The sequence below is a fragment of the Somniosus microcephalus genome, chromosome 21 (assembly GCF_052327205.1).
Source record: "Somniosus microcephalus isolate GS21.2 chromosome 21, FLI_Smic_1.0, whole genome shotgun sequence".
NCBI lineage: Eukaryota > Metazoa > Chordata > Chondrichthyes > Squaliformes > Somniosidae > Somniosus > Somniosus microcephalus.
This window is the reverse complement of record NC_141007.1, coordinates 43,993,051-44,065,139: the sequence shown is the minus strand read 5'-3', so window position 1 is coordinate 44,065,139 and position 72,089 is coordinate 43,993,051. Positions and strand designations below refer to the sequence as shown.

Genomic DNA, 72,089 nt, shown 5'->3' with positions numbered 1-72,089 from the left:
CTCTTTGTTCCTCTGCACTACTCAGTGTCCTACAATTTAATGTGTATTCCCTTTCCTTGTTAGCCCTCCCCAAATGCTAATTATTTCACACTTCTCCAGATTGAATTCCATTTGCCACTGTTCTGCGCACCTGACCAATTTATTGATATCTTCCTGCAGTCTACAGCTTCCTTCTTCAGTATCAACCACACAGCCAATTTTAGTATCATCTGCAAACTTCTTAATCATACCCCCTATATTCAAGTCTAGATCATTGATACATACCACAAAAAGCAAGGGACCCAATACTGATCCCTGCGGAACCCCACTGGAAACAGCCTTCCAGTCACAAAAACACCCATCAACCATTACCCTCTGTTTCCTGCCTCCGAGCCAGTTTTGAATCTAACTTGACACTTTGCCCTGGATCCCATGGGCTTTTAACTTCGTGACCAGTGTAGAAATTAAGGGGGGTATATATATTGGGGTTATTGTCTCTGGCCAGTCAGAAGTATCTGAGCTGCTCCAGAGCCCCGTGCGGTTTCGAATCGCTCCCCTTTTCTGGTTCTGACCGCCGGACTTATTCAGTAGCGATGTAGACAAAACGAGACTCATGGTTGGGTGCAAAGAAGACCAGTATTTATTGAAATAAAAGAAATAAATCGAAAATAATGAATATAACACACCTTTACTTAATACAGCACTTTTACTTAATGCAGCACACCTTTGCTTACTACAGCACACCTTTGCTTTGTACAGCACTCTTTTGCTTAATGCAGCAGACTTTTACTTAATACAGCACACTTTTACTCAATACAGTACTTTTACTTAATGCAGCACACCTTTGCTTACTACAGCACACCTTTGCTTAGTACAGTACTCTTTTACTTAATAGGGGAGGAAAAAATGGACACATCGAGGGAAAATTGACTAAAATTACGATTTAACAAAATTCCCCTTAATTCCCACCCCTAATACCTATCTAGGTTGCTTTGTAATGGGCCAGAAAATCTATGTTCACCAGTGAACGCCTGCTCCATGCCCCTGCGGTCTTAGATTCTTCACCGCCCCGAAGTGGAGATACCCCAGTAATTCAAAAGTAACTGCTGGTATTCCACTCCTTTGGGCGGGCTCCTGAGTTGTTCTTCTTGCAGGCAGAGCACGGAGGCGAGATGGTAGAGAGAGAGAGAATGGTTTCCCGAGAGGCTATCTTTATATCCCATTGGGAGCCATAATCTTCGCGCCCAAATCTGGGTGTATCTGGGCTATACAAAAGGGAATCGATCTGTCCCCATTGACTGTGATGGGTTTGAATGCATTCCCCATTCGTTTAAACTGGTATGTGCCCGGTTTAAAATGTCCTATTGATATCTCAAGTGCTGGACAAACGAATCCTAAGTGTTGAGTCAATAGCACTAAGTGGTTTGTAAACAAATCCATTGTCCTGCGGTCAGTCCAACCGCAATTGATTGACAGCTTTAAGTATGTAAGCCTTTGAGTCAACATTGTAGAGAGTTCTGTAAACAAACAACCCCTTTGTCCTGCGGTGAAACTTCCTAAACTGCAGTTGATTGACAGTTTCAAGTACTTCATGCATTCACACAGGCTGGTGTTTTTTTTTCAAATCCTTTGTAGATATACAAGCAGGCTGTCTTTTGTCTTCTGCCACGAGGTCTGACAGCCACTTTGATACCCTGGGTTTTTAAGGTATATTCCACCCAGGCTTTCTTTAATCAAAAATAATCTTCGGGGCTGTAGAAATTTCCGAAATTCTTGCGAAACCTTACACCAGTCTGCCATGTGGAACCTTATCAAAAGCCTTGCTAAAGTCCATATACACTACATCAAATGCGCTACCCTCATCTACCCTCCTTGTTACCTCCTCAAAAAATTCAATCAAGTTTGTCAGACATGACCTTCCCTTAACAAATCCGTGCTGACTATCCTTGATTAATCCGTGTCTTTCCAAATGAAGATTTATCCTGTCCTTCAGAATTCTTTGCAATAATTTTCCCACCACCAAGGTTAGGCTGACTGGCCTGTAATTACTCAGTCTATCCTTTTCTCCCTTTTTAAACAAGGGTATCACATTAGCAGTCCTCCAGTTCTCCGGCACCACACCTGAAGCCAGAGAGGATTGGAAAATGATGGTCAGGGCCTCTGCAATTTCCTCTTTTGCTTCGCTTAACAGCCTGGGATACATTTCATCCGGGCCTGGGGATTTATCCACTTTTAAAGCTGCTAAACCCCTTAATGCTTCTTCTCACGCTATGTCTATTTCATCTAATATTTCACACTCCTCCTCCCTGATAGTAGTGTCTGCTTCGCCCCTCTCCTTTGTGAAAACAGACTCAAAGTATTCATTAAGAACCCTACCGATGTCTCCTGCCTCCACACACAGATTACCCTCATGATCTCTAATAGGCCCTACCCTTTCTTTAGTTATCTTCTTACTCTTAATATATTTATAAAACATCTTTGGGTTTTCCTTGATTTTACTTGCCAAGAAATTTTCATGCTGTCTCTTTGCTTTCCTAATATCCTTTTTAATTGCACCCCTGCACTTTCTGTACTCCTCTAAAGATTCTGGAGTATTTAGCCCTCGGTATCTGTCAAACGCCTCCCTTTTTTTCTTTATCCTACCTTGTATGTCCCTAGACATCCAGGGGGCTCTAGATTTGTTAGTCCCACCTTTTTTCTTTAAGGGCACATATTTGGTCTGAACCCTCCGGATCTCCTCCTTGAATGCCTCCTACTGCTCTGACACTGATTTACCTTCAAGTAGCTGTTTCCAATCCACTACGGCTAAATCCCCTCTGAGCTTAGAAAAATTTGCTTTTCCTCAATTTAGAATTTTTATTCCTGGTCTATCCTTGTCCTTTTCCATAACTACCTTAAATCTAACTGAACTGTGGTCACTAGCACCAAAATGCTCCCCCACTGATATGCCTTCTACCTGCCCAGCTTCATTCCCTAAAACTAAGTCCAGAACTGCCCCCTCCCTTGTTGGGCTTGCTACATACTGGCTAAAAAAGTTCTCCTGGGTGCATTTTAGGAATTCTGCACCCTCTATACCCTTCACACTAATTTTATCCAAGTTAATGGGGCAGAAATTCCTCCCCAAACGCGTGAGTACGGAAGGGGTACTCACGCGTCTGGCCGGAGGAAATGCCGGTTTTCAGCATGCACAGCGCATGCGCTGAAAACCGGCATTTCCTCTCCTCTCACCCAAGAGTTGAAGAGGCTAGCGCGTGCGCTGTAGGGGGCAGCGCGTGCGTCTTGGATTTCCTCTGTTTTGGGGGATTTGCGCATGTGTAAAGGCCTCCGGTCTTTACGCTTGTAAAAAGGACACGTAAGTATTTATTTTTACAGGTAAGTGGTGTTTTAGTGCAATTTAGAATTTTTTTTTCCACAGGTTTATTATTTTAAAGAATCTACAATAAGGTAAGTTTAGTTTTAGACCCTTTTTATTAAAAATTTATTTTTTTCAAAAAAAAAAATTATTGTTTAAATTATTTTTTAAAACTTATTTATACTTAATTTAATGATTGGGATGTTTTTTAAAATTTTATTTAAAGTTTAAGTAGTGTTTTGGGGTGCAGTACTTCTCATGAGTTTGACAGTTCTTACTCTCAAACTTATGAATGAAGTTTCCCCTCCCCTGATTGGCTGAACAGTGCTCACCTGATCCCAGCCGGCACATCGCACTAACTACGCCGCTGGGTCAGGTTAGCACAGCGCGCCGACATCAGAACCGGGCCACTGACAGGAAATCCACTGTGGGCCAGGTTTCAGATGTCGGCGCGCAGGGTGAGCGCACATCGGGGGCTTGCACGCGCGGCAAGCCCCCGACACCAAGTTCTGGGCCAATATTGGGGTAGTTGAAATCCCCGACTATTACTGCCCTATAGTTTTTGCACTTCCCAGAATTTTCTCTACATATTTGCTCTTCTATCTCCCTCTCACTGTTTGGGGGTCTGTAGTACACTCCCAGCAAAGTGATCGCCCCTTTTTTGTTTTTCAATTTGACCCATATGGCCTCGTTTGATGATCCCTCCAACATATCATCCCTCCTCACAGTTGTAATAGTTTCTTTAATCAATACCGCGACCCCCCCTCCCTTTTTACCTCCATCTCTATCCTGTCTGAAAATCCTGTAACCAGGAATGTTGAGCTGCCATACCTGCCCCTCTTTCAGCCATGTCTCTGTAATAGCTATAGTATCATAGTCCCAAGTATCTACCTGTGCCCTCAGCTCACCTGCCTTGTTCACTATACTCCTTGCATTGAAGTATATACCATTTAGTACAGGCAAACCTCCTTGTTGACTAATTTCTAGCCCTTGATTCCTCACCGTGGATGTCTATATTACCATCTTCATTCCAATCACCTCCCGCACACCAGCACAGTCCTTCAGCAGAAACAAGAGTAGGCCATTCTGTCCATTGGGCTAACTGCCATTTTTGGTTAACTTATAACAACTCTATCTGTTTAATTCCAATTCCCTGTCTTTTTGCTGATACAGCTTAATACCCAAGTAAGCACCTTTCTCCATTTTAAATACCTTAATTGACGTTGCTTCTGTACCAGGGCAGTGTGCTCCAATTTCACTCAAAGCAGATCTTTCATATTCCGGTACTCAAAGCTGACTGTAAAGGTTTTGGCAGCAAGATCTAAATCTGAGATTATTTAATGTGCTGAATTATTGTTTTGTTAATTTTGCATCTATTTTGTTTTGGGGGATGTTCATGTCAGTCTGTGCTTCATAGGATTACATAGGATTACATAGGATTACATAGGATTACATAGGATATACGGCACAGAAACAGGCCATTTGGCGCAACCAGTCCATGCCGGCCTTTATGTTCCACTCAAGCCTCCTCCCGTCTTTCCTCATCTAACTCTATCAGCATAACCCTCTATTTCCTTCACCCTCATATGCTTGTCTAGCCTCCCCTTAAATGCATCCATACTATTCGCTTCAACCACTCCCTGTGGCAGCGAGTTCCACACTCTCACCACTCTTTGGGAAAAGAAGTTTCTTCTGAATTCTTAATTGGTTTTCTTGGTGTCTATTTTATATTGATGGCCTCTAGTTATGCTCTTCCCCATAAGTGGAAACATTCTCTCTGTATCTACCCTATCAAAACCTTTCATATTTTTAAAGACCTCTATTAGGTCACCCCTCAGCCTTCTTAATTCAACTGAAAAGGCACCCAGCCTGTTCATCCTTTGCTGATATGTATACCCTCGCATTTCTGGTATCACCCTTGTAAATCTTCTCTGCACCCTCTCCAGTGCCTCTATATCCTTTTTATAATATGGCAACCAGAACTGCATGCAGTGCTCTAAGGCCTAAAAATGTAGTTGCTTTGTGCCTCCCATTAGCACCCTAAGAGGACGCTAACAAGGTGCAAAGCAACTAGCGCCCGGGCGCGGTGCTGCCAATGCCTCCCGCAAAATTCGGCAAGAGGTTAACGGCGGTAACCGTTTGCGCCCCGCGGCACTGTGCCGCCGGCGTTGAAATCATCACCGTGCGCAGCGCCCCAGCCGCGATCTTCAGTAGGGCACCCTGACTTACTGCCGGACGCTATGGCCGATGGGGTCAAGGGGGCCTAACTGCGGCCGGGCGGCGCTAATTAAAGGGAGGTGTCAGGCAGCCATTTTTGTTGCTGGCCACCTTCCAGTACCTGCCGCCGTAGCCGTCCCCGGCCTCCTGACCAGCCCTACCGTGGGGTGCCGGCTGCGCTCCGTGAGCCCGGCACTTCTCTTGAGTGCTGGGCTCTTTTGCCAGCATTCCAATCCCTGGTGGCCCAGCTGGGCCCTGGGTCGTGCTGTGCAATGCCCCTCCCCTTTAAGAAGTGGAGGATGGCCTGCAGTACCACTGCAATATTCACTCGCAGCCCCCCAAGAGGGAGGCAGGGCACTTCCAGTAGCACCCCGCTTCCCTCTTGAGGCGCTACCAATGAATTTTGGCCACGGGGCGCTAATTTTTTGGAGGTGCTAAAGGGGGTGCGACTCAATTTTTCCCCTAAGTATGGTCTAACCAAGGTTTGATAGAGGTTTAGCATAACTTCCCTACTTTTCAATTCTATCCCTCTAGAAAAAACACCCTAGTGCTTGGTTTGCTTTTTTTATGGCCTTGCTAACCTGTGGTGCAACTTTTAGTGATTTGTGTATTTGTACTCCGAGATCCCTTTGTTCCTCTACCCCACCTAGACTCGCACCCTCCAAGTGATAAGTGACCTCCATATTCTTCCTACCAAAATGTAATACCTCACATTTATCTGTGTTGAATTTCATTTGCCAATTATTTGCCCATTCTGCAAGTTTATTAATGTCCTCCTGTAATCTGTTGCAGTCCTCCTCAGTATTGACTAACACCCCCAATTTGGTATCATGCACAAATTTAGAAATTGTATTTTTGATTCCAAAGTCTAAATTGTTAATGTAAATTGTGAACAGCAGTGGTCCCAGCACTGATCCTTGTGGAACACCACTACCCAACTTCTGCCACTGTGAATAGCTACCCTTTGCTCCCACTCTCTGCTTTCTGTCTTGAAGCCAGCTAACAATCCATTCTGCTACTTGTCCCCTGACTCCGCATTCTCTGATCTTATTCATGAGTTTATTATGGAGTACCTTATCAAAGGCCTTTTGAAAATCTAGATACATTACATCTACTGTATTACCATTGTCTACTCTCTCTGTTACCTCTTCAAGAAATTCAATAAGGTTGGTCAAGCAAAATTTTCACTTTTGAAATCCATGCTGACTATTCATTATTATACTTATCATTTCTAGATGTTATTCTATTCTCTCCTTTAGTAGGGATTCCATTATTTTTCCTACCACTGATGTTAAGCTGACTGGTCTATAATTCCCTGGACATGTTCTATCCCCCTTCTTAAATATAGGTATTACGTTAGCTGTCCGCCAGTCCTCTGGCACCATACCCTTTTCTAACGAATCATTAAATATGTGTAGTAATGCCTCTGCTATCTCTTCGCTAGATTCTTTTAAAATGCATGGATGCAATCCATCTGGACCAGAGGTTTTATCCACTTTGAGTTTGCTTAGTTTATTTAATATATTCCTTTTTTAAATTTTAAATGCACTTATCTCATTACTCATCTCATCATCCAATGTCATGTCCACCTGTTCTATCTCCCTGGTAAATACTGAAGCGAAATAATGATTTAATATTTCTGCCATCTCCCTATCGTTACTTGTGGTATTGTCCTGTTTATCCCTTAATGGTCCTATTCCCATTCCAACCTTCCTTTTTTATTGATGTATCTGTAAAATATTCTACTATTTTGTTTTATGTTCCTTGATAATTTAATTTCATAGTTCCTCTTTGCCTTCCTAATTGTTTTTTTTTACTTCTCCCCTAATCCCTTCGTATTCTCTCTTATCATGCACTACTCTACTGTCTGTGTACTTAATGTATGCCTCTTTCCTTACCCTCAGTTGTTCCCTTATGTTCTTATTCATCCATGGAGTCTCATTATTGTTTAGTTTGTTCTTTCCTTTTAGCGGAATATATTTTTCCTGCATTCTGTTGAACACCATTTTAAATGTTTCCCATTGTTGTTCTACATCGTTGTTTGCCAATATTGTCACCCATTTTATCTTCCCAAGTTCTATTCTCAGCCCCTCAAAATCAGCTTTTCTCCAATCTATTAACCTGGTTTATATCATACTTATGTCCTTCTCTGTTATCATCTTAAAGCATGTTATATTGTGGTCACTATTGCCTATATGTTCCCCTACTTTTACTTCTCTTATCTGTTCTGGCTCATTCCCCATGACTAGATCCAATAGCAAATCCTCCCTTGTTGGGCTTTTTACATATTGGGTTAGAAAGGAGTCCTGTAGACATTGTAGGGACTCCATTCCCTTATCCCCTTTACCTACCTCTTCTGTCCAATTAATATTGGGGTAGTTGAAATCCCCCATGATTGTTATTTTATGTTTTTTACTCATTTCTCTAATTTGTCTGTATATTTCTTCCTCCACCCCCTTCCACTATTAGGTGGTCTGCAGGCTGCAGCTTCAAGGAATCCTATTATAACCATCAATCCACAGGCTCACCTTGGAACTGTGAGTCACAGTCTGCACCCAGAAAACAGCAACTCCAATTGTGATCCTAGACTAACTTCCTCATGACCAAGACTCTTACCTGTTCAATCATTCAGGGAAACCTAAATGTGGAGAGGTGGGGGAGGGGGAGAGGAAGATATTTTTCGTACAAGAAGAAAAATGGCTAGATGTGATTGATGTGCATAAGGGTATATTACGCTCATTTGAAGGCAATGACATTGATATTGGTTTGGACAGAGGAATGGAATAATTTATTTGGTATTTGAGTAAGATAGGTTTAGGGATTGTCAAAATCTCAACATTATCACAGGCCTTTTTTTCTTACCTAGCTTTCTCTCATAGATCATGCTCTAAAATGATATATTTTCCTTTCTCTCTCTTTATTTTATCCTTACTCTCATTTAGGTAGGCAGATTTATGATCACCTCCTCTGCTACTACCAATCTTACGTTGCTCTGAACCCCAGTACAAATCACAGCAACAAAAGATTATGGGCTAGATTTTCAGTATAGGCAGTTTTGGGGCGCTAACTTTAGCGCCCGCCCGAAGTTAGCGCCCGCCCCAAAGTAGCGCCCCGTTGCCGGGAATTCAGTGGCTTCGCCCTAAGAGGTTGGTGGAGCGCTAAAAGAGGCGTTCCACTACTCTCTTTAGGCGCTAAGCCGGCGGTCCAGAGGGATAGCGCCCAGGCGGGGCGCAGCACGGGTGCGGTCATTTTTGCACTGACAGCAGACCCCGTGGTGCCGACCAGCTTTTAAAGGGGGAAGGGACGAATTGGTCTGCTGCCACGCCCTGCACACTGCAGCCTTGCAAAGAGGCCTCAACACTACTGCTCAGCCCCAGGGAGTCATGGCAACGCCAGAGAAGGCCCGTCAGCGTGCCCTGCGCTTCTCAGAGGGTGATCTGGACATAATGGTCACAGCTCTGGAGGTGAGGCGCAAGATCTTGTTTCCAGAGAGTGGGAGGAATCCAACCCACCACGACTACACCAAAGCCTGGAAGCAGATCGCCCAGAGGGTGACGTTCACCGGCGAGGCCCCCAGGACCCACAAACAATGCCGTAAGAAATACAACGATCTGACCAGGATTGTGAGGGTGAGTAGCCTTTCCAGTCTCCTCCTCATTCTTGCATGTACACCTGACATGATGGGCAAAGGGACCTGAAAGTCCTATTGGCCAGCCCTCAGCCAGCAGCATTGGGACAGTCATGAGCATCAAATGGCCATTCGGCACTCTACACTTTGGCCAAGCTATTCCACCATGGGAGGCAGTGGACAGTACATCAGGGCTTCACTCTGTCCAAGCTATTCCACCATGGGAGGCAGTGCACACTACATCAGGGCTTCACTCTGTCCAAGCTATTCCACCATGGGAGGCAGTGGACAGTACATCAGGGCTTCACTCTGTCCAAGCTATTCCACCATGGGAGGCAGTGCACACTACATCAGGGCTTCACTCTGTCCAAGCTATTCCACCATGGGAGGCAGTGCACACTACATCAGGGCTTCACTCTGTCCAAGCTATTCCACCATGGGAGGCAGTGCACACTACATCAGGGCTTCACTCTGTCCAAGCTATTCCACCATGGGAGGCAGTGCACACTACATCAGGGCTTCACTCTGTCCAAGCTATTCCACCATGGGAGGCAGTGCACACTACATCAGGGCTTCACTGCGCACTTACAGCCCGTCCTTTCTCTTGCAGGCTAAAGTAGCGTTTAATCGCCAGGCCCGTGCCAGGGGTGGCCGCGCCAAGCTGCAGAAGCTCACTCGGCTGGAGGAGCGCGTGTGTGTGCTCATGGGAGCCCGTGTGATTGTCCCCACAGCGTGCGGTGTATCCGACCCTCCACTGCCCGGCAATGGTAAGGACCTCGCCTTTTGGCCCTCTCGCGTCGCACTGGCCCATCCGAGCTACCTCCTTTGCCACTGTCCCACCAATGCGCTGAATCCCACCAGTCCTAACTCCCTCGCTGACGCCGTCTCCTCACTCTGAAGCTACTCTTGTGCATTCCTGCTTTCAGCTGGTGATGACCAGGACCCTGAGGCTGCCAGTGACAGCACCTCCGACCAGGAGGAGGAGGAGGAGCAAGCCGGACCTTCGGGGGAACAGTTACGTCCCGCAGGAGAGGAGGAAATGCTTGACACCTCCTCACTGGACGAGTGCCTGGAGGAACTGTCGCAGGGCAATGCAGCTTCTGGGACCAGTGGCGTCCAGCCACCTAGCAGCCGTGCGCATGGCCCGCGGCCTTCCCCCCAAAGGGGGGAAGGATCAGAGGGGAGTGCTGCTGCTCGGCATACTCGCCGTCACCAACGCGGCAAGGGTCCCCTAGTTCGGCCCCCTCCTCCCCAGCGGGAGAGTCGCGACTCCAGTCCGGACACCTTCACTTCGGAGGAGGTGCGGAAGCTCGATCAGATGGCCGACGACTCGGACCGGCGCCACACGGAGCTCATGAGCGTGGTGGGGCGCATGCCTGAGGCCATCGAGTCGCTGGCGACCAGTGTGCGCGAGTTCGGGGCAGCAACTGCCGCGACTGGCCGCATGCTAACTGATGCCGTCAAGACCCTGGCGGATGTGATGCGCGCGCACACCAGGACCACAGGGCCACTCACTGCTGCCACACGCGCTGTCTCAGGCAGGCATCGCCAGGGCAGGCGCCGCGCTGGACCATCCCAGCAAGCCGGCCGACGGCTGATTGCTGCGGATCCTGCAGTGCGGGCCCGGCCGAGTGCCACCGCGCCACAGCACCAGCCAGCGCATCCCAGACGCCAGCTGGCCCACATTGCGCCATCCGTCGCCGCCATTCCCCCTCTGGGGCGTCGACGGCAAGCGGCTGCAGCTGATGGTGGCCAGGCTCAGGTGCGCCACGCAGCAGACGGCCCCTCGAGGCCCAAACGCCGTGTAGGCCGCCCCCCAGCAGCATCTGGCGGAAGGGCATCTGAGCCTCAGGTGCCTTCCCCCAGCCTCGCAGCAGCCACTGGGCAGAGCTTGCGAAGGAGCAGCAGGCAGGGCAGGGGAGGCAAAATGCTGGCCAAGGTCTCGCCCTCGCGGGCCACTCAGTAGAGGGTGTGGCCAGCTTTCCTTTAATATGGCGGTGGCCATCTTTATTTTGCCCATGGTTGTGCTTTTGGAGGGCTTTTTTTTTGCGTTAGGCCGACGTTGAGGCCCGGTTTCAATAAAGGTGGAGTGGCTCCTCCCCAGTTTGTGCGAGTGAGTCGTTTGTTGGGCTTTTTGTGGGGCCCGTTTATTGTTTTTGGGGATTCATGTGGGAAGGGCTTTTCATTTTTGTGCAATAAAAAATTATCTTTATTCATGCAGTCTCCATGGTTGTTCTTCTTAGTGTTTGTTGGCTTCACCGGCTGAGGGCTTGCGGAGCGGCTGCATTCATCTTCCCTCATGGCCCCTGGCCATTCCCTGACAGGGGGCTTAGAAGTACCGTGTAATAAGGTGGCGTCGTGCGGCCCTTGGCCCTGGTCGCTCCCTCCTGGGAACGTACTCCTGCTCCTCCTCCTCCTCCTCATGCTCCTCCTGCTCCTCCTCCTGAGGTGCTGGTCCAACGTCAGGTGGCAGTGCCTGAGTCCTGCGGATAGCCAGGTTGTGTAGCATGCAGCAAACCACCACAAATTGGGAGACCCGGTCCGGCGAATACTGGAGAGCTCCTCCGGAGCGATCAAGGCAGCGGAACCGCTGCTTGAGGACCCCAATAGTTAGCTCGATGATGTTGCGGGTGGTTTGATGGCTCTCGTTGTAGGCCTCTTCAGCAGCGGTCCTGGGCGCGCGGAGCGGGGTCATGAGCCAGGTGCACAAAGGATAGCCTTTGTCCCCGATGAGCCATCCTCTTGGGGAAGGCTGTGCCTGGAACATGTCATGCACAGTACTCTGCCGCAGGATAAAGGCATCGTGGCTGCTGCCTGGGAAGCTGGCATTGACTGCCATGATGCGCTGCTTGTGGTCACATACCAGCTGCACATTCAGAGAATGGTAGCCCTTCCTGTTGCGATACTGCTCGCCATGCTCCAGAGGGGCCCGCAAAGCCACATGCGTACAGTCAATGGCGCCCTGCACCAAGGGGAATTCCCCGAGTCTGGCAAATCCCAATGCGCGCTGATGCTGGCTCTCGAGGGCCATGGGGAAGGAAATGAATTGGCTTCTCCTTCTGAACAGTGCTTCGGTCACGTGGCGGATGCAGCGATGCGCGCCGTACTGGGAGATGTTTGCTATGTCCCCAGCAGCGTATTGGAAGGAGCCGGTGGCATAGAAGTTCAATGCCACCGTCACCTTCACTTCCACCGACAGAGACGTCCTGCACCTGAGCTTTGGCCGCAGATCTCGGCGAAGCAGGTGGCAGATCTCTGCAATCACCTCCTTTCGGAATCGGAGCCTTCTAACACATCGCGCGGCACTCATGTTTAGGTAGGAGCGCTGCTGGCGGTATAGCCTGACTGGGTAAGGCCTACGTGGCCGACGCCTGTAGCCCCCCTCTGCCTCTAGCCAGGGCTGCCCCTCTGACAATGCGTCTGCGAGCCCTACGGATATGGCGCTGCAGCTGCGCGTTGGCACCCCATGCAGCCCCCATCAAATCCTGGCAAACAGTCTAATTTCCAAATCGCCACTTGCAGCGCTATTGCCTGAGTCCAAAAATACCTGGCTCTTGCTGCTTGAAACCAGTTAGCTATCCTCCTTGTTGTGTCTCCAGAAATGCGTTGCACAAGACTGTTTTCTGAAAAAAGGATGGCCTTTATACTGGAGAGGACGTTCCCTTTAATTAGCGCCCCCCGGGGCCCGCGCTGGTTGTGTTGCGTTCCTTTTTCCAAACGCTCCGGCCGCCCGCCGCACAATGGGGCGGTCCGACTGAAGTTTGCAATCGGGGCGGCCAAAGGGCGTTGCACGAGGATGTGACGTCATTTTCTGCGCGCGCATCCGGGCGGGCGCTAAACTTTGCGCCGGCGCTAACGGGCAACTTAATTTGGGGCGGAGCGCAAACTGCGCTGCGCCCGGGCGCTACACACATAGCGCCCGGAAATCACTTCTCTTAAGGCGCTAACTGCTGGCGCAAGCTACTGAAAATCTAGGCCTATATATCTTATACTTTGCTGATTGAAATATAATTACTCATTGGTGCCCTGCTCCTTTAATCATGACAACAACTTAATATAGAAGTGAAAGGTCAATCACTTCTTAATGTGAAGCTTATAAAGAGGTTCCCTTGTCACAGATTCAATGGCCCAGAAATTCGGGTCGGGGGCTTCCTGCGGGTGCAAGCCCCCGACCTACACTTACATAGCGCGCCGACAGTTGAGGCCTGGGCCTGCGTGGATTTCCGGTCTGTGGCCCGCTCCAGCTCCCGGCGCGCTGTGCCTGCGTGATCCAGCAGCGTAGTTAGTTCGATGTGTCGGCTGGGATCACGTGAGCACTGGGCAACCAATCGGAGGATGCAAAAGTCTATTCATGGGTTAGATATAAGACCTGTCAAACTCATGAAAACTCTGGGCGCCCAAAACAGTACATAACCTTAAAAGACATTTTTTTTTAAATCACACTATTTAAATCAACTATAAATAACATTAAATAACCATTTTAAACAATAATTTAAATTTTTGAAAAAAATAATTTTATAAAAAAATCGGAGCTAAAAATACACTTACCTTACTGTAAAGTATTTAAAAATAATAAACCTGTGGAAAAAATGTTCTAATTTTAATTAATTGACCACTTACCTTTTAAAATGAAGTCCTTACATCTGCTTTTTTAATGTGTAAAAAGTGGAGGCCTTCACGCACGGGCAAACCTGTCAAAAAAAACGGAAGTTCAACGCGCACGCGCAGCCTCATACGTCACACGCGTTCGACCTCTGAACCCCTTCATTCAGAGGATCGGAAATGCCGGTTTCCCGCGCATGCGTAGTGCATGCAAGAAACCGACACTTCCATCGGGTCCACGCGTGGGTACTCCGTCCGTACTCACGCGTTGGGACCCGAATTTCTGGGCCAATATAAATTATTGTTTATGCAACTTTTCCCTAAACAAGAGATGTAAAACTGAGACCTTGTCCATCCTGGTGGATGTAAAGGATTTTATGATGCTATGCAAAGAAGGGTTGGGAGATCTCCTGATGTCCTGGACAACATTCCTCTTTCACTATTCCCACTGAGAACAAGTCATTTATCTAATTTGCCATTATTGCCCGGAATTTGCAGCTGTAATGACAGCGAAACTGTTAGCGTTCGTCGTCATTACAACCGTGAAACTTCTGGTGTCTGCACATGTGCAGTTAAACACAGAAATGCAGAAGCTGCTGTCAGTCATTCCCTGCTCCTGGCAATCAATTGAAATCACTGAACTGATGAGAACTTCAGCTTTTACGCTCTAATATTGCTGATAAAAACCCCTGAAAAAGTTAAGCCTTGTTCAATGAGATGTAACTGGGTTTTTAATGGCGTACTGAGTCATAACTACTGCTGAACAACCTTTCAGCGCCTGAAAAATTAATTTTAGATTCATGGAATGTCAATTTTTTCTATTATGATAAGAATTACGTGGTTTTCAATGTAAGAACTTTTTTTTAAGTTTATGATATTTCAGCTTTTACCTTAATCCCATGTGTATATCCCAATCTTTATTTCGCTCTCTGTAAAATTTATAAAAAGTGATTTACAATCAGGTGTATTAAAAGATAAAGGGGGAGAAATTCAGTATCGCCCCGTTTAGGGTGTAATTATCGGCTGGGCGCAAAGTTTAATGCCTTTGAAGCATCCCTTTAATGTACAAGCCGTTCCATGCACACACATTACTATAGCAGGGCAGGGTGGGGGGGGGGGTGCGGAGGCGGGGGAGTTATGACTGAACAATCACTGGAACTCAATAAGACACTTCTCAATGTGCGCTCAGATCTGTCCAATAAGGGGCACTTTATGAAAATGGGATTTCACTGTATGACAGCACAGTACCAAAAACTTCACATGGACATTGGCTAATCCTCTCAAGTGCCTACCCTTGTGTGTTGTTAGTTGGTATGCTTGCAGTAGAATGAGGGTAAGTGTGAGGGGTGGCTAGTGTGATGGAGAAGTGATAAAGTAGATAGAGAGGGTTGGGTGGAGGTGCAAGGTAAGTTGGTGTCCTGGGGAGGCCTCTTCTGCCCTTGGAAGGGAAGAGAACCTCCCTACGTACTGTGACTCCCTCCTTAAGCAATTTGTGCAGTGATTGTCAGTGTTTTCAGCACCTCAATGCTGTCAAACACTGAAAAATCAACTGTCAAAATAAAATTGTGCATGGTCCCTTTAAGGACACCGGCAGATGACACATCATCAAATGATGTCATCAGACCCGCTTCCTGTTAATTGGCCGGTAAGCCCACAGGGCAGGCTTAACAAGACCAATCAAGGGTGTAAGCAGTTTTTGATCCTAGCCCAATTGCTAGATGGACGGTTTGAATCGCCCCCGCCTTACGAAAGTTCTATACCCGGGAATTATTATTCAGAGTGTAAATGAAATAAGTCACGGACAGGAATGCTTCGGTGAAAAATCAAACTTGTATTTATTTGGTCTAACATACACTGGCTAAAACATGCACTACTAAACAAAATCACTATCCCTGTGGCGAATAAAATCCAGATTAAAATCAACATACATACAGTACAAAACTGGGGACTATAACAAGCAGTAATTCCCTTGTTGCTATGATGGACTATAATTCCACCCCTATCAACGAATTACCCAGTCGCATAAACCCCTTCGCCTGGCTGAATCAAACGAAGCTCCCACCCTTGGAATTAGCCCAAAAGCTCCACTTCTGAGAGACTATGCTTACCCCCACATGTGGTTGGTTTCGATTGCTCTGCTCGTTAGCTTCTTTGGTACTTCTTGTTAGTTCGATCTTGTAGGAGCAGGGAGCGAGAGAGAGAGAGAGAATGGTGGAAAAGAGTCTATCTTTATAGTAGTCTGCCTTCCCCTTTTCCCACCAATCTTTAAAATCCATTTGCTTCTGAGCACTCCGGTGCTTAATCAGTGATGAGTCATCATCGGACCCATGCGTATTCCGTGATTGGATTAATGGCCCTAAGTCTGGGGCATATCTTTGGTCTTTGTGTTGGGAAAAACTGGCTCCCCTTTGGCTGGGTGAAGGTGGTGGGTCCATTGTTCTGCTTCTCTTCTGAGATGGAAGTGAGAAGTGCTTTGCATATTAGAGTGGCTTTTCTAATCAAGTTCAATGGCCCCCTTCCTTTTTCCAGGACTGTCGGGTGAACCCATACATACTGGATGATGGGCAGTCCTTTTGTCACAGCCAACTGCCATGCGCTCTCTGGAGTTTTAACAAACCAGTCTTTCACGTATCTGCACACGGTGATCACATAACAGGGAAAATACCCTCAGAAAAATCCTATAAAGTCCACAAAATATTCCCGACTGAGTCCATTCTTCAGAGACTTTGCAATCTCTTCAAGGGAAAGTCATGTTTGCAGAGCTGGGAGCGGGACTGGAACCCGGAAGCCAGCTAACCCGCCCCCATCCTGACACCGATGAGAAAATCGCGGCTCTAGTGTTGAAAATAAATGTGATCATTTTATTTATGCAGAGCAGAGCTGCTGATACAGTGTTGCACACATACAGCAACTTGCGGGGATATATTGCGATTCTTATACTTTCACCTGAGCCAGTAAACACAAAAATTGCACACAATGAGGGAGATCTTGACTTTGTGCGATAGTGTAAAACGGGTGATAGTGAGTCGACAGACCGTCTTACATCTTTCCCGACTTTTATTTCCTTTAACTTAATTTCCAACTTGCTATCACCCGCTATCACCTGCAATGCAGTCAAAGGAATTAAAATTGGGAAAGACGTAAGACCAACTGTTGACTCATTTTACACTATCGCACAAAGTCAAGATCTACCCCAATCACTTCAGTTTTTGATATTTATAGCCATTAAGTGCCTCATTAGCTAACAAGTAGTTTAACATCATTATGGCCAATGCCTGCGAAGAAGCAAAACTGCTGTTTGCACGAAATGTATTATTTTAAATACAGTAGTGTGTTTGTGTAAGTATTGGGCAATGGGGAAAAAAACAGCTTTCTCACACACTCTGTATGAAAGGTGGAATTTCAGCCTCCACTGCAGTGGATCTGGTGCAGGTCTCAGTTGATACTGTGGTTTGTGTGAGATGGACTTGACGTGTTTGTGTTTGTGAACAGGATCTGCAGGGCGTGAGATATCTCACGCCACTTAAGACATAAAACCAGCACCACACTAGATGAGCACTTTGTGGGTGCAATGATTAGATCTTTAAAACATAATTTTGAGTACTTCTAAAATATGCACTTGGCAAAGGAATGCCAAAAACATGCAAATCAAATTACAAACTGAAGCCACGGAATGTCATTGCCTTTGTTTGTTTCCTTGATAGTGTCAACAAAACATTTTGGAATTATGGTGCCAGAACTTGTATATTTTTCAGCCTGACTCAAAACTCTTTTAATGAGACTCATATTCAGTGTTGTGGCCATGTGTGTGGCTGCATATCATGGTGTCCTCTGTGATCCTTTACTGGGGCACAGCTTGCAAAATTAACATCGTCATGCTGGACAGGCAGAGGCAGTGAGAAGCATCTAAGCTTTTAAGATAAACTCAGGGTTACAACCAAATTGCATGTTATTTCCTTACTACTTAAAATCTTGCATTTCAACCATCTTGGCCCTAAAATCGCAGTGTGTATGACAGCTTACTCTCAGAGTACACCGATGTATTCCCTTTGAAATCCACCAGAATTTCAAATTCAGGGTTCCTGCATGTGCTTGCACATGCGCGAAGTCTGGAACTTGTGGCCTGTCAATGTACGCGTTGGCAGGCCATCCGCGGGGGGCCACGAAAAAGCAATTGCTGGCTCAGAGCTGGGCTATTTGCCCACCAACTGACCAGCAATTGCTCACGGAAGTCTTACGGTTGATGCAAGCAGGCACAGGGCCTGTTTGCATCAGTGTAAGGTGGTATCTAAGCCAGTAAGTAAACATTTTTAGGAGGCAAAAGCCATCTTTTGTTTCCTACTAGTCCTATTACCATCTCGTCTGGTTTTGAATACCTCTTAATGTCTCTTTACTTCTTTTGTTCTATCGCAGCCCTGCCTTCGATCTATTTCATTTCCTTTCCAGTTTTGAAAAAGGGTTAGACCCGAAACATCGGCTCTAATTTCTCTCCACGGATGTTGCCTGGCCTGCTGAGTTTTTCCAGCATTTTCTGTTGTTATTTCAGATTTCCAGCATCTGCAGTATTTTGCTAAAGTAGAAACAAAAATGGATTAGCTTGATTGTGTCAAATTTAGAAAAGTTATGTTGCTTTTAATCACTAGTTGGTGGCGATAAAGTAAAAAGATAATTTTATGTAATCCAATTAACTTGTTTTGTTTTAATCAAGGATAATATTGGAAATGGTGAAGTTATGTCACATTCTGCAGAGAATAACATTACCCCATTAGAACAGCCTCTTCAAAACCCTCTCTTTATTCTTGCCCTCAGTCACCAACCCTACCCTTTCTCACACCATTGGTCGGTGCCCGGTTATTTTTACCTTTGTGAAGCGCTCAAGATGTTTTATTGTGTTAAAGGGACTATAGAAGTGACAGATGTTGTTGCAAATGCACTTGACAAGCAGCACAAGGCTTTAGGTTTAGAACGGTGTGATTACTGAAAACAACGCTGGAAAGGTCGCGTTAATAACCTATGACGGAAAAAGGAAACCACAAAGGGTTCAGAGCTAAGCGATCATGATCTACATTTCAGCATTAACGCTTGAACATCTATGCAGGAAAGGATGGCCATAAAACACTGAATATTAAATTTTTATTAGTCGCTCAATATACAACATGACAAATTACATAATCATAAAAAGAACAAGGTTCTGTATCCACACACATAACTAGTTGTTACCTACCTATTAACAAAGCCTTTCCATGGTTGTAGCTAGAATTTTGATGAGGGCCGCTACTCATCAATCACAATCCATGAAATACATCTATTCTCAGACAATTATCTATTATGCATAAAAATCAAAACATGAGAAAGATGATGATGTGGGGTGCACTTACACACCAAAATATTAGCGCTGCAGGGACTGGTGTGTAAGCAATAAAGTTCAACCATAATCACATTGGGAACTTACACAACACCAGTGAAGAGTTTTTCACTTGAATTGTAGATTACAGCAACGTAAACAGTTTCCAAACCCACAGCAAATTCGAGATTGATTTAACTCTCAGTTCACTGTGTGCAGTGTAAATGCATCATTAGTAGCACAGTACACCGATGTACCAGTTTGCTGAACTGAAGACCGTTAGGACGCAAGTTTGCCCTGGCCATTCATAAGGTGGGCACTGGGTCTTAGCTGAACCATCTAGGAGATGCACTGAGTGAATGAAAGGCACTTTCCCACTGAATGGAAGGAGAATCAGAGGCGAAGGAGGCAAGCCAGGTCACACTCGCCCTCTTTCTGGTGACTGGTCCTGCACTGGCCCCGATCCAGCAAGAGATTGTATTCACCGTGTTTGTTGGGGAATGGTATGTGGAAGTACATAAAAATGTCAACATAAATGTATTGCTACTGACACTAAAGCATATTCAAGACATTGTATACTAGATAAGAGGAAACTATCATTCAAATTTAAAAAACACCCTACTGAGGCCTTATGATACAGCTGACATTTAGAGGTTAGCTTTAACATCACACTGAGATATCACCACTGATGTCCACATTTCCTGAACTTGTTTTTCAATAGCACTGCTGTAGGATTCTTTGATTCATCACAGCACGTGGCTATGTTTCTGCTGTGTCCGTGTATAATAAGACACAGACTGCAGGAGAACGGTACAACAGGTGTTTACTCAACGTGGCTCACAGTGGAACTGATCTGTACAGATTACTACTCAGTGCTATATACAGGTGTGGTCACTGCCGGTACTGCAGTATACATGAGCTGTAAAAGATAGTTCCCCCCTTAAAGGTATATACATTACAATTCCTCCCCTTTTAGATTAACAGTACCATAACACTCATTTAACAATTAAATATCAAACTAATTACAATTAACACTTTTAACATGCAACATTAGCTGAAAATAGTCTATTTATATATTCAGTCTTTGGGGAGGCTTCCTGATCCTTTCTGGATAGTGCCTTTCCTGAGTGTCTTGCTCTTGGTGTGGAGGCGATTCTGGCCACCTGTCGTCGGTTGGTTCATCAGGTTCCGATGCTACTGTTTCTGGGGTAGATGCGACCTGTACGCCGGGTTCATCACCAGGTACGTATGGGTGAGGCATGGGTTGACTTGTTCCTGTGACTCTAGGATCTGGTCAGCATGGCGTCTCATGATGATCTCCCCAACGTCCACTGTGTACATTAGTGGGCCCTGCCGTGTGCATATCGTTCCTGGCTGCCATTTTTCTGTTCGGTAGTCACGGGCCAAGACTGGTTGCCCTACATTGAAGCTCCTTGTTGGCTTCTCATGGATGTGCTGGAATTGCTTACTCTCAACATATCTTCGTACGTTTGGTCTGAGCAAATCCAGGCGAGATCTTAACCTTCGGTTTGTGGCGTACTGATCACAGAACGGACACAATCCGCTTTCCGGTCCGTAGACTATAAATCAGGCGTCATGCCTTTAAGAAGGATCACACCTTTAAGAAACTCGATCTGCAACATAGTTATGCCCAGAGCGGGGGAGGAGCAGTCGAAGCTGTGCACTGATGAAAGAGAGTTGTACTTTGTGTAGTCTCTGACTCCATTTTGTGTTCAGCATGCAGCCTCAACAATTAAACCTTTTCTGTTGAACCTCTCCGAGTTCAGTATTTTTTGCTACGAGTACATAGACTCCTACATTGGTGACCCCGACGCTCAGGACGACTCCTAAGCGTAATCATGGCTGACACAAACGCAGTTTCTGTGAAGCTGCTGGAGTTCTGGGAGAACCTGGCCACCGCCTGGTTCCTTCAAGCCGAATTGCAATTCCGACTCCGCGGTATCACCGCCAACGCAACGATGTACGACTACCTCCTCACCTCCCTGGGCAGCTCCACAATCACGAACGTCTGGACAACACTACAAAACCCTCCGGAGGAAGGCAAGTACGCACGTCTCAAGGCCGCGCTCATTAAAAAATTCACAGCCTCCCAATTCGTGCGCAACTGCCATCTCCTCGACCTCCCGGGCCTCAGTGACTCCATGCCGTCAGACTTGCTCTCACACATGCTTGCTCTGACCGACGAGAAACCGCCCGGCTCCCTCTTCCGCACGCTCTTTATCCGCCAACTACCTCCCAGCATCCGCCCGGCGATCGTGGCGTCCAGCCTCACGGACCACGAGGCCCTGGCCGACGAAGCCGATAAGCTCCTGTCCACCAGCTCCAACCACGCCGTCACCCCTGACCTGGCCTCCGTAGCGTCGGCGTGCGCTCCACCCTCTATCGCGCGGCTACACAGCTCGGCCACGAGGCCCCCCAGGCCCCCACGTCCCCCAAGCCCTCCGACCCAGGGCTACTGCGACTTCCATACCCGGTTTGGCGCACGGGCACGCCGCTGCAGCCATCCCTGCATGTTTCCAACCGCCCCCACACCGGCCTACACGATGGCCGTGGGGCAAGCAGGCGCGCTGCTGTACGTTACGGACAGCGCCTCCGGACGCCGTTTCCTATGCGACACGGGCGCGCAGTGCAGCATCATCCCTGCGTCCGCCCTCGAGATGCAGCGAGGCGGCCGCGGCCCTGCGCTGGCTGTCGCCAACGGCACCGACATCCGGACGTACGGCACCCGCACCGTCACCATCGACCTCGCAGGCCGCCGCTACCACTGGGAGTTTATCACCGCCAAGGTGCTCTCCCCGCTCCTCGGTGCGGATTTCCTGTGCACCCACGGCCTGTTGGTCGACATGCCTCGGCACCGCCTCGTGGACATGAACACCATGTCACTGGTCCCGGGAGCCATGGCCCCCCCCAACCCACCAAAATGGCGTGGCAGTGCCGCGCCCACTCAACGGACGACTACTCAGCACTCCTGGCTGAGTTCCCAGCCCTCACCAACCCGACCTTCTCCGCGAAGGTTGCTAAGTACAGGGTAGAACACTTCATCCCCACCACAGGCCCACCGGTGTATGCCCACGCCCGCAGGCTGGACCCGACCAAGCTGGAGATCGCGCGGGCCGAGTTCGCCAAAATGGAACAGCTCGGCATCATCCGCTGCTCCAACAGCCCCTGGGCCTCCCCACTCCACATCGTCACCAAACCCAACGGGGGATGGCGCCCCTGCGGGGACTACCGGCGCCTAAACGACACCACCATGCCGGATCGGTACCCCATACCGCACATTCAAGACTTCTCGGCTAGACTGGCCGGCCGCTCAGTCTTCTCCAAAGTCGACCTGGTGCGCGGTTACCATCAGGTGCCAGTCCACCCCACGGACGTTCCCAAGACAGCCATAATCACCCCTTTTGGGCTATTCGAGTTCCTCCGAATGCCCTTCGGCCTCAAAAACGCGGCCCAGGCCTTCCAGCGGCTCATGGACTCGGTCCTCTGGGACCTGAAGTTCATCTTTGTCTACCTGGATGACATCCTGGTAGCTAGTTCCTCCAAGCAGGAACACATCGAGCACCTCCGCACCCTGTTCCAGCGGCTCAGTGAGCACGGGCTCATCATCAGCCCAGCCAAGTGCCAATTTGACCTCAGCAGGATCGAATTCCTCGGCCACCACATCACGCAGGACGGAGCCATTCCCCTGCCCGCCAAGGTGCAAGCCGTCCAGCAGTTCCCCCGGCCTACCACCATCAAAGGCCTCCAGGAGTTCTTGGGGATGATCAACTTTTACAACCGCTTCATTCCCGGAGCAGCCTCCCTCATGCGGCCCCTATACGAAGCCCTCCGGGGTAAGAAAGACAGAATGGCGATCGAGTGGTCGGCGGACATGTTGACCGCTTTCGACTCGACCAAAAAGGCGCTCGCCGACGCCACCATGCTCGCTCACCCACAGCCCAGCGCCAGGGTGGCCCTCACCACGGATGCCTCCGACCACGCGGTCGCCGCCGTGTACGAACAGTGGGTCGACGGGGCCTGGCAACCGCTGGCCTTTTTCAGCCGCCCCCCGGAGGCCAAATATAGCGCCTTTGACCGCGAGCTCCTCGCACTGTACCTGGCAGTCCGCCATTTTAGATTTCTTCTGGAGGGCCGCCCCTTCACTGCGTTTGTCGACTACAAACCCCTGACATTCGCAATGGTGAAATCTGTGTACCCGTGGTCAGCCAGGCTACAACGCCAGCTCGCCACAGTGTCCAAATTCACCACGGACATCCGGCACGTCTCCGGTCGAGACAACGTGGTGGCCGACTGCCTATCCCGCCCCGCCGTCCACGGCGCCCACCTGGCAGTGGACTATGCTCAACTGGCAGCGGAGCAACGCACTGACCCCGATCAGCTCTCCGCGCCCACAACCCTCCCAGGGCTGCGACTGACCGACGTCGCCTGCGGCCCGTCCGCCGTCACAGTCAAATGCGACACCTCCTTGGCGCAACCCCACCCCGTAGTCCCGGCGTCCTGGCGAAAACGGGTGTTTGACATCGTCCACGACCTCTCACACCCCGGCACCCGCGCGTCCATTAGACTGGTGGCCAACCGATTTGCCTGGCGCGGCCTGCGCAAAGATGTGCGTGTCTGGGCCAGATCCTGCATAGCTTGCCAGCATGCCAAAATCCACCAACACATCAAAGCCCCACTCGAGGAGTTCACCGTGCCAGAAAGAAGGTTCGACCACGTCCACATCGACCTCGTCGGCCCCCTGCCGCCATCACAAGGTCACACACACCTGCTGACAATCGTGGAACGTACCACCCGCTGGCCCGAGGCCATTCCTCTGATGTCCACCACCACCGCCGACATCGCGAGGGCGTTCATCGGTACCTGGGTCGCTCGGTTCGACGTCCCCTCCGACATGACGTCAGATAGAGGCCCGCAGTACACCTCTGATCTGTGGGTCGCCATCGCCCGAAACCTCGGGGTGGCCGTTCACCGCACCACGGCTTACCACCCCCAAGCCAACGGACTGTGCGAGCGATTCCACTGGTCCATGAAGGCGTCCCTCCGCGTCAGCCTCGAGGACGAGGTTTGGATCGATCGCCTCCCGTGGGTGCTACTCGGCCTACGCTCCGCGGTCAAGGAAGACCTGTGATGTAATAAAAAGACTCACACATCAAGGAACTTTAAAGTAAGCTTTAAGCAACTTATAATTAAACTATATACAAGAGCGGTCTTCACCATGCCTCTAGGTGAAGCCCTTTTACAATACTGAGCAGTTCAGTATTGATACTATTCCAAACACAGGAAGTGACGTATGCACAGGAAGTGATGTATGCACAGAGTTCACAGTTCACAGTTCACAGGAAGTGATGTGCACATAACTTCCCGGAAGTTATTATTATTATCACATTCTTCCCTCCTGCAAGATTAGAAGGTTGTGGTCTTCCTTTTGTTCCGCAGCCGCCGAATGAGGAAGAGTCGCACCCGTTTGGGTTCCCGTCGTAGAGGGTCGCTGGTCCGCTTACATGCTGTTGGCCGTTGGTCAGAGTCTGTGTGGCCTGGATTACCCTGTGAAGGGTCGGGGAGATCATGGCTTCGTGTACGAGTCCCAATAGGTGCAGAGCCGGTCTGTCTCTGTTCAGAGGGAGGTGCAGAGCTGGTCTGTGGCGGATCAGTACTTTGGTGTGCGGTACTGGGAGGGTTGCAACTTTGAGTACGGGGTTCTACCGGTACCACGCTAGTTGGTGTCAGATCAGGATCCTGGAGAGGGGTACCTGGTAAGTCCCAAGAGGCTCCTGGTAAAATACCATCACTCGATGCCCCACTAGGTCCTGGTGGGCATGGAGCCAGATTCCGTAATGATACGGTACATTCTCGGTCGTCGGGATATCGTATGTATGCATAGGTGGGGTTGGCATCGGTTAGTTCGACCTCATCTACGAGAGGGTCATTTTTAGACGTCCGAACGTATCTTCGGAGTAGTACAGGTCCAGGAGTAGTTAGCCATGACGGGAGGGATGTCCCATAAGATGAGCGACGCTGGAATCCAAAGAACCGCTCATGAGGTGTAGTATTTGTGGCTGTAGAAAGAAGGGACCGTATAGAGTGCAATGCATCCGGAAGCACTGTTTCCCATTGCTGGTTTGGTAGGCCCCGAGATCTTAAAGCAAGATGTACGGAATTCCAGATGATACCGTTATACCTCTCTACCTGCCCAGTTCCGATGGGATGATATGGTGTCGTTTTGCTTGTAGCAATTCCCCGTTCTGCAAGGTAGTCCTTGAGTTCCCTTGACATAAAGGATGGACCCCGATCCGAGTGAATGTAAGCCGGCATGCCACAGAGAGAAAATACCTGCTCAAGGCAGCAGATTACTGTGGACGCCAGCATATTGGAGCAGGGGAAGGCAAACGGAAAATGTGAATATTCATCAATCATGGTGAGCAAATATGTGTTCCGAGTTGAAGAGGGCACTGGGCCCTTAAAATCGATGCTAAGTCGTTGCATCGGTTGGGTTGCGTGTATGAGCATACCATCTGAGGGGCGGAAGAACTGAGGTTTTAATTCTGCACAAAGCCGGCATTCTGAGCACATTTTCTTTACATCTCCAGTAGAAAAAGGGAGATTCCGTGATCGTATGAAATGTAGCATGCGCGTAACGCCAGGATGACACAATCCATTATGGACATCTATGAGAGTAGAGGATGACATAGTGGAGCAGAATGCTCGTGTGAGGGTATCCGGGGCCACATTCTCCTTGCCAGGTCGATAGTGAATGGTGTAACCAAAAGAGGCCAGTTCCATCCTCCAAAGCTGTATTTTATTATTCTTAATTTTGGTTCGTTTTCGATTATCGAGCATGAAGGCGACTGATCGCTGGTCCGTGATTAATGTAAAGTGCTGGCGAGCTAGGAAATGGTTCCACTTCCGTACCACCTCTATGATGGCTGTGGCTTCCTTCTCAACCGGAGGATAATGTAGCTCGGCACCTTGTAAGGTCCTGGACATAAATGCTACAGGACGACCTTCCTGATTTAGAGTAGCCGAGATCGCCACCTCCGAGGCATCACATTCGACTATGAAAGGGAGAGTCTCATCGATGGAGTGAAGAGCCGCTTTCTCCAACTGTTTTTTGAGAAGGTTAAAGGCTGCAACAGCCGCTGTTTCCAATGGAAATGATCTAGCATGCAGCAAGGGTTGGATTTTGTCTGAAAAATGAGGAATCCATTTAGCGTAGTACGCTAACAGACCGAGAGCCCGACGTAAAGAAGCCAGATTCTTAGGTGACGGGAGCTCTTGGAGCGGGCGAAGTCTTTCTGGGTCTGGCTTAATGATACCATTGCCTACGCAGTAGCCAAGGATGTTGATGGTCGGTTGCGACTCAACAGATTTAGATTCATTCAAAGTTAAGTTACGGTGATGGAGAGCATCCTGAAATTTTTGGAGGTTGGCGTCGTGTTCCTGTTGATCGTGACCTGCAATAGTAATGTTATCAAGATAGGGAAAAGTGTCCCTTAAGTTTTCCAGCTTAACCAGGCCATCCATTGCCCGTTGGAAGACAGCCACTCCATTAGTAACCCCGAATGGAAGGCGACGAAATTGGTGCAGCTGTCCATTAGCCTCCAAGGCCGTATACTGCTTATCTGAGACCTTCAAGGGCACCTGATGATAGGCACTTTTCAAATCGTAAGTTGAGAACACTTTGTATTCGGCCAGTTTATTAACCATATCATCAATGCGTGGCAATGGGTAGGCGTCCAAGTCAGTATATTGATTGATGGTTTGCGAATAATCAATGCATAGTCGTTGTTTGTGAGGTTTTAGAGGGTTCTTGACGATGACGATTTGAGCCCGCCAGGGCGACGAACATGGTTCGATGATATCCTCTGCTAAAAGTCGAGAGATTTCAGCCTCAATAAAAGATTGGTCTTCCTGACTAAAGCGCCGTGATTTCATTATTATTGGTTTGCATCGAGGAGGAATACTGGCAAATAATGAGAGTTCATCAAGTGAAGCTGCTGATAATGCACAAAACGGTAATTTAGACAGTATATTAGAAATAGTAAGTCCAGGTTTGGATCCGCCGAACTCAATGGTGAGTTTCTTATGCTGTTTTTGAAAATCCAGCCCTAAGATGAGATCACTACATAAGTCCTTGAGCACCGAAAGTCGGGTGGAGGGATACATACGACCATTAAGTGTCATATCAATAATACAAAAGCCGGAGATTCTGGTATTAAGTGATGACTGAGCCATCACAATTGCCTGGTCTGATGGGAAGATGTGTAGTTTCAATTTCGCAACAATCTGTTCTCTAATGAAACTATCAGTACTTCCTGAGTCAATTAAGGCATCTAAGGTATGCCCATTAATTGAAACTTTTGTAGCTGCGTGAAACAGGTTCTGTGGGCAAGCAATTGTAATTGATGTGGTTGCACAGAGAGTGGCTGAAACTCTAGGTGTGCTTCTTCGGGAGAGAGCTCGAGAGGAAGCTTGATAGGTCCTAGCCGGAGCATCTTGATAGGCCCTAATTGGGGCAGTTCGGTAGGCCTTAGCTGGATAGGCCCTCGTAGAGGCTCTTGATTGGCAAACTTTTGCAAAGTGTCCCTTTTTATCGCAATGACTGCAGATCGCATTGCGAGCAGGGCAGAATTTCCTAGGGTGAAAAGAATCTCCACAAAAGAAGCATTCCTTCCTAGATTGCCAAGAGGCTGCTAAAGTGGGGTCATCCTCCTCTTCTTCATCAGAATTATCATCAGGATTAGATTCCTCCATGATAGAGTTCACCTGAGGCCACTTGAATCGTCTGGTTGCAGTTACAGCAGCAGATCGAGATCTGGGCAGCTGATAGAGGTCTGCATTTTTCTTTGCCAAATCCAGAGAACAAGCCAGGTCAAAAGCCTTTTGTAGCTCAAGTGTTTTACTCTCTAGCAGACGCTGGCGTATAAATGGAGAGGCAATCCCGCAGATGAAAGCATCACGAATCATTTCTTCGCGGTACAGCTCAGCCGAGGCTGCCTGAAAGTTACAATCTACGCTGAGCCTGCGAAGATCCTGGAGGAATTTGTTAATTGATTCCCCTGGCCCTTGTCGGGCTGTGGCCAGTAGGTGTCTAGCATAGGCCTAATTTGCGGTCTTGGCATATAGTTTTTTAAGTGCCCGGATCACTTCATCGTAATTATCCCATTCATCAACATATTCAAACACTGTTGGGGTCACATAGTTGATAAGTATCCTCAGTTTAGTAGGAGCATCCGCTTTACATTCATCAAGAAAAATCTCAAAAGTACGGTACCAATGCTTCCATACCCTGCCAGCTGCTGGTGCGTTTGGGTCCAAGTCCAGACGAGTAGGTTTAAGGATGTTTTCCATGATGGGTGGTTCCCTGGATCCTTAACTCCGAGTTTGTCCGAAGGTCTAGTATTTGTGAGTGTAAATACTAAGTTGCTTAAATTGATGTAATAAAAAGACTCACACATCAAGGAACTTTAAAGTAAGCTTTAAGCAACTTATAATTAAAACTATATACAAGAGCGGTCTTCACCATGCCTCTAGGTGAAGCCCTTTTACAATACTGAGCAGTTCAGTATTTATACTATTCCAAACAAAGGAAGTGACGTATGCACAGGAAGTGATGTATGCACAGAGTTCACAGTTCACAGTTCACAGGAAGTGATGTGCACATAACTTCCCGGAAGTTATTATTATTATCACAACTTGCAAGCCTTGGCGGCGGAACTCGTGTACGGCCAGCCGGTGCGCATACCCGGAGAGTTCCTGCCCACCGCCACGACCCCCTGGTCGGCTGACCAGCAACGCCGCGCTTTCGCCAACCGAGCACAACAGTTCGCTCCGGTACCCACCGGCCGGCACGCCGAACCAGCAACCCGCGTACCACCTAGCCTGCACATGGCCAAATTTGTTTTCGTGCACCACGACGCCCACCGAGGACCTGTACGGCCCCCATACGATGGACCCTACAAGGTACTCCAGACGGGGAACAAATTCTTCCTCCTCGAAGTGGGCGGCAGAACTGAAAAGGTGTCGGTCGACCGGCTCAAGCTGGCGCACCTAGAGCCCGATGAACCCGTTCAAGTGGGCCAACCCCCACCACGGGGCAGCCCGCCTAAGAGCCCGACGCGTCCGACCGCCCCGCTCCCGACACCAACCGCCAAGAGCCGTTCCGGCCATGCCATCAAGCCACCACGCTGATTCGTACACTCCCAGGGCAGCACGGTGGCATAGTGGTTAGCACTGTTGCCTCACAGCGCCAGGGACCCGGGTTCGAATCCGGCCTCGGGTGACAGTCTGTGTGGAGTTTGCACATTCTCCCCGTGTTTGCGTGGGTTTCCTCCGGGTGCTCCGGTTTCCTCCCACAGTCCAAAGATGTGCGGGTTAGGTTGATTGGCCATGATAAAAAATTGGCCCTTAGTGTTAGGGGGGATTAAATATGTGGGGTTACGGGGATAGGGCTTGGGTGGGATGGCTGTCGGTGTAGGGACCGGGTGCTAGGGTTTGGATGATCAGCCATGATCTCGTTGAATGGCGGAGCAGGCTCGAAGGGCCGAATGGCCTACTCCTGCACCTAGTTTCTATGTTTCTTTGTTTCTAGCGGATTCTGGGGGTAGCTGTGTGGCGTACCTATCACAGAACGGACACAATCCGCTTTCCGGTCCGTAGGCTATAAATCAGGCGTCATGCCTTTAAGAAGGAGCACACCTTTAAGAAACTCGATCTGCAACATAGTTAAGCCCACAGCGGGGGAGGAGCAGTCGAAGCTGTGCACTGATGAAAGAGAGTTGTACTTTGTGTAGTCTCTGACTCCATTTTGTGTTCAGCATGCAGCCTCAACAATTAAACCTTTTCTGTTGAACCTCTCCGAGTTCAGTATTTTTTGCTAGGAGTACGTAGACTCCTACAGGTTAAAGAACATCATGGCTGGGGCCTGTTTGGTGACTGCATGTGTCGCATTCCGGTAGGCGAACAGGAAATTGTCCACCTTGTGCTGCAGCGGAATGTTGTCATTGTACATAGCCTTTATTGCCTTCTTAATGGTTTGTACGAACCTTTCAGCCAATCCATTTGTGGCTGGATGATACGGGCAGATGTGTAATGCCTTACCCCATTCTTTTTCAAGAACCTCCGGAACTCTTCGGACACAAACTGTGGTCCGTTGTCGGAGCAAATCTGTTCTGGCAAGCCATTCCTGGCAAAAATGGTCCATAGGACTGTAATAGTTTACTCCGTGGTGGTGGAGGACATTTTGATGACCTCAGGCCATTTTGAGTGCGCATCCATGGCTATTAAAAACATTGAGTCCATGAGTGGACCAGCAAAATCAATATGCACCCGTTGCCATGGAGATGAGGGCCACTCCCATGGGTGTAGAGGGGCCTGTGGTGGTGCATTTTGGACTTTCTGGCATCCTGAGCAGCTCTTGGTCAGGTCCTTGATTTCTTTATCGATTCCCGGCCACCACACCTAAGCCCTGGCTAGACTTTTCATTTATACCCCTCCCAGATGACCCTCATGAAGCTCATTGAGCACTCTATCCCTTAACTTGGGTGGAATTACCACTCGGGATCCACACATCAAGGTCCCCCAGCACACTGACAGCTGTTCTCTCCTTCTCGAGAATGCTGGCAACAGTGAGTCGCCATGTGCTGGCCATCCCTTCACCGTCAAATCATATACCCGAGACAATGTCGGGTTATTTCGGGTTTCCTTTTCGATACAAGCGTTAGTTACCGGTAGGTATTCAACTATAGTCGAATGGAATATTTCGACAGGATCCACTGCTGGTGCTTCTTCCGCAGTAGGCCGTGGCAGGCGTGATAGCCCATCAGCATTTCCATGCTGTTTCGTGCCCTTATATTCAATCTCATAGTGGTGCGCCCCTAGAAAAAGTGACCATCTTTGTAGTCGTTGCGCAGTCATCACCGGAACGCCCTTCTTCGGATTAAAAATGGAGACAAGAGGCTGATGATCAGTCAGCAAGGTGAATTTCTGCCCGTGCAGATAGTGATTGAACTTTTTCACTCCCCACATTAGGCTGAGGGCCTCCCTGTCAATCTGGGCATAGTTACGCTCGGCTGAGGTTAGTGATCGTGACGCAAAGGCTATTGGCCTCTCTGAGCCGACCGAGAATTTGTGCGACAGCACCACCCCAATGCCGTAGGGTGACGCATCACATGCCAACCGAATTGGTAATGCTGGGTTGTAATGGGCCAATACCTCTTTTGATGTGATTAGTGTTTTGCTCTTCTGGAAAGCTCGTCTACATTCATCACTCCACTTCCATGGCACCCCAGTTTGCAGTAGGGTGTTCAGTGGGTGTAGTGTTGTAGCCAAATTTGGCAAGAAGTTATGGTAGTAGTTTACCAGCCCGAGGAACGACCTCAGTTGTGATACATTTTCCGGTGCTGGAGCCTTGACTACTGCCTCAATCTTCTCTGGGGACTTATGTAACCCCTCTTTATCGATAACGTGGCCACAATACGAGATCTGTTTTCTAAAAAACTCGCATTTGGGGCAGTTAGCTCAGAGCCCATATTCCTGCAATCTAGTGAGCACCTGCTCCTGGTTGGCAAGGTGATCACTGTCATTTTCGCCCATGACCAGGATGTCGTCCAAATAACACTGGTTCCCTGGGATCCCTTGCAGGACTTGTTCCATTGCCCTCTGCCAAATAGCCGGAGCTGATGCTACCCCGAATACCAGCTGGTTGTATTGGTAGAGACCTTTATGGGTGTTGATTGTGAGGTATTTTTTTGATGCTTCTTCTACCTCCATTTGCAAATACACCTGGGCCAGATCAATCTTAGTGAAGCATTTCCCTCCAGATAGTGAGGTGAAAATATCTTCAATCCGCAGAAGTGGATATTGTACGGTGTGAAGGATCGGGTTCACTGTTACCTTAAAGTTCCCACAGATGCGAACCTTCCTTGGTTCCCCAGGCGTGCTGCTCAACGACTTTTTCTTCACAGGGACGATGGGTGTAGCCCACTCACTCCAGTCTACCTTGGACAGTACACCTGAACGTTCCAGACTCTCCAGCTCTGCTTCGATGGCTGGGCGGATCGCATAAGGTGCCAGACCGGCCTTAAAAAATTTTGGGCTTGCATTTTCTTCAATTTTAATCGTCGCTGTCATGCCTTTTAGTGTCCCGAGTCCTTGCTGGAACACTTCTTTCGCGTCAGTTAGGATCTTTGACAGTCGTCCAGCTGTGACGTCGTCATCCTTTTTGTCAGCCACAGTCAGTGCCTGTATGGAATGCCAATCCAGTTGTATTTTCCGGATCCATTCACGTCCCAGTAATGGTGGTCCTCCATCTTGCAATACATACAGGTCTAGTTTTGGTGTTTCCTTACCGTTATATAGAACGGTCACCCTTATTTTTCCTTTGGGGTAGACTTTTTGCCCCGTGTACGTCTTCAAAATAATTTTTGTGTCTCTCAAGGGTATGTGTGAGAATAGCCGCTCGTAGTCCCGTCGGTTTATGACTGTTAGGGCTGATCCTGTGTCCAATTCCATCTTTACCTGGACTCCTGCTATCTTGAGAGTGACCCAAATGGTTCGGTGATCCTCCGTTGTGATCACATTATGTAGTTTCAGACAACTCAGTTCCCTGCTTTCGGAGTCGTTATCACTCTTTTGTTCGTCTGAACTATTCTCCGTCATCTTATGTACCTCCTTGTACTTTTCTTTGGTAGGCTTCTTATTGCTGGTTTCGTTTGTGAAACTTGAATCTTTCTGCAATCAGCAGCGGTGTGGGGTTTAAATGTTCCTGTAGTATCGTTACTATGTCTTCAAAACTCTTTTCCATTGGCTTCGTTGGGGTTACTAGATTTCATAATAAACCATACGTCTTTGCACCCATTAAATTTAACAATACCGACGCTTTCTTGTCATCTGACACCTCATCTGCCTTGCAGTATACCTCTATTTGTTCGACATATGTAGTCCAATCTTCGACTTCATTGTCAAATGCGGTGGTACTGCCACTCTTCGGCATTTTGGGTGTGGTTTAAAATGGCGTCTCCCAATGGCTTAAAATGGCGTCTCCCGCGCTTTCCTTCCTCCCCCGTTGCTGCCAATGCCACTCCCGGCGGTTCTCGTGGAATGGCGGCGCCCTGTAGGTTTCGCACGCTTCTCCTGCGCTGCTGCCAACGCCGCTCTCGGCGGTCCTCGTGGCAATGGCGGCGCCTCGCGGGTTTCTGCGTGTCTCTCTCTCCCTCTCTTCGACGCTGTTCGGCCCCTGAACACCGGCAGCGCCCTGTGCGCTCTGCCCTCTCTCTTCCCCGTCGACGCTGCTCGGCCCTTTGCTGTGCCGCTCGGTCGGGCTCTAGCCCGCCGCTGTCCGGAAAGGGTCTGCGCACTACCTGTTGCCAGCCCGTTTCGCTGGACCACCTCGACTGGAAAGCCAAGCCTGGCTCTCGACAGCCTCCCCCACAATTCTCGAGTCTCTGCTGGATGACTGGGCGGTTGCCCGTGGTCGACGCCCGAGTCTCTGACCGTGACCTCCAATCCACTGATCTCCAGGAACGAATCCCCGGGAGGTGATGCAGAGTTGCAGGTTGGTTCGAACTTGCCTTGTCGCCAATGTTGTGTCTGTGTATAATAAGACACAGACTGCAGGAGAACGGTACAACAGGTGTTTACTCAACATGGCTCATAGTGGAACTGATCTGTACAGATTACTACTCAGTGCTATATACAGGTGTGGTTACTGCCAGTACTGCAGTATACATGAGCTGTAAAAGATAGTTACCCCCTTAAAGGTATATACATTACAGTTTCCATCAAGGTATTCATGACATTGTTTCATAATTCAGTTTTACTCTGCATCCGTTTTTAAGAACAAAAGATCTTGCTAACAGGCTTGTAAAACAAGCCAAACTGTAAGAAGGCACTCGTGGACTCAGTTTGTATGCCTTGCCACAGAGTTTTGTTTTAATATCATGCTGCAGCTGAGATTTAGCTTTGTTTGTTAAATTGAGAAACCTGGTAAAGGTCCAAGGAGACTTGTGCAAGGAACCAGCAAGGTTGAAAAGATCCTGAGAAGCAGGATAAGGAGATACCGGGCTTAGGTTTTAAGAAAACCATTAGATTGTAGAAGGAAGGAAAGACGAAGGGAGTTAAGAAATTCCACGATTTTGATATTGTGGGAAAAAATGAGAGCAGAGGTTACTATGAATCTTGTTTCAATATGAGGGAGGGTGAAGGGAATTCAGCCAGGAGGAAGGGCGTAGGGGCAGCAAATCTGGAGATTAAGGAGAATTAAAGGAAAAGTTCAAAGGAGCAATAACAGCAGTAATAAGAGGGAGAGAAATTGAAGATGAGAATTATCAGAATCATAAAATCATAATTGCGATAAACCTTCTACAGTTTCTATGTTTAAAATTATTTTCATGGTTTAAAGTTGTACAACCATTTTCATTTTTAAATGAGAACTTTTCAGTAAGTCGCATGACTTTATTTTATTAGAGTTTCCATTAATTCTGGCAAAGTCCTGGCACCCTTGAATTTAAACTCACACAATTGATTTATGTGAACAAGAAATAATCTGATAATTACAATGCAGATTTTCACATTCATTTCAGAAAACATGGCTCACTCTGGAAAGATTTAACCTAACAACTGAAAAGGTTTTGGCGAACCTGCCAATAGAACCTGGACCAACGTCTAGTTACCAGAAACATGAACGTTAATTTGGAGGGGGCGTTGCAGTTTAGAATGAATGGTGAAATAACCACAAACTACAGAATAGCCACAAACATATAACTAACTAAATGGCAGATGTAATCTGGACACGTTTTTGTTGCAAACATCACCAAAAAAGGTGTAGCAAGAACCAGATAAAATGAACAATTCCACTGTGTGGATGTGACACACAAATACCAAAAGCTGCCAAGTGTGATCAATGTGTGCTGAAATAGCTGGTCTCAGCACGGACAGTAAGGCTGACCCTACAGTTGGCCTCGGGCAAGGAAGGAAGAAAAACGTATCTGTAAATCCTGCTCCCAATGCAATGCAGCGAGCCCCTGCTGGATCGTGTGCAGGTATGGCTGTCAGATCAGGACAAGATGGTTCTCAGCTGCACTGCCTCCACACAGGAAGATTTCCTCCGCGCGCCGTGTGCCCTGGGCAATGATTTTGCTACACAAAATAAATCTTCCCAACCCTACACAGTCAAACAGCCTGCTGACACTGTCTAGGGTCGCACGTGAAGGCTCAGTGAGATGAAGTATGACAAGAGTTGCTGGAGCCCATGAAACACTATCCTTATATAGGTGACCACCATCAGGATAGAAAGATGGGGAACCTGGAGTTTTTTGTTTCAAGTTGTTAGCTCTGGCACAGAATGGCTCATGAAAGTCTCAGTATAAACCCTTTAGATATTTGTGCTATAAACTGAGTTAGGCTTCTCTGCACACTAACAAAGAAGCTAATATCTGGGAACAGAACAAGCTGTCCAGCATCACAGATAAGTATTTCCGGTATTTAAATCACTGGTAGAGTGGTGTAGCACATTTGCGTATAGATATATACATCCACTGTTCTTCATGAGGTTGATTAAAGATCCTTATGCTATTAAAGGGAGGCACTGATTGAAGATCAGATGCTCCTCACAGACGTACTACAAGTGTGGCATTGATAGATGCCTGGCAGCAGGGGCATGTGGGCTTTCTCTTTTGCCTGTGGAACAGCACATGGACACTTAAAGGCAGTGAGGGCAGGGAAGAGCAGAGAGAAAGGGAGTTTTTTTTAATGAGCTAAAAGAGCTGTACAAATTAATTTCCCCCCCCACACAATGGTGTACTGTTCAATCATAATATACATGTAACACATATACAAGTAACAGCTTCTACAATGCTGGCACTGTACGAATTCTATAAATATAAAACAAATGATGTTTTATATTCAACAAACTCTTACATAGCCAAGAGAATTATGAAGGCACTATAAATTTGTAAAAAATTAAGAATTTTACAATTCCATGGATACATTTCACCTTTCATAGCAAAAGTGAATCGAAAGCACAAGGCCGTGACATCCAGTCAAATTAACACAATTCATCTGAGAACTATCGTGCCATGCTTTGTGTTCGAACCAGGTTCATATCTTCATAAACGGAGTTCGGGGCTCGCCGTCGCTGTGGCTGGTCACGTTGGCAGAGTTTCTTCACCTAAAAATTAAGATATTTAAAAAAAAATCACATTCCTCTGAATTATTACTTAGATTTTCAAACAGAGATCCCTGGACCCTAGCGATTCACAAGGAAGCCTGGTGGATCCTGGAAATGTCTGATCATTTGGCATCCGCTTTCTATATTTTACCGTGCCTGTTAGCATATTATTTTTGTTTCTCTAATAAAAGACATTCTCTGCACTGTCTTCCATCGGGCGCCTCCCACAACTTTTCTGAAGTTAGAACAGGGAGTCCCCAGAAATATGTCAATATTTGGAGGGCGTCCCCCCAGACAGAAAGGTTTGAGAATCACTGAATTACACAGCTATATGGAAAATTACTGACACGGGTGGGCTGCAGAGGGCAGGGCGAGCATTGTTGTGAGGGGGTGGGGGGCCCAGTCCCAGTTCCCAGTACCCCACCCCGCACCCCCCCTCCCCCACCCCCGCAAGGACTAGCAAGCTTCCGAGGGGAGGGGAGGTTGCTGCAGATGTGCTCCCAAAGTGCCAAATGTTCAGTCGTCATGGGATGTTCCCGGAGCCTGCAGAGTTCCGCTACATCAGCAGTGGAGTTCAGCAGTAGGTGTGATCCCAGAGTTGAGCAGTTCATATGATCATGGAGGAACTGCCAGGATTGCACTCCCAAAGATTGTCGGGGCCCTAATACATTTAATTAGACAAACCTTGTCTTACGTGTTAAGGTTCTTGTCTAAGACTGGTAAAACCAAATTTATTTTATATTAACCTCATATTTCAGAGGAATCGTTATCAGAAGTCTTGAAAAGGAAGGCAGCTGCTTTGATTTTGTTTTAAATTACGAATCTCATCCCTTTTCCATGGAGGAGGGAGGTGAGGGGAGTATGATAGATGGGGCAACCCATAATCTTTTTAATGCATGTGTCTCAGGTTCTTTGAGTGTATCCCAGGCAAGGAAAAAGCAGACAGCGTATGATTTACAGGTATCCATTTTCAAATGGACAGTAAAGGACATACAATTTGTTCTTCAGAGCAACATTTTTTTAAACCAGTTTAACAATCTGGTAAATTCTTCACTAGAACTATTTGTATTTTATTTCATTTGTTTCACTTTGTATTATTTAATATCTATAAAGTATATTTTAATCAATATTTGTTATAAAGAAATTAGGAACTTACGCGCCAAAGTAACAGAACCAGTACACAAAGCATGGCAAATATTGCAGCAACAATCACACCAATCACAATTGGATCCGTATATGAAATTTGTTTGCATTTTTCTGCTTCCACACAGTTGTCTGGACAGTGCTCCATGTTGGGATCTGGGAGGGTACAAAATATATTATTGTTTTGACAAAAGAAGTGCACATTTCATATCTTTATATTGTCATTAAATGATTTTCTTTTCATTTTCTACAATGTTCTTGAAACCATTACAGAAGATAAGAATGAAGTACAGAAGACAGAATATATTGTGTTACTGATTATAACACAAATATATGCCACATCATTTTCTGCATTAAAGGTTCTGTGTACACTTATGAGCTCATGAACTAAGAGGCCTTCAAACAAGATATGCTGTCAATGGCTCAAATGGTGATTTTTCACAGACCAAAGCCATGAAGGCTGGATATTTAATGCACATTTATAGAATTTGCACAGTGAAATTTGCAAACATGTTTTGTTTAATAACCAAATCAGTATTTTGTGATTATTTTTAAAGGAAGATAAGCCTGCATTTAAAGAAGGGTGTAAGGGAGAAAGCAGACTGATAAAACTTTACAAGCGAAGATCATGTAGATCGGTTTAGAAGGCTGAATCCAACAAGGCTCGGACAAGTTCCATCCAAGGATACTTATGGAGATGGCTGAGTTGATTCCCAATCCTTTCATTGATACTTTTCAAAGTTCATTGGAGTTGGGCAATGTCCCAATGCATCAGAAAGTAGAAAATGTGACCTTATTCTTTAGAAAAAGGGGCAAGGGATAAAACCTGAAAATTACAGATCTTTGGACCTTGCCCTTGTTGTGGGGAAAGTGTTTGAGATGTTGATGAGGAATAGCATAAGGGGTCATCTGGAAGGACAGTCTTATCAAAGAGAGTCAGCAGGGGTTTAAAAGGGGCAGATCATGACTGACCAGTTTTCTGGAATTGGTTGAGGAGGTTTTATCTAATGGATAAGGGTTGAGGCAGTAAATGTTAATCTAGCTGGATGTCTGGAAATCACTTGACATTATTGTACAGAAGCGACTGATTCACAAGATATGTGCCCATGGGATAAATAGCATCATATTAGGGTGAATTTATCCTTCGTTTAGAAGTAAACAACAAAGGGTGGGGAGGTGACAAAGAGTAAACCGGTCATCAGTAGAGTCCCACAGGTGTTGGTGTTGGGATTGCTGTGTTTATAATTGTTAGAAATGGTTTAGAGGAATATTTTAAGTTTGCAGATGACACAAAATTCAGGGCTAGTGTCAATGATGCTTGCCAATGTGCAATAATTCAAAGAAGTCTGAGCAAGTTAGATCAATGGTTAGCAAGGTGCCAGATGGGGTTCAACATGAATAAACGTAAAGCTGTGAGATGAGGTAGAAAAAACAAGGGGGGAGAAATTTGTGTGATTTGCGCCACCCGTTAGTGCTACGAGATGGCGTTAAAATGCCATTGAGAGGTTTAACGTCACCTGATGCAGGTTCCAACACGGCACACCATATTGGTGTTGCCAGTAGTGCTGCCACTGAACATGATCACCAGGGACCTCGCCATCATGAAGATCATGACGTCAGTGAGAGTGCAATGCTCACTTGATGCCCGATCTCCCAAATTCATTGCAGCTAATGAATTTACTGGTTGGAGAAGACAATGACAGGTTGAGGTGGCATGCAACAGCAGGAAGCCGGTGCCAGTGATGCTTTTTAAAGAGATCATCAGCAATCACTCAGACCTGACAGGTTTTTGAAGTTTGAGTGGTTGAATGTTACTTCCTGCTACTGGAACAGTTTTCTTTATTCATTTCAAGGTTCTTTGGTATCAGTGAGTGTTGTAGCAAGTACAAAACCCCATAATTATTTCTGAAAAGCTCCAACCTACAACACTTGCTAAAGGTCATGGGGGCTGTACTGGCAATGGTCCTCGCCCTCCAGGATCTACGGCGGAGGGAGCGAAGGCAGCAAGACAGTCGGCCTTCTGGACGGGCTTTCCATGAATGGCTCATCAGACTCCGATTTGCATGAATGAAACCCCAGCTCCCCGTAGCTCACCACATCCCCATCTTACAATCCCTGTCTCACGCCATATCACTGCGTCCTCCTGTGTGCAAAGGTGAAATGAGAGAGACCACACAATATTCCAAACACAATTAATAACCATGGGCTAGAAATTGGGTACCGTTGCACCTCCCGTTAGTGCCTCCGGGGGCGCTAACGGGGTGTTAATGGGTTTGTGACCGTGCGCAGCGATATCAACGACTCCCACTAAATTCGGCTGGAGTTTTGGGGCAGTAGTAAGATGTAGCGCCCAGATCTCCTGCGCCCGGAGATCGTGACGTCATTGCCTTGTGCAGCGCCCCGGATGAAAAATTCCCTCTTGCCACCTGCTTGTGTGTCTGCCGTTAACAATGGGTAGAGGCGATGGTTTTCAGTCAGATGTCCCCTGGAGGAGCGCTATTTAAAGGTGTCTACATCCGGTTTAGTTTTCGTTGGCCAACAATGCTGCGTTGTTAGTTTCACATCGGCAAAGAGGCCTTTTGACCGATTTGAGCGTTTTGAATTTTAACGAGTATTCTGGCACATAATGATTCTTCAGTTTCATTGAGGGAAGATTTAAAAGTGCAATATTTGGATCCTATCATGGGGGCTATACTGGCACTGGACCTCGCCCTCCAGCATCAACATCGGAGGCAACTGAGGCACAGAGAAAGAGTGCAAAGTGTGGCCAGAGGTAGGAGGGCCAACAGAGCTCTCAACAGGAGGCCTTACCCACCCAGGGTATTCCGGCAGCAGGTCTCCTACATGAATTTCACTGAGGACCAGTGTGTTAGAAGGCTCCGCTTCAGCAAGGACGTGATCACAGATCTCTGCCACCTCCTGCAGCCAGACCTCGAGCCTGAGATCAGGACCACCATGGCTCTCTCAGTGGCAGTCAAGGTCACCATCGCCCTCAATTTCTACACCAGCGGATCATTCCGGTGTGTGATAAGTGACATCTGCAACATCTCCCAGTTTGCCAACCATTGCTCCATCCACCAGGTCACAGATGCTCTGTACAGAAGGAGAAGGGACTACATTTCCTTCCCCATGACCAGAGAGAAGCAGCGCGAGCGTGCATGTGGCTTTGCCAGGAGAGCGGGCTTCTCCATGGTGCAGGGCGCCATTGACTGCACCCACGCCGCTTTGCGGGCACCTCATAACAATCCTGAAGTATTCCGAAACCGCAAAGGCTACCACTCACTTAATGTGCAGTTGATGTGCGACCACACACGACGAATCCTGACCATCAATGCCCGCCATCCTGGCAGCAGCCACGATGCCTTCATCCTGCGCCAGACCAGTGTGCCAGATCTGTTCCAGCTACCACATGAAGCTTGCGGCTGGCTGCTGGGAGGCAAGGGCTCTTCAACTGGCTCATGACTCCCCTCCGCAACCCCAACACTCCTGACCAGTACTCATATAATGAGAGCCATGCTGTCACAAGAAACATCATTGAGTAGACCATCGGAGTGCTCAAACAACTGTTCCGCTGCTTTGACCGCTCGGGAGTAGCCCTCCAGTACTCGGCTGAGCGGGTGTCACTTTTTGTCATCGTCTGCTGCATGCTGCACAACTTGGCCATCATGAGGGCGCCACCAGGCATAGCCACACCACCTCAGGAGGAGGAGGAGGAGGAGGAGGAGCAGGAGGAACAGGAGGATGAACAGCAGCAAGATGGAGGAGGCAGCCACTCAATCGGCGTTCTGCAAGGTCGGTCCGTGACTGCTTCATCAGACGTCATTTTCAGTGACTTTGAGTCCTTTTTCCAGTTGCTGAGCACGTCGCCATCATTCTATCACTTTGCAATTCCATGCCACACCCCAGAACTGAAATGAGACACCGCACCAAATGTACAACATTCCAGTAATAAATTTATCAAAAACCATTAATCACATATAGACAAGAACAATATTGGCCCAGAAATTCGGGTCGGGGGCTTCCCGTAGGTGCAAGCCCCCGATCTGCACTTACCTTGCGCGCTGGCCGTTGAGCTGTGGGCCCCCGTGGAATTCCGATCCAGGACCTGCTTCAGCTGCCGGCGCGCACTGCTTGCGTATCCCAGGGGCGCACTTAGTTCGATGCGTCCCCTGGGATCACGTGGGCCATGGGGAGCCAATCGGAGCAGGGAATGCTCCATTCATAAGTCTGACAGGAAGACCTGTCAAAACTTAGAAATACTACGGGCCCCATAACATCACTAAATCTTGAAATACATTTTTTTTTATAATCACATTTTTTAAATAAACTATAAATTACATGAAATAACTATTTAAAAAAAATTACTATTGAAAAAAATTATTTTATTTTCTAATGGGGCGAAAAATAAACTTACCTTTCTTTAAAGTATTTAAAAATAATAAACCTGTGGAAATTTTTTTTTAATTTTAATTAATTCACCACTTACCTTGTAAAAAGCAGGCCTTACGCCTGCTTTTTACATTTCTAACTTCTGGAGGCTTACCCTTCCGGGAAAACCTGCAAAAAAAACGTAAGTTCAATGCGCACACGCTGCCTCTCCCGCGCACGCGTTCGACCTCTGAACCCCTTCGTTCAGGGGAACAGAAGTGCCGGTTTCCCACGCATGCGCAGTGCATGTATGAAACTGGCTCTTCCATTGGGTCTACGGGTGAGTACCCCGTGCGTACTCACCCGTGGAGACCCAAATTTCTGGGCCTTTGACTAATCACCCATGTGCAAACCCTGGCCTCTCCTCTTTATAGTGCCCTTTCCTAATCTAGTGCTCTTATGTAGTGTCTCCCCAGTGGCTGTAGCAGGGCTGGTGGAAAGCTGATGAGTGTCGGTGCCACAGACTACAGATGGCCAGGACGCCCTCGACCAGCTCTGTCCCTGGGAGTAGGAACAGCCATAGCCATCAGGGGATTCAGTTGCTTGCAGTTTGCCTCAAATCCAGCATTGTTGAAAATGAGCATCTGCACAATGATGCAACCTCCCCTTTAAGAGCTGGAAGGAACCAGTGTGAAGGATCATTGCTGAATGCATTGCACCTGAAATTCATTAGCGCTCTGCTAGTAGCGCCCCGTAGCACCCCACTGAGGTCATTAGCGCTTGATTTAGATCCCCACTTCCTTCACGGGGCGCTAACACCCAATTTAATAGAAATTCAGAATCCTTAGCGCCTGGCGCTACATTTTCAAAATTTCAAAAGTTAGTGTCCCAAACGGGGCGATAACCAATTTCACCCCATTTATCTATAAACATATCACACACATCACATGAATTCTAATAACTAATGACCCTTGTGCCTGCCATAGTTGAATAGCTGTCATTGTGTGCAAGGTGTGAGATGTGGATGTAAGTGTTGGTAGGTGGAGATTGTTGGTGGGTGAGTGCTGGGGGTGTGGTGCATTGAGCAGTGTGTGAAGCCTGTGGTACAGATGGTGATATGTAGCATTTGTTGAAGCCTTCACTCAGCCTGACCACCCATGTGAGCTTGTTAACCTTCTTCCTGCACTGTGTGGGTCCTGGGGACCACAGTGCTGCCCGAGACATGGTGTATCAACTCCTTCCACACAGTACAACAGGCTTGTGGCGAGAGCCTCCTGCCAGTTGCCGGGTATAGGACTGCCTGCCTTCTCTCCACCGCTAAAACCAATGCCTCCAAATTTTCATCGGAAAACCTCCGGGCTCTCTCCGTGGGGTGGCGATCTGGCATCAGGATTTGTAAATAAGTGCGCCTTCTGCTTGTCCTTCTTCTTATGGTTGTTGAGGCAGCTGCACACCCAACAATGCTGAGAATGAGGTGCTGCAGCATCAATGAACCTCCCCGCTAAGCAGTGAAAAAAGCCTGTGGCAATCATTACTTGCGTTTAGACTGCCCCCAATATTGGTCCATCTTTTTAGTGTAACGCCAATGAGCTTGGGTTTTTAGATGAGAATCATGACTGCAATCATTTTAATAAGGAGTGAGGACAAATTTTACGTGCAGCCTAGAAGATTTTCAACTGATGCTGCTTAACCATTTTTAGTCTAAATACTGCCCATTTCTTGGCAGCAGCGGAGGCAGCAGCAGTGCGGACCTGCAAGGAATGAGGGCCGAGAGGTGGGATAAAAGTGCCAGAGTCCAGGTAGGCCCCACAGCAGCAGCGGAGGCGGCGGCAGTGCGGACCTGCGAGGAACGAGGGCCGAGAGACGGGATAAAAGTGCCAGAGTCCAGGTAGGCATACTAATCTGCAGTCTCCGAGCTCAGAGGGAGGGAGAGAAGTAAAAAGTAATTGAAGTGTGATGTCACCAGAAAGCAGGTAGGTGATTGGTTGGTGAGTATTTCTCTCTTTTTAAACTTTAACTCTGTGGTTTATAGTTACTAAGGTCACTCTGGTGTAATGGGGACTGTTGGTAAACCATTTAACTGTAGTGTAATTGGTGGGATTGGTTGATTTAATTTAATTTCAATTAATTAAAGGGTAAGTCATGGCAGGACAGCCTGGCCACGTGGTATGCTCCTCCTGCGCTATGTGGGAACTCAGGGACACTTCCTGTGTCCCTGACAACTACGTGTGCAGGAAGGGTATCCAGCTGCAGCTACTGACAAATCGCATTGCGGTGCTGGAGCTGCGATTGGATGCATACTGGAGCATTCACGATGCTGAGGACGTCGTGAATAGCACGTTTAGTGAGTTGGACACACCGCAGGTAGAGGTTGGACAGACAGGAAGGGAATGGGTGACCAACAGGCAGAGTACTAGGTGCAGGCAGGTCGTGCAGTGGTCCCCTGTGGACATCACCCTCTCAAACAGATATACCACTTTGAATACTGTTGGGGGGGATGGCTTATCAGAGGAAGGCAGCAGCAGCCAACTTCCTGGAACCAGGGGTGGCTCTGCTGCACAGGACAGGAGGAAAAAGAGGGGTAGAGCTATAGTAATAGGGGATTCTATTATAAGGGGAATAGATAGGCGTTTCTGCGGCCGCAAACGGCACTCCAGGATGGCGTGTTGCCTCCCTGGTGCAAGGGTCAAGGATGTCTCAGAGCAGCTGCAGAACATTTTGGAAGGGGAGGGTGAACAGCCAGTTGTCGTGGTGCATATAGGTATCAACGATATAGGTAAAAACTGGGATGAGGTCCTGAAAACTGAATATAGGGAGTTAGGAGGTAAATTAAAAAATAGGACCTCAAAGGTAGTAATCTCAGGATTGCGACCAGTGCCATGTGCTAGTCAGAGTAGAAATAGAAGGATATTTCAGCTAAATATGTGGCTAGAGGAATGGTGCCAGGGGGAGGGATTCAAGTTCCTGGGACATTGGAACCGGTTCTGGGGGAGGTGGGACCAGTTCAAACCGAATGGTTTGCACCTGGGCAGGGCTGGAACTGATGTCCTAGGGGGTGTGTTTTCTAGTGCTCTGGGGGAGGGTTTAAACTAAGATGGCAGGGGGTTGGGAACCTGAGCAGGGGGACAGAGGAAAGGGAAACAAGGATAAAAGCAAAAGAAAGGAAGGAGAAAAACAAAAGTGGCAGTCAGAGAAATCAACGGTTTAAATCAAACATGGCCACAGTAAATAATAATTCTAATAGGTCTAAGAGTGTTAAAAAAATAAGCCTGAAGGCTTTGTGTTTTAATGCGAGGAGCATTCGTAATAAGGTGGATGAATTGGCTGTGCAAATAGAGGTAAACGAATATGATTTGGTTGGGATTATGGAAACGTGGCTCAAGGATGGCCAAGGCTGGGAAATCAACATCCAGGGGTATTCGATAGTCAGGAAAGATAGGCAGAAAGGAAAGGGAGGTGGGGTAGCTTTACTGGTTAAAGAAGGGATTAACACAATTGTAAGGAAGGATATTAGCTCTGATGATGTGGAATCTGTTGTGTCTGTGTGTTGATAGAGACACTGAAGACAGGAGTTGGTTTCATAGGTGTTTACTAAACAAAGTCTGGAGGGGAACTAACTGATACAACACAATATACAGGCTTATATAGCCCAAGTGGCCATTACCGGCATTACAGCACACCTGGGGCACTTAAAGGCACATACACTACAATTCCTCCCCTTTTAGCCAACCAGTACATAATATTTTAAGTAATCATTAATTACATGTTACAAGAAAAATAATCTACACATTGCTGCAGTTAATTAATTATAAGTCAGTCTCTCTGGAGGCTTCCTGACTCGATCCGGATAACGCCTCGGTGGTGTAGTAGTTTCTGGTGGTGTAGTAGGTTCTTTTGGCAAGGCTGAATCGGCTTGAATGCCAGTGTCGGGTTCATCGGGTTCCAGTATCACCGGATCAGAGGTAGATATGGGTATCTCTACTTCATCGTTAGGTGTATAGAGTTGTGGTGTAGGTTGTCCCTTTTTGGATGACTCTATGATTTGGTCAGCATGGCGCCTTATTATGCTTTCTCCGATGTCCACGGTATACATCAGCGGTCCTAGTCGTGTGCAGATAGTTCCAGGCTGCCATTTCTCGGTACGGTAGTCCCGGGCCAAAACTTGTTGACCTATCTGGAAGGTTCTAGTTGGCCTTTCATTCATGCCTTGAAATTGCCGGTTCTCCACGCCCCTTCTGATGTTGGGCTTGATCAAATCCAGCCGGCATCTTAGGCTTCTATTGAAGAACATCATGGCGGGAGTTTGGTTTGTAACCATATGTGTTGCATTCCTGTATGCGAACAAGAAGTTATCCACCTTGTGCTGAAGTTTTATGTCTTCATTACCCATGGCCTTTATGGCCTTCTTGAAGGTCCGGACAAACCTTTCAGCCAATCCATTGGTGGCGGGATGGTATGGGGCGGACGTGTAGTGCTTAACCCCATTGTTTTTTAAGAACTTCCTGAATTCTTCGGACACAAATTGCGGTCCATTATCAGAACAGATCTGTTCCAGCAGCCCATTCCTGGCAAATATGGTCCTTAATACTGTGATAGTTTTTTCCGTGGTGGTGGAGGACATCTTTATTACCTCCGGCCACTTGGAGTGTGCATCAACCGCGATTAAGAACATTAAGTCCATAAATGGACCAGCAAAGTCGATGTGTACCCTTTGCCAGGGAGATGAGGGCCACTCCCATGGATGTAGAGGGGCTTGGGGTGGAGCGTTTTGGACCTTCTGGCATCCTAGGCAGCTCTTGGTCATTTCTTCAATGTCTCCATCGATACCTGGCCACCATACAAATGCCCTGGCTAGGTTCTTCATTTTCACTCCACCCAGATGCCCCTCGTGAAGCTCCTTTAGAACTTTATCCTGGAGTTTGGGTGGAATCACCACTCTGGATCCACACATCAAGGTTCCTCGGCACACTGACAGCTGTTCTCTTCTTTGCGAGTGTAACCCCTTCACGGTTCTCTAGATATATGTGAGATGTGGTCTCTGTTGTAGACAGTATTCTATAGTCCAGTAAGGAGATCACTACTACAATGGCTTAATTCTAATTATCTTACTTTATAGTTTTAACATCAGACAGTATAAGAAGATTACAGGTCAATGAACTAAATTAGACATTTGCATGCATTAGAATGAATCTGGACATAATAAACATACATTCTCCATTTACATGGATTCAAAGGAGAATCTGTCCGTGTCCAAATTCGGGTGCACTCTTTCGTTGGCGCGCTTAAGTTGGAGCTCATGGTATGTATAATGTCTGCAAGACTTACGACTCCGAACCCCTTCGTTGAATTCTCTTCACGATCACTGAATCCCACTTTGAGTTCTGGATGCAGAGCACACAGCAGCAGCTGGAGTTGGTGACTCTCTCTCTCTCTCTGCAGCTTTTCCAAGTAGATCCCCATCAGCACGAGGCAAGCAGCTCTCCCCAGACCTCTGCCTTGCAGATCTGGGTTCAGACGACGATCCCCCGGTACTGGTGACTTGCAGCCAGCCAGTTCAGGATGCAGTGCTACTAATACGAAGGGTGGCGGCCGATTTTGGAAGCCCGGGACGGGATGCGGCAGCCATTTGCCTCCTGAGCCCTCTTTTCAGAGCTCCTGCCCTCTTCTCTTCCAGTCGCTCCTCTTTTTCCCGCTCGAAAAACCCCGACTCCACCCCTTCCTCCTGGGGTTTCTGCCTGGAGACTGCGCAGCCTCACTGTCTGCAACAGTTGATACTGGTGCAGAATTATGGAAAGTATGCTCTTAGTCACATTGTGTCCTTAAAAGTTCTTGCCGTACCTTCACATGGGCAACTTTAACCCAGGGATTTATAACAATGATAATACAGTGTCTAAGTTAAAGATTGATAACCATACTTAGCGTACATAACATTTCCAGTGGGTATTACACGAGAATGCTGGCAACAGTGGTTTGCCATGTGCTGGCCATCCCTTCACTGTTAAATCGTAGACTCGTGAGAGAGTCGGGTCATTTCTAGTTTCCCTTTCAATGGCAGAATTTGTTACTGGTAGACATTCGACTATGGTAGAGTGGAACATCTCCACTGGGTCTACTATAGGTGCCTCTTCTACCGTTGGCAACGGTAGGCGTGATAACCCGTCAGCATTCCCATGCTGTTTTGATCCTTTGTATTCTATGTTGTATTGGTGTGCCCCTAGAAAAAGGGACCACCTCTGTAGCCTTTGCGCTGTCATAATGGGAACACCCTTTTTAGGGTTGAATATGGAAATGAGGGGTTGATGGTCAGTCAACAAGGTAAATTTTTGTCCGTGTAGGTAATGGTTGAATTTCTTCACTCACCATACCAGGCTGAGTGCTTCCCTGTCGATCTGGGCATAGTTACGGTCAGCTGAGTTCAATGAGCGTGACGCAAAAGCTATCGGCCGTTCTGAGCCATCAGGGAATTTATGTGATAATACTGCTCCTACGCCATAAGGGGGTGCATCGCACGCCAGTCTGATTGGCAGTGATGGGTTGTAATGAGCCAAAACTTCTTTAGACGTGATTAAGTCTTTGCATTTATGGAAGGCACGTTTACAGTCTTCGCTCCATTTCCAAATTACTCCTGTTTGTAGCAGTTCATTAAGAGGGTGTAGAAGAGTTGATAAGTTCGGGAAAAATTCATGATAGTAATTTATTAATCCCAGGAACTACCTTAATTGTGAAACATTTTCAGGTGCTGGGGCTTTTATGACCGCTTCAATTTTTTCAGGTGACTTATGCAACCCTTCCTTATTAATTACTAGCTGGGGGGAGCCCGGCTTTGCCAGGGCTGTTTTGGGCCGGGCGGTTTAAATCGAGTGCCAGGCTTTGGGGCCTCTCTGTGTCCCTCTGTGAATCTGGTGCCGGGCAACATTTTAAATCGAGTCCCAGGCTTTTGGGCCCTGTCTGTGTCCCTTTGTGAATCTGCTGCCGGGCAACATTTCTACCTTTTAATACCTTGAAAGATGAAAGTGAAAGTACTTATAAAACGTTTTTGGTAAATCTTATGTTATTTTTAAAAGAGATACTAACTTTTTCAAAGCTGGATGATCAAAGTAGTTTGAGCTGGAAGCTGAAGTAATGGCAGTGAAACAATGGCTGCCAGGTCCCTGAGATGAAAACGATTAGTCCCGCCCACACACACACACCGATTGGCCAACCATCAGGGGACCGTACTGTAGGATTGGTCAATCGTGACAGCACAGGATTGGTGGAACCTTGATGTCAGTCAATCAATGCTAAGTAGCAGATAATGAGTTTAATTTTGAAGGTTTTTTGCATAAGGCGCGAACAATTTTCGTCCGACCGAAAAGTAAATACGCTTATGAGCGTCCCGGAAGCGTAAGCTTTCTTCGGAGGTAACGCGCGCATAGGTACGCTCTATAACTTTCGAGCGCATAGCCGGACAGACGCACACGTGAGGACAGACAGAAGGACAGACAGACAGATCGACTCGTTTATATATATATAGATGTGGCCACAATATGACATTTGATTTTGGAAAAATTCGCACTTGGGGCGATTTGCTCGTAGGCCCCATTCTCTCAGCCTAGTGAGCACCTGCTCCAAATTGGCAAGGTGCTCGTTGTTGTTTTCTCCTGTTACAAGGATGTCGTCTAGGTAGCATTGAGTCCCCGGAATCCCTTGGAGGACTTGCTCCATAGCTCTTTGCCAGATAGCTGGAGCGGATGCTACTCCGAAAACCAGTCGATTGTACTGGTACAGACCTTTGCGTGTATTTATCGTGAGATATTTTTTAGAGGCCTCTTCAACCTCCATCTGTAGATATGCCTGTGCCAAGTCAATTTTGGTGAAACGTTTCCCTCCGGATAGTGAGGCGAAAATATCTTCTATCCTCGGAAGAGGATACTGTACCGTGTGAAGGACTGGGTTTACAGTCACCTTGAAGTCTCCACAGATGCGAATTTTTCTCTGTTCTTCAGGTTTATCATTATTCAATGTTTTCTTCATGACTGGAACGATGGGTGTTGCCCACTCGTTCCAATCTATTTTGGATAATACGCCTGCCTTTTCCAAATTCTCCAGCTCTGCCTCGACTGCTGGACGAATTGCGTATGGCACCGGTCTTGCCTTAAAAAACTTGGGAATTGCTGCATCTTCCACTTTTATTGAGGTGGTGATGCCTTTCAAGGTTCCTAGTTTCTCTTGAAACACTTCTTTGGCGTTGGCCAAGATGTCTTTTAATCGTTCAGGTATGACGTCATCGTTGTTTTTTTTCTTACTGGTCACCGTCAGTGCCTGAATGGAGTGCCAGTCTAAACGTATTTTCCTGATCCATTCACGTCCCAACAGCGGTGGACCACCATCTTGTAGAATGTATAAATACAATTTTTGTATTTCCTTGCCGTTGTATACAACAGACACCCTTATTTTTCCTTTGGGGTATACTTTCTGCCCCGTATATGTTTTCAAGATAATGGATGTGTCTTTTAAAGGTATATGCGAAAATAGCCGCTCGTAATCCCATCGATTTATGACGCTCAGAGCTGATCCTGTATCTAGCTCCATTTTAACTGGGGACCCTGCTATCGTGAGGGTAACCCAAATGGTCTGGTAATCATCTTTGGCAATTACATTATGTAATTTGAGACAGCTTAGTCTCTTGTTTTCGGAGTCGCTATCGCTCTTCTGGTCTTCGGAGCTGCTGTCCGTCATCATTTGTACCTTTCTGTAGTTTTCTTTATTGATTTTTTTTTCCTGTCTGTGGATTTTTTTTGTCCAGATCGGCATACCCGTGCAATGTGTCCAATCTTTCCGCATTGCCTGCATGCTTTGTCCTTTAACCAGCAGTCCCTCTGGTTATGGGTGGATCTGCCGCAGCGATAACATCTCTCGAAACCCTGTGTCATTTCATGGGTGCCGAAGTCCTGTGTCTTTTGTTGTATCTGCAGCTCCTCTTGCGGCTGCTTCGTATGATACAGCCATACTGAAAGCCTTGTCCAGTTTTAAATCTTTTTCAGAAAGCAGCCTTTTCTGTGTTCCTTCACTTAAGAGACCGCAGACGAATTTGTCTCGAAGATAATCTGCTAGTCCTGCCCTGAATTGGCAGTGTTTTGATAGCTTTCTTAATTCGGTGAGGTAATCAGCGTTACTTTCATTCTTGTGTTGATTTCTCTTGAAGAATTTGAATCGTTCCGCTATCAGCAGCGGTGTTGGGTTTAAGTGCTCCTGTAGGGTATCAACAATTTCTTTAAAATTCTTGTCCTTTGGTTTGGCTGGAGTGATTAAATTTCATAACAGCCCGTATGTCTTTGCGCCTATTAGACTTAGCAGTACTGAAGCTTTTTTTTCATCTTCTATTCCATTTGCGGTGCGATATACCTCCACTCTTTCCACATATGTGGTCCAATCCTCTATCTCGTTATCAAAAGCATCAATATTGCCAGACTTAAGCATCCTAGAAAAAAAATGGCGCTTCCCGCGCTTTTCTTTCTTTTCTGCAGAAAAGATATGGCGCTTCCCGCGCTTCCCCGCCGCTGCTGCCGATGACAACGCTGTTTCCCGCGGTTTCCGTTCTTTTTATTTATTTATTTACAGTTGGACACTCGTTCCCACCGGACTCTCTCTCTAGGTCTGAACGGCGACCTGCTTGCAGCGCCGGCCATCTCCCGAGTGCTCCCTCCCCGTCTGTTACTGCTTGCCTCCGCTTTCGCTGCTTGGCCTAGCTGTAGAGTCAGCCGCTGGAGCACCAGCCCGACGCCCAGGAAGGATTATTGCAGTACCTGCCACCAGCTTGGCTAGCTGGTGAAACCACAGCTTTTTCTTTTTCTTGATTTTTCTTCAACTTTGGACGCCAGAGGAATCGATGTCCTTGAAGTGCTGCCGAATTGCAGGTAAGTCCGTTTCCAATTCGTCGCCACTGTTGCGTCTGTGTGTTGATAGAGACACTGAAGACAGGAGTTGGTTTCATAGGTGTTTACTAAACAAAGTCTGGAGGGGAACTAACTGATACAACACAATATACAGGCTTATATAGCCCGAGTGGCCATTACCGGCATTACAGTACACCTGGTGCTCTTAAAGGCACATACACTACAGAATCTGTATGGGTAGAATTGAGAAATACCAAGGGGCAGAAAACGTTAGTGGGAGTGGTATACAGACCTCCAAACAGTAAGGCGGAGGTTGGGGATGGCATTAAAAGGGAAATTAAAGAAGCGTGCAATAAGGGCACAGCAGTCATCATGGGTGACTTTAATCTACATATAGATTGGGCTAACCAAATTAGTAACAATACCGTGGAGGAGGAATTCCTGGAGTGTTTACGGGATGGTTTCCTGGACCAATATGTTGAGGAACCAACCAGAGATCAGGCGATCTTAGACTGGGTATTATGTAACGAGAAAGGATTAATTAGCAATCTTGTTGTACGAGGCCCCTTGGGTCGGAGCGATCATAATATGATCAAATTCATCATTAAGATGGAGAATGAAGTAGTTGACTCAGAGACTAGGGTCCTAAATTTCAATAAAGGAAACTACGATAGTCTGAGGCGCGAGTTGGGTAGGATTGATTGGGGAATGTCACTCAAAGGGTTGACGATAGATAGGCAATGGCAAACATTCAAAGACCGCATGGATGAACTACAGAAACTGTTCATCCCAGTTTGGCACAAAAATAAAACAAAAAAGGTGACTCAACCGTGGCTAACAAGGGAAATTAGGGATAGCATAAGATCCAAGGAGAGGACATATAAATTGGCCAGAAAAAGCAATAATCCTGAGGATTGGGAGCAATTTAGGATTCAACAAAGGAGGACAAAGGGATTAATTAAGAAGGGGAAAATAGAATATGAGAGTAAGCTTTCAGGGAACATAAAAACTGACTGTAAAAGCTTTTATAGATATGTGCAGAGAAAAAGATTGGTGAAGTCAAGCATAGGTCCCTTGCAGTCAGAATCAGGGGAATTTATAATGGGGAACAAAAAAATGGCAGACCAACTAAATACATATTTTGGTTCTGTCTTCACAAAGGAGGACACAAATAACCTCCCAGAGATGCCGGGGAACATAGGGTCCCATGAAAGGGAGGAACTGAAAGAAATCAGTATTTGTAGGGAAATGGTGTTAGGGAAATTGATGGGATTGAAGGCCGATAAATCCCCAGGGCCTGATAATCTACATCCTAGGGTACTTAAGGAAGTGACCCTAGAAATAGTAGATGCATTGTTGATCATCTTCCAACATTCAATGGAATCTGGAACAATACCCATGGATTGGAGGGTAGCTAATGTTACCACACTATTCAAAAAAGGTGCTAGAGAGAAAATGGGGAATTACAGACCGGTAAGCCTGACATTGGTAGTGGGGAAAATGCTAGAGTCCATTATAAAAGAAGTAATAGCAGAGCACTTGAAAAACAGTGACAGGATTGGACAAAGTCAACATGGATTCACAGAATCACAGAATCTACAGTGCAGATAGAGGCCATTTCGGCCCATCAAGCCTGCACCGACACATATCCCACCCTATCCCCGTAACCCCACGTATTTAATCCCCTAACACTAAGGGTCAATTTATCATAGCCAAATCAACCTAACCTGCACATCTTTGGACTGTGGGAGGAAACCGGAGCACCCACCGGAAACCCATGCAGACACAGGGAGAATGTGCAAACTCCACACAGACAGTCGCCCGAGGCCAGATTTGAACCCGGGTCCCTGGCGCTGTGAGGCAACAGTGTTAACCACTATGCCACCGTGCCCCCCCACAAAAGGTAAATCGTGCTTGACTAATCTACTGGAATTTTTTGAGGATGTAACTGGTAAAATAGATAAGGGAGAACCAGTGGATGTGGACTTTCAGAAGGCCTTCGATAAGGTCCCGCATAAGTGATTAGCGTGTAAAATTAAGGCACATGGGTTTGGGGGCAAGGTATTGACTTGGATAGAGTACTGGTTGGCAGACAGAAAGCAAAGAGTTGGAATAAACGGGTCCTTTTCCGAGTGGCAGGCAGTGACTAGTGGGGTACCTCAGGGATCGGTCCTTGGACCCCAGCTATTCACAATATATATTAATGATCTAGACAAGGGAACTAGATGTAATATCTCCAAATTTGCAGACGACACAAAGCTGGGTGAGCGTGTATGCTCTGAGGAGGATGTCGAGAAACTCCAGGATGATTTGGACATGTTGGGTGATTGGGCAGAAACATGGCAGATGCAATATAATGTGGATAAATGTGAGTTTGTCCACTTTGGTGGCAAAAACAGGAAGGCAGATTATTACCTAAATGGCAATAGATTGGGAGAAGGGTAAGTGCAACGAGACCTGGGTGTCCTTGTGCACCAGTCGCTGAAGGTAAGCATGCAGGTGCAGCAGGCGGTTAAGAAGGCAAATGGTATGTTGGCCTCCGTAGCGAGAGGGTTTGAGTACAGGAACAAGGATGTCTTGCTGCAGTTGTACAGGGCCTTAGTGAGACCACATCTTGAGTATTGTGTGCAGTTTTGGTCGCCTTATCTGAGGAAGGATGTTCTTGCCATGGAAGGAGTTCAGCGAAGATTCACCAGGCTGATACCTGGGATGGCAGGAATGACGTATGAGGAGAGATTGGGTCGATTGGGCTTGTACTCGCTGGAGTTTAGAAGAATGAGAGGTGATCTCATTGATACTTATAAAATTCTGACAGGACTAGATAGACTAGATGCAGGAACGATGTTCCCGATGGTCGGGGAGTCCAGAACCAGGGGACACAGTCTAAGGATAAAGGGTAGGCCATTTAGGACAGAAATTAGGAGGAATTTCTTCACCCAGAGAGTGGTGAACCTGTGGAACTCTCTACCACAGAAGGCGGTGGAGGCCAGTTCATTAAATATATTCAAGAAGGAGTTGGATATATTTCTTAAGGCTAAAGGGATCAAGGGGTATGGGGAGAAAGCAGGGACCGGGTACTGAATTTGGATGATCAGCCATGATCTCATTGAATGGCAGAGCAGGCTCGAGGGCCGAATGGCCTACTCCTGCTCCTATCTTCTATGTTTCTATAACGAATTTCTAGCCCAATATTCTTAATGAGAATGTGCTCAATGTAACAGATCAGGATAGAGTTGTTGAGATTTTGTCAGGTAAATTGTCAAAATCATCTGTCAGTGCTTCCAGACAGTGAAGCAAGAAAAACAATTATTAAGTTGTCTAGCTGAGGCCATGACTTGTATTGTATCTTGTCTTGTACTCACATCTGGAGTAGAGTGCTAAGTTTTGGTCTCAGCTCTCCAGAGGACAGCTATGAGACTGATTCCTGAATTTAGAGGGCTGAGACAGTCACAAGGAAAGATCATCAACCCTGGGACTTTACTCTCCATAGGGAAAGAGGATGAGGGGGAAAATTGATACAAGTCTTCAAGATTTTCATGGAAAATGTAGATCCAGGAAGTTCTTCCGTCAGGCACAAGGTTCAAGGGCAGAGAGACACAATTTAACGTTAAAGGTGCCAAAAGAAAATAGGAAATTTAGGCAACTTTTTCCTGTAAGAGGGTGATAGAATTCTCGAACAGATTATCAGCAGGAGTGGTGGAATAGAAACTCATGGCTGGTTTTAAAAAGAATGAATTTCTAATAAGAAAGGAAAAAGAGTACTATTTGTTCCAGAATCACAGAAAGGAAACTGATGGGACGTTTGGAAGTGCAGGATCAATAAATGAAACAGGTAAGAACTTACATTTATATCGTGCCTTTCATGACTTCAAGATGTCCCAAAGCACTTTACAACTAATGAAGTACTTTTGAACTGTAGTCACTGTTGTAATGTAGGGAAATGCGGCAGCCAGTTTGTGCACAGCAAGGTTCCACATACAGCAATGAAATACATGACCAGATAATCTGTGGGTTTCTTTTACTGATGTTGATTGAGGGAGGACACCATGAGAACTCTCCTACTCTTCTTTAAATAGTGCCATGGGATCTTTTATGTCCAGCTGAGAGGGCAGATGGAATATCGGTTTAACGTCTCTGTTGTGTTTGCAAAGACAATCCAGAGGCCGTATGTAGAACTCAACTCATGTCGCTTTTAATGGCTGATGCAACCACACTTTTACAGGCAAAAGCAATCGAATACCTATATCCAATGTCAGACATAATATAAAGATAACAGCACTATCAAACTTCATGTGCTCAGGCCAAGGCAATCGAGTACCTATCCCCAATGTCAGATATAACATTTCCTCCCTCCTCACAGAATTTCAAACATGAAATGTAGTGACAAAGTCCTGTAGGTGGCCAGGGCGAGAACGTGTACGAACAGGCCGAGGTGCGGACTGGTGAAGAGCAGGACGAGGTGGGGACTGGTGAGGAGCAGGCCGAGGTGGGGACTGGTGAGGAGCAGGCCGAGGTGGGGACTGGTGAGGAGCAGGCCGAGGTGGGGACTGGTGAGGAGCAGGCTGAGGTGGGGACTGGTGAGGAGCAGGCCGAGGTGCGGACTGGTGAAGAGCAGGCCGAGGTGGGGACTGGGGAGGAGCAGGCCGAGGTGGGGACTGGTGAGGAGCAGGCCGAGGTGGGGACTGGTGAGGAGCAGGCCAAGGTGGGGACTGGTGAAGAGCAGGCCGAGGTGGGGACTGGGGAGGAGCAGGCCGAGGTGGGGACTGGTGAGGAGCAGGCCGAGGTGGGGACTGGTGAGGAGCAGGCCGAGGTGGGGACTGGTGAGGAGCAGGCCGAGGTGGGGACTGGTGAGGAGCAGGCCGAGGTGCAGACTGGTGAAGAGCAGGCCGAGGTGGGGACTGGTGAGGAGCAGGCCGAGGTGGGGACTGGTGAGGAGCAGGCCGAGGTGCGGACTGGTGAAGAGCAGGCCGAGGTGGGGACTGGGGAGGAGCAGGCCGAGGCACAATCTCTGCTTGAGGGTTGACTGGCTGAGCTACATGTGCATCACGCCACTCTGGGGGTAAGGCTTGGGGATTAGATCCGTGCCATCCTGCATCAGGGGGTGCTGGCACCTTCCGAAGGCGGCTGGCATGCCACCGAGAGCCGTCAGTGAGGCAGATAGTGGCTGGTCCAAGTTGACGGCTGATTTGGAGAGGGGAGGACCAGAATGAGGCCATCTTATTGTTGCGGTGAGGCCTGCGGACTCTGACCCAATCGGAGACTGAGATGTTGGGTGCCCTGGTCGAAGCGGAGTTTCATCTTCTCCTGCTGTCTAGCGACTGTGGCTTGAGCCCGTGGAGCAGGGCTCTGAGCTAGCGAGGGGCGGAGCCTGCCAAGGGGCAGCATGAGCTCACGGCCTAGCATGAGGGATGCGGGTGAGACCCCTGTAGTGGAATGCTGGGAGGCTCTGTAGTGCAGCAGTGTGTGGAGGAGGGCCTTGTCAAACGCACACCCCTGGGATAGGTGTGCTCTGAGGCCATTTTTCAGTGTCTGGTTAAAACGCTCCACCCCCCCATTTGACTCGGGGTGGTAGTGACGGATGCCCTTGCTCTCAAGGTAAGAGGAGAGTTCCAAAGAGACCATTTGGGGGCCATTGTCTGTGGTGATGGCCTTTGGATGCCCCCAGCGGGAGAAGAGGGACTCAAGGATATCGATGATGACCCGAGTGGTGACGGAGCCCACGGCAGTGACCTCTGGCCATTTTGAGTGCAGGTCATAGGTCACCACTAGGAACCGTTGATGGTGGGGGACACCATGGATCTCCCCGCAGATGTCCAGCTGCAGGTGCCCCCAGGGCTGAGAGGGCCAGGCAAGGGGTTGCAGGGGTGGAGGAGCTTGGTGGCCAGTCTTGCCACTTACAAGGCAGGCTGCACAGTCCTTGACCAGGGCCTCGATTTCCCTGTTGATACTCGGCCACCACACTAGGTCTCGGCATCGTTGTTTGAGCTTCACTATGCTCAAGTGGCCCTCGTGCGCCATGGATAAAACACGCGCACGAAGGGCACTTGGGACCACAGTGCAGAGCCCACGTGCAACACAGGAGTCATTCCAGCAGGAGAGCTCCTCTTTAACTCTGGAGTAGGCAGACAGTTCCTCAGGCACCTTGCGAGGCCAGCCATCTCTGATGAAGGTGCGCAGCTGGGAGAGGGCCGGATCCTGTTCAGAGGCCTCTTTGAGCTCCTGGAGAGAGACTGTGGTTTGGAGAGGCGTGTGCAGCATCTGGACGATATCCTGTTCGACATGTTCAGACCCGACGAGTGGGGCTGGGGCAGAGACAGTGCAGGAGAGCAGATCTGCAACAACATTGTCACGTCCTGGTGTGAACTGGAGACTGAAATTGTATTGGCGGAGGCGGCCAGACCAGCGGTGTAGACGCAGTGGTCTGTGGCCCGTGCCGGATGTCGACAGCAGGGCAGTGAGAGCCTGGTGATCAGTTCGCAGGGTGAAGGCACAGCCATACGTGTACAGGTGCCACTGCTCACATGCCCAGACGCACGCCAGCGCCTCACGCTCGCCTACTGAGTACTTCTGTTCTGTGGGGCTAAGGGCTCGGGAGGCAAAGGCGATTGGTTTCTCCACTCCATTCTGTATCTGCGATAACACTGCCCCACAGCTGCAGCGGACGCGTCGCAGGTGACGAGGGTGGGGCTGGCGACGTCAAAGTGAGCCAACACTGGAGGCGACGTGAGCTGCGATTTGAGGAGGCGAACAGCTTCCGTACAGGCTTGTGACCACACCCAGAGCTCATCCTTTCGCAGGAGCTAGCGCTGGGGCTGTGGTGGCTGAGTACTGGGGCAAAAACTTCAGGTAGTTCCCAGTCATGCCGAGGAAGGAGGCAACCTGTGCTGCAGAGCTGGGTTCTGGGATGCTGTGAATGGCATCCACGTTTGACTGGAGTGGGGATATACCGTCAGCCGACAACCGAAACCCCACAAATTCGATCTCTGAAACAGCAAAGACACACTTTTCGCCATTCAGTGTGAGCTTGTGTTTTGCTAGAGCCGTGCAAACTCTGTGAAGGCGTTCGTCATGAGTGGAGGTCGAGGGCCCATGCACGACGATGTCTTCCAGGTAGATGGCCACCCCAGAAATGCCCGCGAGCACAGAGGACATCACCTTTTGGAAGCAGCTGGGTGCAGAGCTAAGTCCAAATGGCATCCTGGTGTACCGAAAGACGCCTTCATGTGTCACAAAAGCAGTGAGGTCCCTGCTGCTGGGGTGGAGGGGAACCTGTAGATAGCCCTGTCGAAGGTCCAGTTTCGAGGACAGGATGGAACCATAGAACTGCGCTGTGAGTTCCTCTGACGTGGGCAGTGGATATTTGTCAGGGATTACGGCCTTATTCACTGCTCGAAGATCGACACAGAAGCGTAGACCACCTGACTTTTTCGTTGCGACCACCAGGTTGGAGACCCATGGGGAGGCATCAACTGGTTCAATGATGCCAGCTTCCAGTAGCTGCTTTAGCTCAGCTGTGACCCCGTCACGGAGAGCAAGCAGGATGCAGCGCAGTGGCTGAATGACAGGGGTGACGGTGGAGTCAACCATGGGCTGGTGGGTGAAGGCAGTCAGCCAGCCCAGACCCTCGAAGAGTGCTGGCAATGTTTGGTGCCACGGTGAGGCGACGTGCAGAATCGCAGACCTGCCGGTGTCCAAGAGAGAAAAACCCAGGTCAGTGAAAAGATCCAGTCCCATCAGGTTAGCTCCTTGGCGTGCCACATGAAAACAAAAGTCTGGCAAAACTTTTGTTCCATAGCGTACAGTGAGGTTGACTGAGCCCACTAGTCCAATTTTTGAATTACCATACCCGCAAAGGGCAGTGGAGGGCGCAGAGAGTGGCAGGGAGCTGAAAAAATGTTTGACTGTGTCCACATTCAGCAGTGCGACGCTGGCACCGGTATCCAACAACAGAGGGATGCACACATCATTCAGGTTAATTGTGCATGACTTGAAAGCCACTACTGGCCCAGAGCTCACGTTGTGAATTATAGTGCTTGAGGACTGAGAGTGTTCATTTGTAGCAACAGGGGCAGAGCAGCAGACATTGGCAAAGTGATTTTGTTTTCCACAATTGCGACAGGCTTGGCCGCGCGCGGGGCAATTCTGCGCTCTGGTAGCATGTGAACGAGATCCACAGTTTCCACACTGTTGCCGTGGTAGCGCGCGTTGCTGCCGTCGCACGAGCATTACAGTGTCAGAGCTGTCGGGGCCGAGGGCGCTGTCACTGGGTGTGTGTGCTAGTTTCGCTGCACATTCAGCTGCAGACTCCACTTGAAAGGCAATGTTAACTGCCTATGACAACGACAGATCGTCGGACTCAAGTAACAGTCTTTCAGGCACTCTCACGTTGTTGGTGTGCTCTATTAGTTGATCACGCACCATCTCGTCTTGCAGTGCACCGAACTTGCACGAGCTAGCTAACCCCCTCAAATTAGCCATGTATTGATGCATAGACTCGCCGGGGAGTTGGTGACGCTGTCTAAAAATGAATCGCCGCAGGAGGGCACTTTGTGGGGCAGAGAAGTGTGTGCTTTACAGATCCACAGCCACATCATATGTTTGAATTGAGTCTGCTGTGCCTAATGTCCCAAGAACACGCTGGCCCACCGCTCCCAAGCAATGGGATAACAGTGCCTTTTTCCGTGCTGTACTCACATTTTCTAGTCCGAGAGCGATGAGGTAGGTTTCAAAGGACTGTAACCAGTGAACCCATGGGATCGGGGGCTCACCGGGTAGTGCAAGGAAGGGAGGAGATGGTGGAAGAGAGATTTCAGCCATCCTCGTCGCCAAATGTTGCGTTTGCAAAGATAATCCAGAGGCCGTATGTAGAACTCAACTCATGTCGCTTTTAATGGCTAATGCAACCACACTCTTACAGGCAAAGCAATCGAATACCTATATCCAATGTCAGACATAATATAACGATAACAGCACTATCAAACTTCATGTGCTCAGGCCAAGGCAATCGAGTACCTATCCCCAATGTCGACATAAGTCTCATCCAAAAGGTGATACCTCCCGACAGTGCAGTACCGAAGTGTCTGCCTGGATTATGTGCTCAAGTCTCTCTGGAGTGGGGCTAGAACCCACAACCTTCTGACTCAGAGGCAAGATTGCTACCAGTAAGCCATGGCTAAAACCAAGATAGACCAATAGTCTTCTTCTGTCCGAATCATTAGTACATTACTGTGTTATAATGTTTTTTTCAGACCTCCAAAGTGAATTATAGATCCTAGGAGGTGAGAAATGCCATTCATAAGAAAGAGAACATTTGCTCAACTTTTAATGGCCAGTATAACTGTTAGCATCAAGCACTCCTACAACAGCCCACAACAATATGAAATAACCCTAAAGAAAGAAAAGCACTGTACCCTCTGCTGGGTTAGATGAGCATTGGCTCCCAGGATAAAAGGACAATTTTTAATTCACTGCATCACCCAGTTTCCCCAACTCGTAATGTTCAATTTATTCAATCTTGCATAATATCAGTGGGATTCTGCCTGAATAAAGAGAGGGAAAGGATAATGCTAGGTAATGCTCCCCCTAAGGTACGCGGCCACGCACCAACCATGAGGTCCTGTGCAGGCCGCTCAACAGCTCCTGCCCCTGGAACAGATACCGCGCACACAAAAAAAAAATTAGACGGAACATTAATGCCAGGACAATATCCTTTTGTCTTTCCTCCCTGGCATGTCTATTTTCACAACAGTGACAGAAACAACAAAAACCCAAAGCAAACTCAATTGCTACTTGGCCCTAAACAGACAATACAACATAGCTGATTACCTGACCATGGTAAAGGGTAACAAACTGAGAAGAACCTTGACAAGGTACAGACTTAGCGAACATAGCCTAGCGATCGAAAAAGGCAGACACAGGCAGACCAGGCTGCCAAGAGAGGACAGGATATGCTCTCACTGCAGTCAGGGAGTGGTGGAGACAGAGATGCACTTCCTCACAGCTTGTGGAAAATATCAGGGCATCAGGGAGAATTTCTACCAAAAATTCTCACAAATATGCCCTGATTTCAGAAATCTGAATGACAACCAAAAACTCCCATTCCTACTGGGAGAGGAGAGAAGCTGTATAACACTGGCGGCACACTATGTTACAGCTTGCCATGAACAGAGGGACAACCAGTAAACTAAGAAAAGAATATATATAAACAATGCGAATGTATATTTATACACTCAGGGATATACCTGTTTATACACTGTATGAATAGAACTGCGTTTATGTGCTAAACCATAAATGTATTTTGATGCTTTGGCAACATAAGATGTAACTTATCATGCCAATAAAGCGATTTGAATTGTGAATTGTGAATTGTGACATCTCCAACCAATGCGCCGTACAATGGCAGTAAGATCCCTGTAGCATTTGGGGATTTTTACCATGACCTGGAAGGAATTTTGTTTTGATTTAAAGATGAGATTCAACGTACAAAGGGTTAAGATACAACTGACGAACACAATTGCAGTCATTTTTCAGGAAGTAAAGCTTAAAAGATGCTGAATATACAAACTGATGGAATTGCTCAGGGACACATGATCAGAATGAATGGCATTTTTATTTGACTTAGATTCCTGTACACACAAAGTGAATGAAAACCAACAAAATGACACGTGCCCTCACAAATCCATTTTTCTTTATGTATATATCAGCCTGGGTTTTGCAGTCAGCAGCGATGCGAAGGTGTTCACTGCTGGCCCTGAAGTACACTTTGCACAAGGATCTCGCAATCCCTGTGTCGAGAACTTTGGTTTTCCGACCCTCGATATCAACAGAAGTTAATGGGGATTCTCTTGTGCGAGCTGCTGTGGCATCAAGAGGCTGTCTAAGCAGTCGATCAAAATGCAGAAGTCTCATAGACAGCGAACAAGGAAATGAGTGAGCTCTTCAAATTTTAAACTTTTCAAAAATGTTAGAGAGCAAAACAAAGATTGGGGCTGTCACATTGGGGAAAAGGCAAACCTGAAATAAAGATGGACAAACTTAAAAAAAAAAGTTTAAAATGTTTTTTGAAAAGTTTCTTGAAAATTTTGGGCTAGAAATTGGGCACCTTAGCTCCTCCCGTTAGCGCCTCCAGGGGGCGCTAACTTGGTGCTAAGCAGTTACCAACCGGGCGCAGCGAGAAGATTTCCAGGCCCTTAACATTTGTTTAGCAGTAACAACTCTGTTAAAACCCCAGTTACACCTAATCCCTTTGGGTCTAACTTTTAGTGGGGAATCTAACAGCGTAATTACTGTGGAAGAGCCGAAGTTTCTGTCAGTTTCCCTGATTTGGCTGATTACACAGATTGCCGGCTCTGCCGGAAGTGCACAGCGCAGCCTGTTTCGGAGCTGTCACTGACCGACCAGAACTTCGGGACTTCCGCAAGCGCCTGCGCCAAATCCCGAAGGTGCGGTCAGTTTCAAAGGCAGATTGACTGCGATCGCTGCCAGTTCACCGTCATCTCGACCGCAAATTCTGGGACATCATTTGTTAAGTAAAAGTTTCATTTCAGTAAATTATGTCAGATGAACATTTGAAACATTAAACATACCTGAGACAAAAAGCATTGTTCCTTGTCCGAATCGGTCTGATACTTCACCAAGTCTCAGTCCAAAGACACAGACGTAAATATCCGTATCATTTTCCCGAAGATCTTTGAGGGTTATGGTGAATTTTTTCAGATCTCCTTCATACACAAGACGACTCCTGTATGACTCGTCTATCGTATTACCTTGTTTGTGGACATAGATCAGATCAATGGGATTTGAAAAGTTCCTTTTTAAATAGGTGCCTACAAGGGTCCCTTCTGTGGATGAAAATTCACAGTTTATTGAAACTGATTCTCCATTTTTCACTTGTTTAATGAGAGGAGACTGGGAAACACGGACATCTGTAAAATACACAATTGAAAATATCGTCAGTACAGTCAGAAAGCTCTGAATGCGATCATCAATTCTCAAACAAAACTTTCCCTTTGTGTAAATATTTCTTGAATTAAAGAATAGAGGTGTAGAAAGAGGGGACCATTGAGGGTAATCTCTAACATTTCATGTCACTGGAGAAAGATGGCTCCCTTGCATCATCTGAGTGTCCAGGGCCGCGATTTTAATTCCTGAGGCGGGTTGGCGTCGGGTTGCATGGTGGGCGGGTTTGGGAGCCGCTTCCGGTAGGATCAGCTGCAGAGTTGCGGTTTTTATTAAACTAGCTTGTTAATTTCATGGAGGTGCGCTGGATGGTCCAATGAGTGGGATCGGGTCGGCTGGCCATCGCTGATGATGTCATAATAGCTTTTAAAGCTGCCTTCCAGCCTAAGCCTTTCCATTGTGGTTTCCTGCACTTCCTTTCAAAGCTATGACTTCTTCCAGAGGCAAGGCAGCTCCTCGGTTTAATGATGAGCCCCTCCAAGTTCTTGTGGATGCTGTCAGAGGGCGCATGGAGATTCTCTTCCCTCCTGATGGCCGGAGGAAGCCTCCTCAGCAGACCAAGACAGCCTGGCTGCGCATTGCTCAGGAGGTCAGCGCAAGGTGCATTTATACACCCTCATGGATCCAGTGCTGCAAAAGTTTAATGATCTTGTGAGATTATCAAAAGTGAGTATCCCATCTCACTTGCCTTCACTTTGCTTCCCTTCTCTTCTCATCACCTGCACTCTGCTTAGTAAGCCTTCTCCTTCACATCCCACCTTACTCATACTTCTCTTGCACCCTTTCCTAACCATCTCTGTCTCTGTACTGAATCACTTCAGCATCCTGCCTCTGCACCCTTTAGACTCGCTCTCATGTGCAATGACAACAACTAACAATGCACAGGGAGATTTCTTCCTCTTGGCACCTTACTCCATCTTCGTCTCCCGCAAAGCTTCTATAGTAGGGATTAATCACACTCACTCCACCATTGTGGCTGAAACACCGCTTGTGTCCCTCCTTGCAGGAAAAGATAGCCCACAATAAGAGGGAGAGAACATTGACCAGTGCTGAGGAGGCAGCAAACGAGATTGTTGGAGGTGGTGAGGCCCTGGAAATGGGCGCTGGAGAGATGGGCACACTAGAGGAAGCAGGTGACGTAATAGATTTTCATCCCTCTTAGAAAGCAATGGCATATGATGTTCATAGAGAATCACTTTGTAACACCTGCTCAAGAGGATGTGTCTGCTACATCAATATCAGATGTCTAATTCAAGCCTTTACTCTCCCACAGGACCATTGAGCGCCCCCCTCCCCACGATCCAGGACAAAGAGCCAGATGACTCCTCAGATGAACCTGAAGCCTCTGAGGGAGTAGCGTCACCAGGACTCAGCGCACCCAGCACCAGCGCAGCAACACCTACCTGGTCTATGACAGCGCACAAGAGAGCATCAGCAGATGGTGGAGACAGCGACAGCAGTGGAGAGTCCTCTGTGGAGGTCGCAGGACTCTCCTAGCTCTGCTGAGCTGCATGCAGATGCTGTGCCTCTGGGGCCATCCAGAAAAAGAGCGTCTCGGGAAATACAGGAACAAGTGCAGGAGTCTCTGGAAGGGTTTGCCTCCAGGGTTAGTACGAGTGTAGAGAGAATGGAGGAGTCCATCTCTAACATCAGCACTGCCGTGGTGGAGGCAATGGCCATTAACGCATCACCATGGATAAGATGGCAACCTCCATGGAAAGGATGGCTATGGCCATGGAGGAAATAAGTCACCATGGTGACTGTTCAGAATGGAATGACATCTCTGGAGGAGTGATGGGCAGCTATTGAGCAGAGAGACCAGAGCTTCATGGACGTCCTTTTGAGGAGGACTGCCAGTGCAGATACGGGTCCTAATGGCCCCCCTGAAATGCAGCAGGTGCTCTCCTGCCACTTGCCAGCACTGAGGTGCGGCTGACCCAAGAGAGGGATGTTGTTGGCAGGACAGAAGGAAGTGTGGGCTCCTCTCAAAGCACAACCATGCCACTACAGAGCCCTTGGTCAGAGACACACTTTGCAGAGACAACTGAGATGGCTGTTTCAGCCCCTGCACAGCCACAGGAAGAGCAAACTATTGAAGAGCCCACCCAGGCTCCCAAACCCAGAGGACGTCCGCCAAAGGCATCTAAGCAGGCGCAGCATCCTAGTCAGCAAGGTGCCTCTACATCTGCTGAAGCCACAGGGGAAGCACCACGTAGAAGCACACATAAGAGAAAGATTAAGCACTTATAGTCACAAAGGGACTCACTTGGGTGATGTTTCTTTTTTTTCTAACTGTTGTTGATATATTTTGTCATGTGTTAAAGATAAATTATGGTAAACAGTTGATTGTGTGGCCTATGTGTTCTTGGAAATGGCAAAAGCACTTTGAGTGCCCAGGGTGACTTACATTTGTAATGCTGATGGTAAAAGTGATAGGAAATAAGAGGGTATAGCAGAGATGAAGTAAGATGTCGGACAACTGTCGCCTGCAATTACAGAACCATATGGTGGCCACCTATGGTTGAAGAGTAAGCTTATGGTAGTGTGGCATGGCAGTGTGCATACCCTGGTTGACGGGCAGCAGTGAACTGGAGGGATGCTGCATTGGTCACAACAGGGCACGCAAGGCTCCCCACGTCCTCCTCCTACTCCTCTTCACAGGAAGATATGTGGTGAGCCACATGGCTGCTGCTCCTCCGATTATGAGGACCAGAATGAGAGGGCATAAATGTTTCCCATCCCCTTGCTAGAGATTTCAATTGAGGTAACAATCTTGTAAGCGCACTGTCGAAGTGGCCTGAAATTATTCCATTCAGGTCACACTGCAGATGGGTGTCAGCTTGAACAGTCACAAGGTCAGTAGATGTGCAAAATGTTATCCCAAACCTACAACAGCAAAGTTGTTGCATTTGAGTGTCAGCCATGTTTCAGGGGTGCTTTTAAAGCACTCCACCAATGCATACAAATCATGTCCTCCAGCAACTCATTTCCTTGAACCTGGCCTGTTTCTGACTAGTTGGGAAGCAGGAGCCAGAAACCGGAAAATGGGAAACCACTATCAAAATAGGATTAGCAAGGCAGTTAACAGGCTGTTAACTGCCTTAATTACCTGTCCCACCGGTTGGAGACGGTTCAGTTTGGGAGCGGCTAACTAGACACTCAGGAAAATCGGGTGGGAGTGGGATGGAGGCAGGCCATTTTTCCTGATTTTCCCAACAGACCCGCCTCCAAACCTGCCTCCTCAGGGCTATTAAAATCAAGCCCTAGGTATCACACCACTCCATCGCATAATGAGGGGAACGGCTAAGGCAGATGCTAAAATGCCTCATGCCCACACATCAAAGGGTAGTAATCTTGACTGACAGCTCAGTGAGTCAAACCCCACTTCACCTCACAGATTTAAGGCATGGACAGAAACATTTCCTTGGTGCTCTCTCTATCCCTCCACAGCCACAGAGGAAGCAGTGTTCACAGAATCACAGAAATCACAGAAACCCCACAATGCAGATAGAGGCCATTTCGGCCCATCGAGCCTGCACCGACACATATCCCACCCGATCCCCGTAACCCCTACACCAACACATATCCCACCCTATAACCCCACATATTTTAATCCCCCTAACACTAAGGGTCAATTTATCATAGCCAATCAACCTAACCTGCACATCTTTGGACTGTGGGAGGAAACCGGAGCACCGGAGAAAACCCACGCAAACACGGGGAGAATGTGCAAACTCCACACAGACAGTCACCCGAGGCCGGATTCGAACCCGGGTCCCTGGCGCTGTGAGGCAACAGTGCTAACCACTATGCCACCGTTCTAGCAAGTCTGCATATTAAAAAGGTACTGAACCAACTAGCTTTGTATAGCTCAGCTTTAGAAGATTCCTATATTTATCTGATATTTGCATCTTTATTATTTTCTATAACTGAGGAGCACAAGAAATTTGCTGTCCTCACTGTAAAAACTCTATACTATTCATTCAATATAATTGATCTAAAATAAACCAGTTGATGGCTTCAAGATGTCTCTCATCTCGATAGCTTTTATACCCGTCTTCTGTAAAGAGGAGAATACCCGTAGCAGTACTGAATTGTATTTCCGTGACCACTATATGGGGCAAGGGTGCTCTGTTATCATCCCTGGGTCGTACTATCTTTTCAGTAGATATTTGGGTAGTAACACGTACATCGCAGATTGTAGGGAACACTAGGGGCCCGGTTTTAAATCAGGGTGGGATTGGTCTGTGCGAGAGGCATGGGCCGGCAACAAGCTCACATGTCGAGGCCCGGAGTGATTTTAACTCCCAGGCCTCATTTCCACATCCAGGCCCCGATTTCCACCTGGACCCGGCAGAAATCACTGAATTGGCGCCAGAAGGGAATGGAAATTCGGGTGGCAGGAGGTCATTGCCAGGGACCCATGGGAATGATTCCTAGAAGTGAAGTATGTGGTGAGGGGCAATGGCAAAAAGGGCAATGGGGTGGGGGCGGGCGGCAGTGTAGGCGCACGGAAGTGCACTGCTGTTCCTCCTGGCCCCACAAGGAAAGCTAAAAAATATTTTAAAAACTTTCCTGCCTGGGCCTCTTTGACCCACGATCCCGTTCCCGACAGGTTTGGTCTGGTGGGGAAGCCATCATTGATCCTCCGCTCAGGCCTCTAGTTAAAATAGCGGATTGGGCCCCAATGACATCAACAGAGCCTGATCTGCATATTTAAAGAGGACCCCGCCAGCTTGGGGCAATTAGAGATGGCCAGTAAAGGCCAACTTTGCCAGTGAGGCATGTATCCTGAAAAATAACATTGAAAATTAACTTTGCTTATGTCTAGGTGGTCAGATTACTCTCACGCCATATACCTTCCCTGTCCAAAAGGGAAGAGCAGGTACTCTACTCTCATACAGCTACCAATGACATCCTTGGCCAGCCACTAGGATGTGTGCACGAGCAGCCATGCCAAGACTACCTTCTCAATTTCCTTACCATCCCTGCGCAGCTCTTGAAACAATCATGACCGTCACATTTGAAAACGAGTCATTTAACAAATATTCTTAGGTTTCCACTAAACTGCAGTTTGGTGGAAAGTTTATAAGAATATTTGTTGTATGGCGGATTTCAAATGTAACACACACTTAGTTATTTCAAGAGCTGGGTGCCACATGTCCAAAAATAGTGTTGGGTTAACTGACGGTGGTTTTGATTTTCAGAAACACATTTGGCTGGAGCTTCAATTATTAGAGAGGCAAAAATAGAATATTCTTAGTTCAACTTAAAAGTGTTTGCTCACTTTTGAGATTGCACGTTAAAAAAAAACCTTGAAACGGGGCAAAGAGGGGCAGGCGCACTGAAAACCTTTTCAGTTTTTCAAATTAATCACAGTTTTTCTGATAGTGCATAATCTGCAATGGGTGTTTTGCCTGTACTTCTAATCAGGTATTAAGTGAGGAAGACCTAACTATGTTTTAGCATTTGAGGGAAAATGTGGGCAAATAATTTTTTTTTGCCGTGTGCTGTTTGTCATATACTCCCCGAATTTTCTGATGCAACGAAAGATCGTAGTTTAGTTGTCAACTTACTGACAAATTCTGAAAGTTATAACAGTTCAATCGGTGCCATCGTTGCTGCTGAGCTGACGGTCAGGCATTTAATAGTATTCCTATAAAGTACATTAGGACTTAAGGATGTATTCACGGTGTCAAAGAAATTGTGAATTTAATCAAAATTATTTTGAAGAGACTTAGCAATATATCTGTGGCAGTACACACATAATGCTCACTTCTGCTCTAAAAAATCATTACACCTGAAAATACTTTTTAAAATTATATATGGAAAACAAAAGAAATTTGACTAAGTTTTATTGAACCTCTTTATCAACAAATGCCAGGTTGAGGGCAAATGTGCTCGACTAGTAAAAAGTCAGCTTAGTTTCAGTTGAATCACTTCAGTTGAAATGCAAATGGTTTCTATAAATTATCCATTGCAGGATTGAAATACGGAAAGAGTGTTTCATATCTTAGTCTATGAAAGCTGACTGTTTTATACCTACTGATTGCAGTTTTCATATTTAATAAGCTAAAAAGTCCCGCCAGGGTTGTTGAAGCATGTCCTATGTTTAAGCTTCTTCATCACACAGAGATTTTCATTTGTTCAACGCTGTTCTGCCAAGAACTCTATTTGTAACATTTTACTTTTGGTATGTAAATAAAAATACTTTAATATTAAAATAGTTCTATTTCATCATTCTAAGCTTTAATCAAAATCACATTCAAGTTATCACATCGCCACATAATAGAACAACAACTTGCACTTTTATAAAGTCCTTCTAACGTAGAGAAATGTCCCAAAGTTCTCCAACAGAGGTGTGAGGGAACCCAACACCAAGCCAAAGAGCAGAGATTAGGAGGAGTGATCCAGAACTTGGTTAAAGAGGTGGGTTTTAGAGAGAGTCTTAAAGCTGAACCGAGGCAGAGGGCTTTCTGAAGAGAATCCCAAAGACAGATTGAGTGCGTCAGATAACTTTAGACTAATATAATTTTTAATGGAGTTTGAACATTTTCTTTGAGTATAATATACCGCAATTATTAAACATTTGAAAGATTTCACAGCAAAGCCATCTCCTACCTGTCTGTTCTCCAGAAATCATTAAAAAGAAAAGGAACTGAAGAAGGTGGAATATTTGTGCAGCCATACTTATTATTCACAGTTTACTTCTGTCAACACATTTTGGAAAGCACTGGTACATATCTATCTAAATTTCCGCTGAAGAGTCAGCCCAACCCACACACCAGAAACCACAATGTTACAACACATTTCATTAAAAACACTTGCTAAAAATTCACGGTTTAATATTCTATGCACTGCTGGTAACAATGCTTGTGCATAATCACATCAGCTGGAATCAATATACAGCCATGTTTTAAGCTGAAAATTTTGAACCTTGTAATTATTTGTGAGCCACATTTCCAGTAAACACAGAACTTGACCAAGTGCATGAAACTTAACTTCAAGAATGTATGGGCTTGACAGCTGTTAAAATGCAATGAGCTGCTCCTTTGTACAAGGCTTGGAAACATGATTTCACACAGGTTGTAAAATAGAATGAGAGGAAAGAACCAAGGCACAGAGCAGCTTATTCTAACATTCTTGAGTAAATAAAAATATCTCGGGCTAAATTGTCATCTTCATTGCTCGGCTGGTAAGCTGGTGGAACAGTAGTAAAATCTGCCTGATTTTCATTCCATTGAAATCAATGGAAGTATGATTTGCATCAGATATATAAGGGAAAAGGGGAATGTTTGACAGATTCAGGAGTTCACAGTGTGCTAAAATCAGCCTTTTGTTGTGGTGGAGATAGCCATTGGGCATCAGGAGGGAATCTTAACATCAGAAACCACCCAAAAACTTTAATGCTGCACCTAAACTCAAAATGGAGTGAATGGAGTACAGTGAATATTTTTAATAAATCATTGAACCCACCTCCCCCTATCTCCCCCCCCTCCCCCATCTCAAAAATGATGTCCCAATAATACTTCAAAACCACAGGTGGTGATCCGACAGCGTGCAACAATGCAGGCGGCTGCTTAGCGTGCAAACAGGAGGCAGCAACAAAACTGAGGTTTATCATAAAAGAACCCACAAATGTGTAAAACTGCCATGTTAATCATGCAGGACTTTACTTACTATTTTCTCGAGGCAGTCTATCATTAGGTAAACAGGATTAAGCGGTGTCAAACTTATTTACATTTGTTACTCGTATAAAGTTGCTCCAACCAGACTGTCAAAAGCACAAATTTCTGCGTTAGGTACAAAAGCCTATGTTCAAACAGAAATAGGAATTGACATTCGGGTCTGCCCTTAACTCACTCCAGTGAGTCTCTATCCCTGGATGTCCTCTCACCCTCTTTCTTCTTCCACCTCCCCATATGCAGATTACAGTAAGTGTAGAATTGTGTGATGCAGTGACGGGGGTTAATTCTCAGATTGCCAGCAGCCTCGGGGGATTCAGTGCTTCCTGGTTCAAACAGCTTTCCTTTTTATAAAAAGATTCAGCTGGTGCACCATGATGTTGAAAAATTCTCTGTTAGGGCCATAATGTCACTCAAATGTCAGCAGAAGCTTAATCATTCCAATAAGTTATATTTCTGAAATAGACACTGAAAAACTTAAAGACAAATTTTACTGATTTTTATTTTCAGTTTCCCGCTCCCCACCTTATTGTGCAACCATTTCCTCGTCTTTTCTATTTTCATCATTTTAACTCGTGTTAGTTCGTACTTATTTTAACATTTATTTTACCTCATTTCTTATTGACTTTACTTTTAAGATTTTAGCCTGCCTCTTTTGCACTTCCTACACAGGTATGGTGCCCAATCCTGAGGTGTAGCTCACATCGATTAACCTTAGTCCCTAGCTCCAAAGACTGTTCCATTCAGCCAATC

General features: G+C 47.2%; 1 gene segment (V, D, J or C); it reads right to left on the bottom strand.

Moving 5' to 3' along the window:
• Nucleotides 1–33,759: 33,759 nt before the first annotated feature.
• On the bottom strand, nucleotides 33,760–70,378 carry LOC147102753 (Ig kappa chain V region 12F2-like). The segment is given in 4 exon segments: nucleotides 33,760–36,307; nucleotides 37,464–37,606; nucleotides 63,279–63,617; nucleotides 70,273–70,378. Coding segments are annotated over 4 exon segments (651 nt in total).
• Between the last annotated feature and the right edge of the window lie 1,711 nt (nucleotides 70,379–72,089).